Source organism: Rhinichthys klamathensis, unplaced genomic scaffold, assembly GCF_029890125.1.
Source record: "Rhinichthys klamathensis goyatoka isolate OS25496 unplaced genomic scaffold, OSU_Roscu_1.1 h1tg001149l_1, whole genome shotgun sequence".
NCBI lineage: Eukaryota > Metazoa > Chordata > Actinopteri > Cypriniformes > Leuciscidae > Rhinichthys > Rhinichthys klamathensis.
This window is the reverse complement of record NW_026607365.1, coordinates 1,849-73,937: the sequence shown is the minus strand read 5'-3', so window position 1 is coordinate 73,937 and position 72,089 is coordinate 1,849. Positions and strand designations below refer to the sequence as shown.

Genomic DNA, 72,089 nt, shown 5'->3' with positions numbered 1-72,089 from the left:
AAGTTCCCTGTTTACATCAGAAGTTGTTGCTTGTGGAAGGCAGCACGTAGTTGTATCCCTGCTACTAATGTTTCTGATTATGGAGTCACCCACTATCAGAGTCCTGGGCTCGGCTGCGCTCTGAGCTGAGTGCCGCTGTCTGCTTGACCTTGAGCGCCACTTACACAGCAAAATCCCCAGAGTTAAATTAACTCTGCTCAGAGAACATTTGGTCCCTCTCTACAGAGAGTTAAAATAACTCTGAATCAGAGTTAAAGTTAATGAGATACTTAAGTGATTAATTAAGTGATGATTGGGCATTAATGATGAACACCTGCTGTCAACAAGCAGAATCACTGAAGGAAAGAGAAACAACAAGAACAGAAAAAAAGATAAACACAAGAACTACAACTGACTTCTAGCCACAGCCTTAGATGAAATCCAATGTAGACAAAAGACATTAAATCTCTCTAGTTCTCAGCAGTGGAGGATTAAACAACTCCACAAACAGCATTACCAGCTTCACTTATTACTAACCAGACTGACTTTATTTCTGTTAAGTCTACAGAAGGTCTTATTGAGAATTAACAGAAGTTTAGATGTTGATGATTTATTGAAAATGTTTGATCACCATTATGGCGATGAGTGTTTTCTTTAGTTGGTCAGATTTGACTCTTGGCTTTTATTCTGAGTTTGTGGTTTTTGTAACAGATTTTACCAAAACATGTAGTTTGTTACAAAGAAAGCCAAAAACAATGATGATCAGGTGATATAGTTTTCAACAACAAAAAAATAGAATAATGCACTTATCTCATCACTGTCCAAAAGTGGTTATATGATGTTAAAATGTTATATTCACTAACAAAACTCTCTTGCCACAGATCGGACATTCTGATTTTTGACTTTTAAAATACATTATGGGGATTTTTTTTTTCCCAAGACACAGACATCAAGAATCAGCATATGAATCTCAACAATGGTAACACGCTTCATGCCGCAATGCATGCTGGGAGCCATACGTTTTATATTATTGTGGCTCCCAGCATGCATTGCGGCATGAAGCATGTTACCATTGTTGAGATTCATATGCTGATTCATGATGTCTGTGTCTTGGAAAAAAAAATCCCCATAATGTATTTTAAAAGTCAAAAATCAGAATATCCGATCTGTGGCAAGAGAGTTTTGTTAGTGAATATAATGTATTAACATCATATAACCACTTTTGGACAGTGATGAGATAAGTGCATTATTCTATTTTTTGTTGTTGAAAACTATATCACCTGATCATCATTGTTCTTGGCTTTCTTTGTAACAAACTACATGTTACGGTAAAACCTGTTACAAAAACCACAAACTCAGAAGAGTCAAGAGTCAAATCTGACCAACTAAAGAAAACACTCATCGCCATAATGGTGATCAAACATTTTCAATAAATCATCAACATCTAAACTTCTGTTAATTCTCAATAAGACCCAGAGATGGGGACTCGAGTTTGAGACTCGGACTCGAGTGCGACTTAAGTCCCACACACAGTGACTTCAGACTCGACTTGAGACTCGTCCTCGAAAGACTTCAGACTCGACTCGGACTCGAGCTGCGGGACTCGTGAACAATGTTTATTTTTAGGAAACGTCTGATGAGCTCGCTGTTACCCCCCTCCCTCCGTTACCTATAACCTGCCTACGTAACCACGTACTACGTGGCCTATTGCTGGCAGCGCGCGCGCGACCATGAGAGGATAACAAACCAAAAGTTCGACTGCATCGGCCGCTGCTGTGCCATTCATCGTTAGCTTTAGGTTCAAAAACTTCAAACAAGACGCGCTCAAAAGAAGCGCTCAATGCAAATTATGCAGTATCACGATAAAAGATTCTGGCTCAACTACATCTAATTTTATCAGGCGTCTGAAAACGCACCCTGATAGGTGAGTAAACATGTTTAGCTCAGCATTGACCATCTACCGTTAGCTTGCTTATTGCTTTAGCTACCTAACGTTACGGGAGGTTAACTCCGATTGTCTTCCTTATGAAATATGAATGAGCGATTGTTTAATTGCCAAACTTGTGGTGGTCGATTAACGTAATGTTAATCATTTACGTGCCGCTGGCTGCCCGTTGTCTACAAACAGGTTACAGGATTATTGTTGTTTATGTAACGTTACAGTTTCATTTAGTTATAACGTTACACTGGTTTGAGAGTCTGGGATGTGTTGACTTACAGTATAACGTTAAGCTATGATTAGTTGCATAGGCAGTGCAGCCAGAAGAAGCCAGAAATGTTTTGTGGCCCATACCTAGTGAGTGTGTTAAGAGAAGAGAAGGTTAACCAGTCTGATCTCACCCTTTGGATTTTTTTATTTCTAAACATTTTGTTCTTAACAAGTTAACGTTACATGCCATAAGTTGGTCAGTTGCTTCACATTTACACTAAAGATTTTGAGCATTTGAATGTTTTGGAAGTGCACTGTAGTGTTAATTTCATTTGGACGCAATAGTTTATTTGCATTTAGCTACACTGATGTTTTGCACTAAATAGGAGTGTGTCAATTTTAGTGTTGTGAGTTATATCATTTTCTATATTTGGTCTTATGTCTTGGTATGTTCAAGCTACAAGGCAAAATAAAGAAATTAACTAGGTCCTAAAAGTAAAGCATTCTTGGTGTTTTTGTCATGTTGCAATAGCCTGTTTACACTGCTTATATACCAAAATCAAAGCTGATACTGTATGCTAATAGATAAAGGAGTCATAATAACATATGGTACCACTTTATTTTGATAGTCCACTTTATACATTCGACTAACTATAAGTAACTTTGCAGCTGCATGTCAACTAACTCTCATTAGAGTATTAGTAGGCTTAATATCTGCTAATTATGTATTATAATATCTTATTTTGTTGGTTCCCCAACAGATATTCTACTGACTATAAGTAACTTGGCAACTACAAGTCAACTTGTTCTCCAAACCCGAACCCACATCATAACCTGACAGTCTACTAATACTCTAATGAGAGTTAGTTGACATGTAGTTGAAAATATACATGGTTAGTAGAATGTCTAAAGTGGACTATCGAAATAAAGTGTAACCTAACATATTACATGCTTCGAATTCCTTATATAAAGTTATGCAGTGTTCTAAGCAACCTGGATGGGTCGCTGTACGTGATGCAACACTTATAACCACAAGAGACTTGAGACTTGACTTGGACTCTAGCTCAAAGACTTGAGACTTGACTTGGACTCTAGCTCAGAGACTTGAGACTTGACTTGGACTCTAGCTCAGAGACTTGAGACTTGACTTGGACTCTAGCTCAGAGACTTGAGACTTGACTTGGACTCTAGCTCAGAGACTTGTGAGCATCTCTGATAAGACCTTCTGTAGACTTAACAGAAATAAAGTCAGTCTGGTTAGTAATAAGTGAAGCTGGTAATGCTGTTTGTGGAGTTGTTTAATCCTCCTCTGCTGAGAACTAGAGAGATTTAATGTCTTTTGTTTACATTTGATTTAATCTAAGGCTGTGGCTAGAAGTCAGTTGTAGTTCTTGTTTATCTTTTTTTCTGTTCTTGTTGTTTCTCTTTCCTTCAGTGATTCTGCTTGTTGACAACAGGTGTTCATCATTAATGCCCAATCATCACTTAATTAATCACTTAAGTATCTCATTAACTTTAACTCTGATTCAGAGTTATTTTAACTCTCTGTAGAGAGGGACCAAATGTTCTCTGAGCAGAGTTAATTTAACTCTGGGGATTTTGCTGTGTAGCATCAGTGTTAGCTACTGGCTGATTCAATCTTTGTTCGATCACATTCATCACGTTTGGGGATTCCTCATTTACATTCACTAATACTTCAAATCTGTTCTCAAGATGTATAGTAGGAGACCAGTATTTGCAATCCTTGTCAGAGCCGTATCTGGGGTAGACGAGGCTACTGCGGCAATATGTGATGCTCGTGACAATCTGATGTCTCGAGTGCCTTTGGGTCTCGCTCTCTGTTTGTGCCATCGATTTGTAAGTCGGTCGGCTTGTTTCTCTACACTCAGTATAGCCTGTCGAGGAGCCCTAGATTCATGGGACTCACCGGCTGTATGCTGAGGGCGTCCATGACGAAGCTCTGTTGTGTGTTCTGACTGGTTTGGTGGTCCCACAAGTAACTTTGTTTCAAGAACTACAATCCTTTGTAAAAGTCGGTGGCAGTTAGTGCAGCAAGTAGATTCCAGAAGAGGCATTTTCTCTTATCCTTTAGAATGTAGGCAGTTGTGTTTTCTTCCCCGGAATGTAAGCAGTGGGAGGCTGGTTGAATACAATTATTCTGCTTTTTTGTAGTAATCCAAGCGTTTGAGCACTGAGCTGAAGTTAAAATTAGGTGATAAAAGGAGATAAAATATAAAAGCGATAGAACAAAGCGCGGAGCGGTAAGGAAGAGCGTCGGAACAGTAGCAGAGCAGGAAGCAGGAACCCAGTAAGGAAGTAAAGTAAATCAAAGAAGTTCAGAAGAAAATAATCATAATAATAATAAAATAAATACATGAATACGTCCTTGGACGTAACACTAAAGATCTTTACAACAGAGGTGAATCAATCAAAAACGTACTTAACTGAACAAGAGCTGCTGTAAAGCCAAAACAATCTCTGTTCCATTAATTTCCTATTATCACTGTAAAGTTGCTTTGAAACAATCTGTATTGTTAAAGGCGCTATATAAAAGAAAGTGACATGACTATACTTGTCAGTATAAGCCAAGTATAATTTTGTAAAGTACAGTATATCCCTGAAAAGTAGATAAAAAGTATACTCTCATTTTTAGTACTCTAATAGCACACTTGAAGCGAGCAGTAGAGATCAGCTTTTTTCAAAACTCCAGCCAAACATCCTTTTGAGTTATGTTAAGGCTGGAAATGTAAATAAATTCTCTACAGTAGAAAAGAACAAATAAAACACTCTGATATTGTTGTAGTAACATGCCCCATCTCTCAGTGCAATTATAATACATTTTATTTGTAATGCGCCTTTCTCAAACTCAAAGCGCTAAAGCATATACAAAATAAATCAAATAAAAAGAAAAAAAAGATACAAATATATATATAAAAAAAAACAGTAATAAATTATAAATTAAAAGCTTGACTAAAAATATGTCTTTAGAAGTTTCTTTAAAAAAATCCACAGAAACAGCATTCCTAATAGATGCAGGTAATAAGTTCCATAACTTAAGCACATTATAGGAAAAGGTCCTTTCCCTCATGGTTTTTAATTTACATTTGTGCATTTGGCAGATGCTTTTCTCCAAAGCAAATTACATTTCAAGGTACACATTTTACCGGTTCAATTTATAACAAGGCTGAGACAGAGAGAGAGCAAGCAGAGTGGAAAGAGCGAGTGGGTATGGATGGAATAACCAAATCACAGAGGTAATCTGGAGCCAACCTTTAACACTGTGAGAGTCAGGCATGTAAAGAAGCAGGCTGGGAAGAGGATCCATGTGCAGGTTTAGGTTTATTAAAGTGTGAACACAAAGTAACTGGTGTAAACAAATGAAAACACGGAACAGGAGGAAACACGATAAACCAGAGAATGTCCATTCAACGACTGACAGAGAACTCTTGAAATATATACACAGGCAGACAAGCTTAACAAGGGGGTGTGGCTAACAAGAAATGTCACCTAGTGACCAGTGTTGAATAATAAGTTACCCAGGTCCCAGCCGCAGAAACCCAACAGACAGTCGAAGTCAAATACAAAAACACACTTTATTAAGGGTCAACAAACACTAAAAAGGAAATACTGATACGTAGGGGAAATAAAAAGAGTTTACTAAAATCAAGTCTCTGATATCCTTTAGCCAGAGGTTGAGGTTCAGTGGTTGCATGGCTTCTCGGTAGTTCGCTCCGGCTGTCTTCCCTCAAAGCGATCAAGCGGACACGTCCAAAGGGTCACGGCAATCGTCAGACCCACAGAAGATAGTCCCGGTGCTCTAGGCAGCAAACAGCGAGCGTTGAGGGAGATTCCGATGTAACCAAGACAGTCTTCACAGCAGCGCTGGACTCAAGGACCCCAAGATGCATAAGCCAAAGGAGCCCTTCAGGCAACGATAGCGAGCATTGAGGGAGGTTCGAGGATAGTCACACGATCTTCATAAAAACGGCAGACACTGGAACCACAAGCTGAGTATAGCGGAGGCTGGAAGAAAGCAACCACAATGACCACAAGTAGCAAACGGCGACACCCACTCACATTATATGGTAGAAAAATATAATTACGGCCCTTCAGGCAACAATAGCGAGCGTTGAGGGAGGTTTGAGGATAGCCACACGATCTTCAGGAAAACGTCAGACACTAGAACCACAAGCTGAGTATAGCAGAGGCTGGAAGAAAGCAGCCACAATGACCACCGACACCCCAAGTAGCAAACGGTCACACACAGGGCCATAGCTAGAGGATTCGGGGCCCCCTGAAAAAATATTGATGTGGGCCCCCACCACCCTCCACCAATATCATATACTGTACAATAGATGAACATGGAGGCCCACATATAACAGAAGATGGTGATGTTGTTGTGAAACCTTTATTTTAAAAGTTAAATGTTTATATAAAAACTACAACTAATAAAAACTAACAAAAAAGCAAGAAATTGTTAAATAATAATAAAACCAATTTTTAAAAAGTAATAATTTTTTTCCCCATCAGTCTGTTATAATTCATAAATCAAAAAGTAAACATTTAGAAATTGACAAGAATGCAGTCTAATTAAAAAAATAAAACCATTCATTGTCTTATTTTTTAATAAAGATAATATGGAACTGGTAATATTATTAAATAAAGCGAATACATCATCCAAGTGCAGTGTGTTGTATTCGTGTTTTCTCGATGTTTTAAATATCATCAGCCGGGAGGTCAGATGCATAATGCAATGTGTCGTGAGTCGTGTAATTTTTTTTAAAACTCTATTTACAATAGTGTTAAAAGGCAGGAATTTAGACCACGTAATCATTCGGTCGATTGTGCCGTGCACCGATAATAAAAAATGACTGTACACGGCAGACTGTAGACGGAAGTTTTCTAATTCCCAGCGAAATAACAATATATAACCGGTCTTTAAGAACGTCTTGATCGACTGGAATACAACCACTCTCCTTGCCTCCCTCTCTGTCTTTTCCTAGCATTTCTGGTTCCCTGATTAATGTTTTCTTTTCCCCAACATTTTTCAGTCAGTCAGTCTCCTGCTCTTCCACCAAGTTCATCATTAACTTCAGGCTGCCGCCTCAACTCTGATTGGTTCTGTTCACGAGCTGGGGTGGGACTTACAATTTTATTGGGTCCATCTGATGTTTGTCACTGACTCTGACTGAATAATTAATAAATACTTTAGGTCGGACTAAACCATTTTTATGGAGGTAAGAGAAGCAGATATTTGGAAAAATATTTACCCAAATTGCACGTTTTTGTGGTTTTCATTTAAATCTCAGGCATACAACTAATATAAATATTAGAATTATTCATACAACAGGGGCCTAAATAGTATAACTGCTGGATTTTGTGGGGCCCCCTGGGCAGCGGGGGCCCCTATAATTGTCACCACCTTTCACCCCACTAGCGACGGCCCTGGTCACACACACTCACACTGTGTGGGAGAAAAATGTAATTACGGCCCTTCAGGCAACAATAGCGAGCGTTGAGGGAGGTTTGAGGATAGCCACACGATCTTCAGGACAGCACCAAACACTGGAACCACAGGATGGATATAGCAGAGGCTATAAGAAAACAACTACAATGACCACCAACACCCCAAGTAGCAAACGGTCACACACAATCACACTGTGTGGTAGTAAAATATAGTTATGGCCCTTCAGGCAACAATAGAGAGCGTTGAGGGAATTCAGTTGCAGTACACCAGCATTCAGACAAAGAGGCCTTGGAAACTGGACTTCCTTTGCAGAGCAGTAGATTGCAACAAACACAATGGCACCACAACAACAACAACAACAACAACAACAACAACAACAACAACAACAACAACAACAACAACAACAACAACAACAACAACAACAACAACAACAGCCAAGCAAGTCATGGTCTTGCCTTTCTCTTCCATAGAACCAGCTTTTATATCCTTCAACCAGGGCATGGCTGGTTGCTAGACCATTAGTTGCTAATTGCAATCATCAGCAGCAAGGCATAGGCAATAATCTATTCTCTACTCAATCAGTGACAGGAAGTATCGTCCAAATATGGGCAGAGAGGAGGAACGTAATAATGAGTACCAAATAAACCAATAGGCTCTATGCACAGCTGCACTACTTCCTGAACTTCAGGCAGGTCCTTTGTTTCCTGTCTGACATTATTGGCCAAACTGATTAGTTCAGGTGTGCCTGACTAATGGCCATGAGTCAGGCACACCTGAACTAATCAGTTTGGCCAATAATGTCAGACAGGAAACAAAGGACCTGCCTGAAGTTCAGGAAGTAGTGCAGCTGTGCATAGAGCCTATTAAGTCACATTGGCAGGAGAGGAATTAGTCCAAATATGGGCATAGTAATAAAACAGGAAGTGGGTTGCCAGGTTTGTCCATAAGCGGATGTCTAAAAAGAGTCAAATAGGGCAGAAGTAATAGCACCAACAAAACCCACTACAAATTTGATGCATATGTACAGTGAATACCCACTACAATTCAGAGTGCGAATACGTTCACACACAGTAAACACCATCACACAGTAAGGCCCTAATGTCTCTAATTAGGCAACAAAGAAAAGAAAAAGGACTGGTTCAGCCTGTGACAGAAACACCTGGGGAGACCAATCAACATTAAAACCTACAAAGAACTGCAAAACATGGTGCAAGACAGGAAATAACATAAAAGTCCAGGAACACACAAGACAGGGGAACACAGACTGGCTTAATAACACAAACTATGTACTGCTTTATAGGTTATAATCAGAATTTTAATGCTTGCTGACTTGGGGTTGTCAGCAAGCATTCGAAAAAGTGAAACTGCTTCTTACACAGGGTCCTGTTTTGAAAGCTCCGAAATTTGACCAAGCGTTTCGGTTGCAAGTGGATGCCAGCAACAGCTGGTGCCGTTCTGTTACAGACTTCTGAAGATGGAATTGATCATCCAGTTGGATTATTTTCTAAAAAGTTGAATTCTTACCAACTTAATCATTCTGTGATTGATAAGGAAGCGCTTGCTCTGATTTGGGCTTTGCAATACTTTGAAGGGTATGTGAGCCCTACACATACCCTATTTGAAGGGTATGGTTCTCGTTACAGAACCCTAACCAGAGGTTAATGAGGTGATGCTTATTTTTACAGGGATACCTGTTAGATATTCGCCATATTAAAGGATCAGAAAACATAACTGCTGATGCCTTATCTCGTATCCATATAGTCTAAGTGTCATAGGATTTGTCCTAATTTCCCTCTCTTTGTCTCTCTGTTATTTTCATTATTTTGCTTACTGGGCGCCAAAGTAGCTGGAAGGAGTTGGAGAGTTGATTAAAATGGTGGAGGGTTGCGGTCCGAGTTGAATCTTGCCACTTGGACTCCTGGGATTTTTTTTTTTGGACTGTTTTGATTTGTTCTTAAAAGCTGTTTCCAATTTCAGGGCCTGAATATTTGAAGGCTGTGTCCTTCGAAGTGAGCGGCCGACGCAGCCTTCGAAGGACGCACCAAGACTTGTTTAACCCCTTAAACCCGAAGTGTACCGCTGGCAGGCAACCCCCCCGTGGAAAAAAATCTCCTGTTCTTCCTGCTATGGCCGGCCAGTGGGTGTGGCTGGGAGACCTCATCAAGTGAACGATACCCACCTTTTGTTCCTTCATTCAGAAGTATGGCCTGAACTATCCCTGTAATGCGGTGATAGTTCAAGAAGCCGAATCTCCCACATCAATGTCGTGCTGAATCAGATTTGTACGAGACGGAATATTGGGAAACAGTGTAACATATTCAAAAATCTAATTAGTCAAATCAGTACGCTGCACCTCCGTTAAATGACTAAATTGATTGTGCAAAGAGCTCTTCACTTCCGAATCGTGTAAACGACCCAGAAGAATAGAATCTCCAGGATCAATCTCATCCTGGTCCCCACTTATCAGAATTGAAGTGGTTGACAATTCAGCATCATCATCACAGGCAACAAAACCTGCAAACAGAACAGGTCCAACACAAGACTCAGGCATATCAACTTTATCTTAATTCATTTTAGTGTCACAACAAAATCTTCAGAACCATAAAAGGCTTTAACAAGTTTACATGACACACTCTGGTCTTCTTTTTCCGATCTGGCGTACTGATTAAATAGTTAGAAAAGATCCGAAATTTGACGAGATTAACAGTATGGACCTACAAACTTGGCCTGAAATGGTGATCCAACAATAGGCAACAAAACAAGAACCTGATCACCCGATTGAAATGAACGCAATTCTGTACGACGATCAAAGAGTTGTTTTATTCGGTCTTGCACTTTACTCAAAGAAGCTTTTGCCAATTGACACGCTTCAAAAATTTGTCTACAAAAATCACTCACATATGATAAAATATTTTTAGGTGGATAAATTGTTTTCCAATCTGCAGACAAAATAGATAATGGACCAAAAACAGGTTCGTTCAGAATAAATCCGGTACTCTCCTGAGCAGCTTCTCGAGCTGACATCATTAACCAAGGTAACCCAGCTTCCCAATCTTTATTCATCAGCACAGTACGATCTCAGTAAGGACTTTAATGTTTGGTAAAATCTTTCCAGTACTCCCTGATTTTGGGCATGATAAGCACTGGAAAGATTATGTTGAATATGAAGCTGTTTCAAGACTTGACCAAACAAGTTGGAATTACTTCCCTGATCTGACTGAACGAACACTGAGAAAAAATGAGTCCGTGCTTTTCCAACTATCTTTGCAGTTAGAGACCACAATGGGTACACGGCTGGATATCTGGTCACTTGGCACATAACAGTAAGCAAATATTCATTTCCAGCTTTTGAGCGGGGTAATGGCCCAACACAGTCCAAAATAAGATGCTCAAATGGTTGGCTAACAGCAGGAATTGGATATAGAAGGGCAGGTTTAATAGACTGGTTTGGCTTTCCAGTAAGCTGACATGTTTGACACGATTTAATATACCTAGATATATCACGCTTCAATTATGGTCAAAAGAAACGTTTCAAAAGCAACTTCTTCTTCACTCCAAAATCTCCATATGTGTCATGTGCCGTTTGTAAGACAAGTTGACGGAGAGACTGAGGTACTACAATTTGTAGCACAGGATCACCAATTACAAATTCTCCATGCGGCACCCACTTTTGAACCAATACATCTTCCTCTAGATAATATCCAGTAGGAAGATTGACGACTATCATAAGGGACAACTTGGTTAAACAATTCAATAAGAGTTATATCAGCTTTTTGTTCTTTAATCAAATCATCACGTGACAGACAAAATGGAAGGAATTTCTAGAATTGCACTCACCATCTTTTTAGTTTCAGAGTTAATGTCAGGTTGTATTTTACTCATATACCGTGTTATCACGCTTGGCGGAAACACATTCAAGGAACAGGTAAGAATTTCATCATTCGCATCAAAAGTCGACACAGATGATGTAACCACCAAATTCGGCGAAACATTACGCAAGACTTGTTCACCAGCCAAGATTACCTGTACTCTTTCCATAGGCAAACAGGAACGTACAACAACCTGCACTTCTCCCTAGATTAAGTCAGAATGCAAAACAAATTTATGTAGGGGAACAGATATCACATTCAAACCGATACCCCTAATCCACACATTGTTTACAGTGTAAGAGTCATTTGAAAAAGATAAAATAGACTCTAGAACAAAAGTTTCTGATGATCCGGTGTCCCAGAGAATTTTGACTGGTACATCTTCCGTAGAATTTACCTATCTGACAAAACCATCTGTAACAAATGGAGAAAATGTTGACGAGCACATGAAAACGTGCAACTCTTCTGCACATTATTCACTTCCGAAGCAGACGCAGCCAGACCAACAGATTTCACTGAAGATTTCTTTGATTTCAACGATGGACACTCATTTTTCCAGTGTCCAAACTCATGACAATAATTACACCTGTTTTCTATATCTTTTTCTACACTAAAGACAAGACGCTGTCTGTCAGGCGAAGCACGCAAAATTTTGAAAGATCTGCTAGTGTCACGAGCTGCTCCGAGACACAAAGTTTGAGGATCCAAATGCAGTATTTATTAAACCGGGTAATCCAAAGACGTAATCCAGATAACAGGCAAGGGTCATACACAAAGAAACAATCCAAACAATAACAGATCAGGGCTGAGGCAAAGAGAGAAATCTGAGGGAACAGGCAGAAAGAACCAGGACATGGGAGAAACAGGATTCAAACACGCTCAAAAATGCAGTGAGACAGCATACAAGACTTCGCAGAGAATGAATGAGTGTACATGGTTTAAATAGACTGAGACTAACAAGGTAATAAGACACAGGTGGATGCAATCAGGGATGATGAGTCCGTGCAGTGACTTATGGGAAATGTAGTTTGTGAGGGAATGACAGTAGTCTGATGTGGAGTGCCCTCTGGTGGTTCTCAAGGCTCTCTGGTGACCGTTACATAGCACCCCTCAAAGGAGCTGCTTACAGAAGGGAGGTGGAGCGGAGGCGGACCGTGGGAGGGGGGATGGGGGTTGGGTGGAGAGCCAGGCCCGTGGAGCGGAAGAGTGCCTGAAGATTGAGGCGGAGCAGGCGGCTGGAGCGGAGCAGGCTGAGCGGGCGGAGCAGGCTGAGCAGGCGGCTGGGGCGGAGCAGGCCTCCGGGGCGGAGCAGGCCGGGCCGGTGGCCAGGGCGGAGCATGAGTCCAGAGCGGAGCAGGCTGAGTAGGCATCCAGGGCGGATCCGGCAGTTCTGGGGGCCAGGGCGGATTCGACGCTTCAGGGGGCCAGGGCGGATTTGACGGTTCAGGGGCAGAGGCGGCCATCTTGTCTGAAGACACCGACATAGACACAGGCGTAGAGCCGGCCATCTTTTCCGAAGACACAGGTGTAGAGTGGGCCATCTTGTCCGAAGACACAGGCGTAGAGGCTGCCATCTTGTCCGGAGACACAGGCGAGCCGATGTGTGTGCTGCCCACACACTCAAAATAGCCGTGGCGACTATGATGAGTGCTGTATCTTCTATGATGTGAAGAAGCTCAGGCTCGGTGGGCATGACGTGAAGAAGCTCAGGCTCAGCAGGCATGATGTGAAGAAGCTCAGGCTCAGCAGGCATGATGTAAAGAAGCTCAGGCTCTGGTGAGGGAACCAAAAGGACAGGGAGGTACATAAAACACAGGACTAGCAATCATCAGAACTGGGCATGCTGGTGACTGTGATGGGCCAAGTTTGGTGGCCATCGGAGCTTGCTGCATAGTTCCCACCCCAAAAGAAAGTTTAGAGGAAGAGTCTTCCTCAACCTCCCCAACAGTGAAGTAGGAGCCAAATTAAGGGCATAACCTGGAAACTGATAAGTGGCCCTCGGGGACCATCACGGAAGAGAGTTGATTGATAATATTCATTGAGTCCATAACAGAAAAAATCTATTAGAGCATAGTCTGGGAGGTTAGAGAAATTGGCAATGTTCAAGAAGTCCTGGATATGGTCCTCGAGTGGTCGATAACCTTGATGTAGGCTGTAACGAGTTAGCTCAAAGGGGAAATATTAATAATCAATCATAACTTATGTGTGCATTATGTGTGCATTCTGCCCTATACAGAAATTGAATAATAAAATGTAAAACAGAACACTGCTTGACTGTTTGAATTAAAGGTTGATTCTTATTATAGCTGCTAAAGTTATTCAGTCAAGAGCAGTTAGTGATTAATTCATTCAATGATTCATTTATGATTAGTGATTCAAAATAAATAAATGAGCATGTGACATGAAGGGTGTTGGACACATGCAGTGGAGGCATGTTTCCAAGACCCATCTCCTGTGCATCGGCCATTCCCACAACGTACATGCCACCCGGTCCGGTCTAGCTGCTTGGGCTGAACATACGGGGCAAACCGGCATCAAGAAATCCTCTAACCCGAAAAACTGGACGGCGCAGAAGGTTTTAAGGATCCAGAACTGGGAAAGGTGGGTCCAAATTCAATCTGGCTAGTGCCATTTTCAGTGTATCTTGTAATGAAAAACTACTGAACTACTGGCTCAGCAATATGGAGTTCCGAGCGCTCATCACTATGGGACTGCTGAGACTCCCAGTGGAGATAAAGGGCCCTATTTTAACGATCTAAGCTCATGGTCTAAAGCGCACGGTGCAAGTGCACTTATGGCGAGTGCACAGAATGCCGAGCAGAACCAGAACATATGAACACATCACACCAGTCCTCAGGTCTTTACACTGGCTCCCAGTTACATTTAGGATTGATTTGATTGATAGTATTATTACTAGTATATAAATCACTCAATGGGCTAGGACCTCAATATATTGCAGATATGCTCACTGAATCAGATCACAGATCACTCAGAAATTGATCACTCAGATCACAGATCACTCAGCAGCTGGAATCACCTTCCAGAAGAGATCAGATGTGCTCCTACAGTAGTTACAATCAAATCCAGACTCAAAACACATCTGTTTAGCTATGCATTTACTGAATGAGTAATGTACAGCTGTGCGTCCGAATGATTACACTGTATTTTATTTTGCATCCTCCTTTTGATTCTAAACTGAACTCAAATGGCACTGAGAATTGGGTAAGAGAGATGAAACCATGCTGATGGCCTGGGTCTGCGGTGGAGTAGTGAGTTTGACGTGATCAAACTTGAGGTTGTGTGGGGTGCGGACTGGATCGATTCCATACCCAGAGCTTCCGAACAAATCTTTGGGGTGCGGACTGATGGGGCAGTGGACCCACGGTTACCCCATGAGTCAGTCCTAGAGGTCCTCCTGTCCGCTTTTTTTGGGGGGGGAAATCGGTTCTATTGGAGACATCCAATAGATTTCTAAGGCGCGCTGTAAGAAAACCACACACATGGGAAAATCTTACAATAAAACAAGCAGCTGTGGAAAATATGATACACCGGTGTTTTGCCAGATGAGAAGTTTATCTATGTATCATCTTTTTACTCTTTTAATTCATTTTATAACTCTATCATATATCTTTTTTAATTCCTTTTATAACTGTTTTAATTGTCCTTGCTTTTATGTGATTATTATGTGAATATTTTAATTCCTTTCTGTGCCATAGTGTATGAAATGTGCTTTATAAATAAACTTGCCTTGCCTTGCCTTGCCTTGCCTTAATAATAAACTGAGACCCCTGGTCAGCCAATGGGGTAAACAGCACTCAATGGGGATGTTTAGCAAACAAGCTTGTCACCTATAATCAGTCAGCGACCAAACACTCTGGAAACCAATGTGTTCTGCGTTCTTAGACTCAAACACGGCAAATACAGCTAAACACAGTAAGAAGATGATCAGAACCATGGTTAACCAATGAGCTCTATACTACTCACTTGAGTATTCTCGTATCATACACGGGTGCATTACCCTTTTTCACTTTAACCGTCTCTGGCATTTGGAACTATGAAATAAAATAAAAAAAATCAATAAACCATATTGATAAAACCAAAACATATATTTGCACACTGATGTTTTTATAAGAAGCTAAAATGAGCTCAGGTGTGTGTTTCCCCAAAGTTCACACCCTCTCTGATAAAAACAGCAAACTGCACATAAATATTATAGCAATGCATAATACAGAATGAACACATGAACATGTGATGAAATTCACCATTCATTCTTTTGTTTGTACTGTACATAACAGAGCCATTTTACAGGTTTGGACACTCCTCCATCTGTCTTAAATCATTAAGGTGATGATACATTGGACACTTGTGAATGTTTATGAACGACAATAACTTTCAATATTTCAATATAAGTAGCATTATATATCGCTGCTCTTTACATTTTTTAGTGTCTCTGTCTTCAGGGAAGATGGTCACACAAATAAGGTTTCTCTAGGGAGTCAAAATCTTGTGTCTCTAAGAAAATAAATATATATAGGCCTATATGGGAAATGTATAACTTCTTGATGGAGAGAGAAGAATGTGGTTCTGAAATCCACAGCCGGGCAGAAACACCTAAAAGACGCTGTCAAACAGACGCATTGACCGCATGATATTCTCATCCTTAAATAAACAGAAAAGAAAGAAGAGTAATTGGCAAGAGTCACATTTTCCTGTGGAATATTACTGAAAGCAGATTTAACAACTAAACTGGGTAAGTTATCCCGGTGTAAGCTGTATACCTAAATTTTCAGAAACCCAAAACTGTGGGAACTTTCAGGGTATGTTAGTAATCAACAACACATAACTCTAATGGTCTCGTTCTTTTTTGTTTTTGGTAGAGTAGTTAGTTCTGTTTGCTATTAAGTTTCCATAGTTACTCATTAGTATTACACCTGTTCTTAGTTACGTTTATTACTTTGTGTGTATTAAGGCCCAAAGTTTCCTTAGTTTATGGTTCAGTGTCGTCTTAGTTTTCTGCATACATTTAATTTATTTAAAAAAAATGCAATTTACAAACAAAGTGTGATGCATAGGCTTGCCACAGTATACAGTTATACTGGTTATACAATGGATGCTGTTTAATGAACTCACGATTAATGTCACAGTAAGTTAAACCTGCTTTCTGCCTTTAAGTATTTTATGTCTGAATTTGTTTGTTTTGCATTCGGATAACAGTAATGAGTGATAGAGATGAACCTTTTGACATGACTCCATGAACTCCTCAATGGTGACCACTCCATCACGGTTTCTGTCCATTTTCTGGAAAAAATGATCAAGTTCAGGATGACTTCGAGCCTTGAAGTCTTACATTTCCAGTCATGCATTTAGCGCAAAAGCAGTTCGTCAAAGTCATCATCTTACAATTGCTTTATTCACTACTCTTTAAAAGGTTCTACATAGAAGCTTAAAGGGTTCTGTCACGAGGTTCATAATTAGAACCTTTTAGCGGTTCCCATCATGGGATCATTTTGGGGATTTAGTTTCAAATAACTTTGTTTTAAGTCACTTTTTTATTTTGAATACATTTTATTAATTAAACAGCTCGTAAACATACTTTATCACTAGAAAGAATTAAAACAATCCCTTAAACATGAAAGTATTATGCAATAATTTAAGACATTTCACCTTTAAAATAACTTTTTGGCATAAAGTTTTCTTTAAAATTGAGTAAAGAAATCTGATGGTTCTATTTATATGTCAGGGTTATGTTCAGCTTTCCTGTGTTTTGCATGTTTCCTTTGCTTCAGTTTTCCACCCTGTGTTAATAACCATGTTTGTTGCCTTGGTTACTGATTCAGTTACACATGTGGTTCATTTCATTGAGTTGTGTATTTAAGCCCTGTGTTTCTTTCAGTTCTTTGTCAGTTCTCGTTGCGGTATAGCCTACCCTGTTTGTTCTATTCTTGTGCCCTGAGTGTTTGTTTATTTTTTATTGTTTGATTAAAACTTTATACTCCTGTGCTTCGATCATTTCCTCGTCTTTTATTTCAACCGGACGGTGACAGAAGAACTGAACACACTGGAAAGGCACACACTGGCTTTTTTGGATCTCCACCACCTTTTCCACTATGATGACGCCTGTCTGTGTGTGCTTTTCTGGACAAGCTTGAACGCTGAGACGAGAGTGCGGTCGCCAGGAGTCGATTCTCTAGGAACTTTTAAGGAGTACGTGGTGTGGGTACTCTTCCACAATGGTTCACCATCTGAGAGAGTGAGGAGGAAAACAGCAACTAGCGATGGACGAATCTGAGCCCACCGCAGACGTGGAGCCAGAGCCCACCACGATATCAGTGCCAGTGAGGAAAGAGACTGTGCCAAGGATCATCCTAGAGCCAGAGCCCGAAGAAATGTCTGACCAGGTGTGTGAGCTGGCCACATCGCCAGTCCCAGAGGGAATCTTGGTGGAGTTTGAGGGGATGAAGTGGAGCCCTACCCCCTCTACTGTGGCAGAGGAAGATTTACTGATTTTACCGATTGACTGAGAGTGAGTGTATCCTGCCTGTCTTGTCACCCTGCACTGAACCTGTTTCAGCACCGAGTTACTGGAGTCTGTGTTCCTGAGTCCCTGCCTCCCACTTCCACCTCCTCTGTCTGTGTCAAGTCAGCCTACTGAGAAATGTCTGCCTGTTCCATGTTCGCTAAGAGGGACATTACTAAGAGGTCTGCCTGTTCTGTGTCGGCCAAGAGTGTTGTTCCCTTAGAGATTTTTCTGTCCTATGTCTACTTAGAGAGTTGTTCGCACTGCCCAGTCCTTCAGCCCTGCCTACACTGTCTCCCCTCAGCCCTTCTGCTACATCCATGCTGGCTCTGCCTCCCCGCCTGGATGTGCCCTGGGCTCGCCAGTGTTTGCCAGTCCAGCCCTGGAGTGTTGACCCACTAGTTCTCGTCACTCCACCTCGGCCTGTTGACCAGTCGGCTCCACCTTGGCTCCACCCAGGACCATCATCCCTACAACTGCACAGGCCTTCCTCGTCCCTCTGACTTCGCTTTGGTCAGTTGTCGCTCTACCTGCGCCATGGACTTCATGTCCCTCTACCCCTTAGGATCTGGCGGGCTACTCCTTCCCTTCAGCTCCGCATTGGTCCTCATTCGCTCCGCCGTTATCTCAGTCCTCAGGCACCCTGCAGTCAGTCGTCCCCCTGGTTTCAGCTGCTAAGCCTCCACCATGGCTCCACCCTTTGACTCCACTGTGGGTCTGCATCCTGGTGCTCCTGCTGGATATTCCGCCCTGGCTCCTTCCACATTCTTCTCCAACTTAGCCCTGCCTGTCCTAATTTATTGTTCCTGCTCTGTGTCCTCCACCTAAGCCCCCTCCTGCCCTCCTCTGTTAGACTCTGTTATTGAGGCGTGAGAACACGCCTTCTTGATTCCAATTGAAAGAATTGAAATTAACTTCCTGTGTGTTTGAGTTCACCTGAAAGAAGTGTTCCACATGTTCTCTGGGAATATCATCATGCATGGATGGATACACGTACTTCCCCATCATATCATAAATCGACTTCATGATTTTTGTCATCTCCTGAGAGACAGAAACCACATACACACAGATATTTTTACACTGGTCTTTCTATACGCACCGATGCAATATACATTCATGTGAATGCTGAGGACCCCATCAACAAACCTCTTTTGTGATGAATCCATCTTTATCATTGTCATAGAAATTAAATGCCCAATTTAGCCGGTCATACATTGAGCCTCTAAGGATGAGTGACAGTCCAGCAACAAACTCCTGTAAAATGAACAATAACAACAGAAGAAGAAAAATAAATCTGCTGAATAAATAAATCTTTACTAGAGAGTGTTGTAGGTTCTTCAAATGTTCTCTGTCTCTCTTAGTTGAGTTCATGGAGAGTTTTCTACCAGCTGATGATCTGAATCAAGTGTGAAGACAAACAGGACCAGGACTGAAAACCACTGGTCTAGAAAGAAAACCTGGCTCTCAAATCATGCCAGTACCTCAAACGAAAGGCTACAGCTTACCTGAAAACTCAAACAGCCATTCTTGTTAGTATCAAATGCCTCGAATAGGAAATGTGCATAATTGGTTGAATCTGAGAGAGAGAGAGAGAGAGAGAGAGAGAGAGAGAGAGAGAGAGAGAGAGAGAGAGAGAGAGAGAGAGAGAGAGAGAGAATTTGAAATAAATACTCTGCCTACTATTAAAAGACTATCATTTGGGTCCTTGCAGTTTGGAAAAAGGAAGGAAACAACCAAAACTGGCAAGGTTGAAAAAAAAATTATAGTTACACACAAGTTGACACACAATGATACATGCTAAATACATCACATGCATATTCCCTGGCCATACATGTAATATGAACAGGACAAATGGCTTAGGAGGAGAAGGATTTTTTTATAGATTGAATTGGAATCAGAGATATGCATTGTGTTGGACCTCATTCAATGACTTAGCGAAATAATTTTGATTCTAGCCCATATTTTTGTGAAGATATACTTATTTATTGTTTTCACATGATTAGTATGAGATCTTTGTGATTTACGTTTTTTACTCCAAAGACATTTTTAGGGAAGTAAAACAACAATAAAAGTTAAAGCAAAAACAATTGTGTTTCAGTGACGTCGGAGCTTGGAGCCCTAAAAATTAGAGCCAAGGAGTCTAGACCTTCAGGTAGATGATCAGGTTTATGTTCTGAATCCAGTGTTACTGATTATGCCATTGTTTGTTGCTATGGTTACTGATTGCTTTGCGCACCTGTTTCTTAGGTAAGTTTACACCATGACTTAATTATCATTATTATGATATTTTAACTTGTAAAAAGCATTTACATCCTTATAGAACTCATAATTGCAGCTTGTAAACTGGGAATTTTCTGAGAGCTCCTACTTGTACCATGTGACCGCTGTATCACCAGATTCAGTTGCCCGTTGACAGTGATCGTGTTCACTGAAACGCATAGTTTCCAGTTCAAGGACGTGAAAAGTTCCAAGTAAAACGTCACGTGTGGTCATCTCGAAATTACGGTAATGACAGCATGATGTGCACGCAGCACTTGTGTTTAGTTTTCAGCCCTCGGTTTAGTTCTCCTCACTGTCTGGTATGGTCTTTACTTTAGCAAAGCTGTTATGTTGATTCTCGCCTGCTGAAAAGCCTTTGTTTTATAAATTAAAAGTAAATCTGCTGCAATTGTGATCCTCTGCTCCTTCCTGGCCTGGACTGTGACATTAATTGATTGTTATAAATATTGGCATTAATTGATAATTCATTGAAATAAAAAAGATTAATATTATATTATTAACAAAAATATTAATATATAGAGATATAATCAGAAGGTATATTGGAGCAATGCTGTCTCACCTCCCTGTGGGAAGAACTGAGAGTAAATAAGTTTAAAGATGTCCTCGTTCACCACTCCACTGGGACATTCCTGAAACACACAACAGTTCCCAACATAAACACTGAAAACCTCCAACATAATACAATATACAGTGAATTAAGAATAAAATCGAAACGTAGACCAAATAGTAACAATTATTTGTTCCATATGATGGTAATATTCTCAGCTGATGCACTGGCTTTCCACCTTAAATTATTTAAGTAGAGAAACACTCACATTTTTGAAGGCCCTGTAGAGGAACTGCAGCTCTGTCTTGCTGAATCTGGTCTCTTCCTGTAGCACTTCCAGACCTTCAGGTCGATGGCAAACAGAGGAAATTTCGATCTCTTCCTCTCTGCTCTCTGTAAGAAAAACAACCTCTCATTAAATTATATATATATATATATATATATATATATATATACACACACAGTAGTCAACATTTGAAGTGGATCAAAACTTTCATAAAAGTTATACATGAATTTTGAACAATACCCATTCTTGACTTTTTTGATTCACTTCAAATATTGACTACTATATACACAGTATATATATATATATATATATATATATATACAATATTTTATTCTTATAGTATGGTGCTTAGCGCTTTAGTGATAAATCAGTCTTACTTTCAAAATATGCAATATTAGGTGCAAAGTAATTCATGTATAAAACATAATAACTAATATAAATAACATATAAATAATGGCATAATAACTCCATAATAAGCTTCTTGCTGCCAGCTGGTGGCGCTATGACTGTGAACCACAACAGCAACATCCATGTGATCAGCCCTCATGAGCAAACATACAACACCAATTTGATCCAAATCAGACAATGTTCTCAGAAGATATGTTACTCTTCCAGTTTCCCATTTTTGTCATTAATTTAATCCATCGCCATGACAGCACTGTTTAAGATATCAAAAATCTGTTCGCAATTTTGCATCTTCAATGTCTTGGGGTTATCTTTACCAAGTTTAGTGAGAATCGCATGAATCCCCTTGGAGGAATATAAAAAAAAATAATAAAAAACAGTCTCTCAAATTGCTCAATTAGAGACAAATAGTCTCAAATTTCCAAATTGGCCGACTTCCTGTTGGTCGGAGCTAATGCCTGTAATTTTGAAAATTGTCAAGCTTGATGAAATCAATTTATATAACAAGTTTTGTGAATGTAGCCATGTGTCTACAGTCGTGTCAACACTATTTAAGACATCCTTTGGCAGTTTTACATCAGCCGTGTTCTGACATTATTCTGACCAAGTCTGAAGTGAAAGAGGACGAATTCAAGGCCTGTTGTGACACACTTCCTGCTGCCAGTTGGTGGCGCTATGACTGTGAATTACAATAGTCACATCAGACAGTCCATGTGACCGAACATACAGCTCAAGTTTGATCGAAATCACTCAATGCATGCAGACACAACCTATATGAGACACAACCTGTTTCATTTGTATGATAGTGTATCACAGTTTCCACAATAATTCTAACACTGATAATAATCATAAGTGTTTCTTGAGCAGCAAATCATCATATACTGATTTCTGAAGGATCATGTGACTCTGAAGACTGGAGTAATGATGCTGAAAATTCAGCTTTGATCACAGGAATAAATTACACTTTACTGTATATTCACATAGAAAACAGCTGATTTTAGAATAATATTTCACTGTTTTTACAGTATTTTTGAACTTTGGTGAGTCTTTCAAAAACATTAATAATTGTTTTTTGACCTGTAGTCTACAGAGAACAAGCATAGACTTTAAACTGTTGTGCTTTTTTAAAGCCAATAATGTGACATCTTAGCATTTATTTACAAAAGAACAACATTGACATAGGAGAAAAACATGCTTAAAATATGATTAATATCAGCGCTGGAGCTCAGTGCAGATCTGTGTCCCGTTCCCATCACCCCTACTCTCCTGTGACCACTCCACTGTCCTCTTTAGAAACAGTAAAAACGCATATACAAAGACTTCAGACTCTCACCTCCTCCACGAAACCAGCAGTAGAGAGGGAAGATGGAGAGCAGCATCAACACATACAGTGTTCCTCCTTTCTCCTCAGGCAGCAGAAGATCGAAGCCTCTGTGTCCCTGTGCCATGCTTTCCTAAACCTGTCTGTGTGTGTGTGTGTGTGTGTGTGAGCGACCTCCCTTCCAACAACACACCCACACACTCCAACCGCTTTCCACTGCTCTTTCTTTACACCTCATGATCGCTCATAGAGCAACAAAAGCCTGCATAAGTAATTCATCACTTGTTTTCAAACGCCTGTTTTCACAGTCACACAGGACGGGAGAACACAGTCGCCTTGTAGGCAGTTATTATCGGCTCTTTTCCTCATGCTAATGTGTAAACATTGCCTAGTTCCACTGAGAAATACTCAAAACCAGCCGCCATCCCAGCATGCATCAAAATAACTCTTAGTGTGGTATGTATATTTTCTAAGGAAAATATCAAAAATCGATAAAACGGTGTTTTACAGAATACAGTCGCCAGTCTGTTTTTGAGTCCTTAATACAATTACATTCACACTGGAGTGAGTTCTGAACTCACACCTGTACATTCAGGACTCACAGATGTGGCCATATAATATATGTATATGTATATCATATATGTATGATTCTGCATGCCACTGCATGAACGGATTCATCACATTTCTCAGTATCTTATCCTCCTCGAGACAAAAGCCAAACACTCCAGGTTTGATTTCATGGTTGTTTAACCCTCAGGTTGTGTTCGGGTCACAATGACACGGAGAGGGTTTTCCTGTTCTTGTAAATGTTATTGTATTGGACTAAAGTTTACTGACTTTTCTCACCCAGAGTCTAGCAAGTTCCCAATAGTTTTTTTGATACTTTGTTTTTCCCCCACATTGTAACACTCGTGATGTTCAGTCAAAAATGACCGGCCTACACAAAACCGCTTATAAATCTCTCATTATGCTACATCATCACCAAATATTGGATAAAGTCTTTTAGTCAAGTTGTTTTCTTTCAATTAGGACCGTTTTTATATTTCTTTTTGGAATTGATCAATCGTAGGCCTTATTTATCTGAGCTTACATACCTCAGTTTTTGAGTGAAAAGTGTTATTTGTGGATAATTTTCAATTTTGCAAATTATGAAAAACATTTTCACTGTTTATCACTAGTGTGCTTTAATGTTTAACCAGGAAATTTGTTTTGAAATTTCTTTATTTTGCACAAAATGGCAGTCACACTTGATGACAGATCACACACTGATAATCAGACACAGTTAGTGTTCAGGAGTTTGAGCTCTCGATGTGGAGACAGTTACACACTTCACTCATGACAACTGTTCAGTGGCTTTTTATTCTTTGATCACATTAAATTTCACCTCCAGCTGGTCTGTCGATTAACAGAGTCTAAAGATGTAAAAAAAAAAACGGTTTGTTTGCTGAACAGAAGAAAGGAATGCATAATAAAATCTGTCACAATATTACGTTCATCTCCAGTCTCAATGAACTTTCATAATCTAGGCAGAAATTCACAGTAATAACTCCACTTTTCCAGCATAGTTCAACAAATACATTTACATTTCAGTTGTTAAACATTGTGCATATGAGAAAAACATCAAAATATTGTCCAAGATCGGCTTGTCTCCAAAAATCCTTCAATAAAGCGCGGAATACAAAATACAGGCCACAATAACCTGTGAAAATACATTTTAGTGGAAAACGTCTTGATATACAAATATAAAGTTCATTCTAATCAGCTAATTCTATTCAATCATATTGTGCAAAGAGACAGAAAGAATGAGTATCACAGTAACATCCAACAGGACTGAAGTAAAAGCGTGATGAAGAGGTTCACTAGCGCAGATGATGATGATGATGATGATGATGATGATGAAGTCTTCGCTCATTTACGCCAGACTCCTGTGCCGAGGTTTGATTCTGGGATACAACTGTTGAGGGAGAAGAGAAAACGATTATAACACACAGTCCTCTTTGGCTTTAGCATGTCAGTTAGAAATATCAATTATAGATTCACAAATACTGCATGCATATTTAGCAATACAGGCTTTAATGAAGCGACACCAAAGGTAAATGAAGTAAACCACAGCGCTAAACGTTTTCTGTATTTTTGCAGACTTTAACACTGTGATAAACAGATAAATAACTGTTAAATGTTGTAAACTTCAAAAAAAAAGGTGCTAAAGAGACTCATTATTCAGCTCATATTGATTGTCGATATTCTGAATTATGGGGTTAAATCATACCCTATATATTGTATTGTTATATATTGTATTGACAACTCGTCAAAATATTTACATCATAGCAGCTTTTAGACATTGTTTTGTTTTTTGTAATAAGTCAGAAATGACAAGGAGGCAGCTTCACACAATGCAAACTCAATGGAGATGGTTGGATTGTTTCAAGCATAAGTTTCGGTGTCTCACTATGGGATACGCCCCTTCCTCGTATTCCTCAGAAGCCCTATTACATCACGCCAGTCCCAGTTGGATTGGCATACATGACGTAATGTCTGGGAGTGGCTTCCCAGCAACACAACGTCATTACGACATTCAAAAACCTCTTCTCGCTTCACACCAGAAGCCTACAAACCTAGCAACGAACTTCTGGACGATTTTGCCTGGCTCCTTCGATTCGCACTCCAGCCAATTGCAAGGATTATTCGACATAGGGCTGCAGCTATCGATTCTTTTTGTAATCGATTAATCTAGCACTTGATCGATTAATCGGATAAAACATTTTTTGTGTTTTTAAACAACCAAAACACATAATGCATAACGAAAATGATGTGGCTGTAAAATGATCAAGCATTTGGCTTTTATTTATAAAAAAAAAAACCCAGAAAAAACCTGTTATTTATTCCAACTCCAACATTTGCCTCCAAAACTAAGCCTATTTATTGCAATTGTTACCCATTTAGTATAAGTGCCAACAATGTTCTATGCTCAATTACTTTGGTAGCCGATTAAAATGTCTTCCCCAAAAGTACGAGTGGATTTGGAGAAGCCGGCTGGGGAATTTTATTTTTTGTTGTTGTCTGTAACTATTTGGAAGACGTGACATACAAACAAGGTCTAAGATTGCAATACAATATTTGTTCCTCCATCACGTCGCGGTGTATACAGTGAATGCATGCTGAAATTATTGTTGCGTGGCTACATAAAAGTTTAAGCATATGTGATGCATTGCCGCAATTGATCTGACTGGCGCGTGAGAGAGACGAGGGTGCATGCATGCGTGTGTGTGTGTGTGTGTGTGTGTGTGTGTGTGTGTGTCTGTGTGAAGGGGTTCTTTTACTCTCTTGCAATTGATCGTGAATACGTTTACTACTTAAAAACATCAAAGCTAAACATCATATCTAGTCAAACCGCATCACGACATCGCTACAAATACAGTATGGGATTAAAATCAGCGAACATCAATGTATCATAGGCTTATGGTGTGTTCACACCGAACGCGAGTAGATTACATACAAAGTCAATGCAAAGACGCGAATAGACGCATCATTGGCGCCGGGCGTCGCGACTCAAGCGAATTGGGCTACGCGTTTGCCGCGAACGTGTTCCGTGCAAGTTGAAAAATTTGAACTCGAGCGAATGTTCAAGCGTCTAACTAGACGCGATAAACGCGTATTTGACGCTCTATCCGCGTTCGGTGTGAACACCATTAGTTTAACTTGTTTCAGCGACGCTTGGTGAGACAGCACGGAGTGGATGTTTTCGGTTCAGAATGCTGATTCATTGAAGTCGTACTGTTGTGGTATGCCAGGTCTACTTTGCAGTAGACACATTGCACCTTGTTCTCTTCCTTTTAAATATGTAATGATCCCAAACTTTAGACATTCTCTGCCGTTTATGGACACCATCGCGCCAACTTAATTCAAAATGCATCACGCGCTATAGATCCCTGCGCGTATAGTGCGCGTCACAGGAATTTAACGAGCCTTCAAGGCAGGGTTTTTGCCTCGAGGAATTTTTGTAATCGAGTAACTCGATGAATCGTTTCAGCCCTAATTCGACACACCGATGGATGCAGCAATGCAGACTATCCCGGCTAGTGAGGGAGATTCTGTGCGACTTGGTTAATGCGGGAACAAAATTTCATGCAATGACACAAACCAGGTCTGCTTTGCATGTCTCAGGCTGAAACATGCTCAATTGGCTATTAAGAATCCCAGTTCATGTGAACACTGCGCACGCTTCACCATGAAGAGCCTTCGTCGCAGGCTAGCACTGTCGGGCCAGGATCCCCTCATGACACCTCGCCCCACGCCAGCTGCCACTCCGCAGGTACACATTCCAGTAGAGATGCCCACCACGGGATCCCTATCCTGGGGTGAGCAGCTCGATGTGTGCATGCCTCTGCCCAGTCTGCTCAGCATGGACGAGGAAGAGGGCGCGTTTGATTTCGAGGAAGAGGGGCAATCGGACTTTCTTCTCTCTGATGAAGAGGAAGACTTCGAGGACTCCCCATTCCTCCCCCCTGCGCACCCGGCACAACTCCTCGCTGCGGCGGGATCCACGGGAGAGGCGGGCGGGGCACCATCCTCCCCTCTTCTCAGTGTTGATCTGCAAGATTTGTGCAAATACGCGGCAGAGAAACTAAATATTCCGTGGCCGACCGTGGTAGCAGAGACTGCAAAGCCTCACTATGAGGGTAAGAGGCTGCCGAGTTTTCCAAAGCTCCTGGAGGAGGTCGCGGTTACGTGGAAGGACAAGCCGTTTACCGGCAAGATGCCCGTGCAGGGAGGATCCGCTCTCGATGTGGAGGGGATGGAGAAGGCCTTCTCCGAATGCCCCCCACAGAGCCATTAGTTGCCGCGCACTTGCACCCAAAGCGCACGGCGGCGGCTGCAAATCCGACGTTGTCATCTAAAGCGGACCGATTCCAGTCGAGCATTACAGAACGCACTTATGAAGCAGTCGCTCTCTCTCTGTCCGGGATATGAACGCGATCTCTCTGCTGACCGCATACCAATCTGAGCTGCAGGACGAAGCGTCTACCGTGCCAGGTCAGACACACTGGGAAGAGATCTGTGTTGTTACGGATCTCTCTCTGCGTCTGCAGAGATGCGCGGTTCAAGCCGCGGGGAAAGCCATGGTTATCAAAGAGAGAGGACGATGGCTTAATCTGGATAATCTGTCTGACAGAGAAAAATAAGCCATCTTGGAAGAACCGGTCGTTGCAGAGGGCATTTTTGGCTCAGCTCTGACACTGATGCAAAAGAGATGCAAAGAGAAAAAGAGGGATGAGGAGGCCTTGCAACTCTATATGCAGAGAAAGACAGACTTCACCACCTCAGCCACTCCGCACAAGCTACGGCCGGCCCACCCCCTAACTTTCACATTGCAAGACTGAACGTGAATGCAGCGGTCGAGTACCCGAACAGAGAACCGCCTGGCCTTGGAAGACCTATCCCACCGCAGCAGCTCAGAACTCCTCATCCTCATCTTCAGGGAGCGAGGAGGAAGAAGGCAGTTTGACGGGGTTTTGTTAGCCCTGGCTTCGGCGAGGCGTGTAAGTGAGATTCACGCACCTTCGGTGTATTCAGCATGTATGCAGTTCATGTCCGGGGATGCAGGGGTAGCTCTGAAACCTAACCCTGCATTTATGCCTAAAATAGTTAATTCTATCATTCCTTTTGAGCTAAGAGCTTTCTATCCACGCCCTTTTGCTTAATCAGAACAGCAAAAGTTAAATGCGTTGTTCCCAGTGTGTGCATTACCCATTTACACGGAAAGAACCAAAGGGTTCAGGGAGAGTGATCAGCTGTTCGTAACTTGGGCGAAACCACGTACAGGGAAGGCGATTACTAAGCAGCATTTGTCGCACTGGATAGTGGTGGCGATTTCCCTGGCATATTCCAGTAAGAGTCATGCGCCCCTAGCTGGTTTACATGCACACTCAACAAGGGGGATGTCAACTTCGTGGGCTCTCTTTAAAAGAGCCACGATACAGGATATTTGCGGAGCGGCGAGTTGGTCCTCGCCGCGTACATTTGCAAGGTTTTATAAGCTGGATGTTACAGCTCAAACTTTAACACATGCAGTAATGAGCGTAGTAGTCCAGCCCTGGAGGCGGTGGTGTGGTTGGCAGGAGACTTTGAGGCAGGCTATCTGGCAATACGGGAGTAAGGATATCCCATAGTGAGACACCGAAACGTATGCTTGAAAGAGAACAATAGGTTACTTGTGTAACCCCGGTTCTCTGATAGCATTAAGTGAGGTGTCTCACCACATCACCCTCCTTGCTGTGTAAAGCGAAAAGAGGTTTTTGAATGGCGTAATGACGTTGTGTTGCTCCTCTTATACTGAGGAAGGGGGAAGCCACTCCCAGACATTACGTCATGTCTGCCAGCCTACCGGGGCTGGCGTGATGTAATAGGGCTTCTGAGGAATACGAGGAAGGGGCGTATCCCATAGTGAGACACTGAAACGTACGCTTGAAAGAGAACTATTGTCCCCCCCCCCTTGAGATGTTTTGGCATGCTCTGACATTTGTGCTTTTTTCAGTTGCTTATAAACATATTAATGGCACAGGTGAAATTACACTCTATATAGCACACACAGGGCTACCATAATATGTGAGCAACATGTATGTACCAGTTTGTATTTTTGAGAGAATATTGTTTATGCGTGGTTATTGAAAAAACTAAAAAATAAAGTTTCTAATATAAGGCCACAAATAACATACTAAATATCTGTCCACAAGACTTTTGACTAGTGTATTTTGTCGCCTAGAGTATTTGCTTCAAATTGATCTGAAAATCATTCTGGATAATCATTCACATAAAACAATAGATTGTTTTAAATTGTGAAAAACATTTTTTTTGTTTGCAAAGGCAATATGCGGATGGGCGGATCTGCCCAACCCCCTCATGAATAATTAGGCAGTTCTCACCTGAGCAGTCTGCATACTAATGAGCCTTTCATTCAGGGGTGTCACACAAGAAAGAATGCAAGGACAATATATATATAAATAAATACATATTTATATATACACACACACACACATATATATATATATATATATGTGTGTGTGTGTGTATATAAATATTTATTTATTTATATATATATTGTCCTTGCATTCTTTCTTGTGTGACACCCCTGAATGAAAGGCTCATTAGTATATATATATATACACATATATATATATATATATATATATATATATATATATATACAAACAATCAAAATATAAATGAAAGCCAAAAGCACATTTTTAGTCACACCTTTTAGCCATCCACATACCATTTTTAGCCATCCACCGCGGTAAAAATAAACCAGTCGCATTTCAAAGTCGTACGCGAAATGACCGCCAGGTGGCGCAAAGGGACATTTAGCAAAACGTAAGTGGGGCTAATGTCTATTAACAGTAGCCTAAGGATGAAATACTACAAGTTATGGTAATTTCCAAATAAGCCTACAACAAATTGTTGGTCATACAGATAAGATATAATCTTTTAAAACTGTAAAAGGCTAAAATAGGCCTACACTCACAGGCTAAAGACAAAACGTTTTCTCGCTCATGTGAGAATCAAACGTTTGGATATTTCTCAGTAACAAAATTCATAGCCGAGCGGTAGAACTTACGGTTCATCATCAGGATGACACAGGTTCAAATCCCGCACAAACATGGTCTGCTGTAAATTTTATATTTATTATTGCAGAGAGATTTGTCTAGCTCTAAAACTCTGTTACACCATACAGTTTTGTTTTATATAGGCTATATATATTTTTTATTTATTTATTCCAGGCTCTCACGCCACACCCCCGATTTCTCACGCTGAAGTGTCAACCCGGTCGGTCAAATTCCTGAAAGATATAGTTTATCTATAGATCTACCTGTTGAGCCACTCGTGATCGACTAGTTATACCGCAAATTAGTTAAAATATCCCGTAATCTATCTAGAGCGAGCGTGCATGCGAGACAGATATTGTGCTCCAAACCGTGCGCGCGCATGGCAGAGAGGTCTGTCCCCTACAACCTAGAGTTTTTAAAAACATGGTTTTAAGTAAAGTGTGATTTGCCAGGGGGGACTGGGATTTCCTTCTGGTCTAAACATCCCTACTTCTGCTGAATTATTTTAATCCCCACACCCCTCCCTCCACAGCTAATCAATGATATAGGCTACTTCACCAATATCAAATATATAAAATAGAGATATGCAACAGGCACGTTTAAACGAAAAACAATAAAATCAAAACCAGCGTTTCAGTTGTTCATTAGTTCCAGTGGCCTGAATGCATGCACGGCTTTTCAAAATTTCACAAAGCGTGTTGAGATTATTTTGAATGAAATATTGAAGTTTAGAATTAAGTGTTTTGGCACACCACGCCGAGTGGCCCTATGCATTTTTCTAAAGTCGGGTTTTATTCTGGCATGGTGAGTTAGTGTTCGACAAACACGGCGGCGCGTTCATTTAGATTAATTTATTTATCTCATTATTACAGCTAAAATAACTTAATAGGCGACTCCATAATTTTTTGGTCATACAGATAAGAGTAGAGTAGCTTACATCGTTCAAAACTGTAAACTTGTATTCATATTAGGCTAACGACAAAAACAGTATATCTGTCCTCTCTGTCTCCGGGAACTGCGCGTCACAAAAATGAACCGAAAGCCACTTCAGCTCAGTCACGATAAGAAATCGGCTATGTCTAAAGCCTTTAAATGTCTAAATATTTAGGCTAATAAATGTTATCTGATTATGTAGGCTAATCCATATGAAAACGAGAGGTACAGAGGATCTATTCAAACATGCGCTTCCCAATGAGAAAATGACAAGACATGGGTGAAAATCTCGCTCTAATTAAATGTAGGCTAAATCGCCCTGAATTAAAATTTAAAAACATAATAATGTATTTGTCGAAATGTTGCGATATTGTTTCATTTAAGTTCATAATTATTCTATAAATGTTATTTAATTTAGCAGCATTACCACGAAGCACCGTGTTTCGATATTTATTTGAATAATACAAAATAAAATAAAAACTTAATTCACAAATTGCATGCCTGGTTGTAAGGATCCAAAGATCCCTGTAGACTTTAATATTAAGTTGAACATTTTGTTCATGACAACAAATTAGCAAGCGTTTTTTCAGATTATATTTAGTTTTGCTTGGAAAAAGCTGCCCCAAACCAGTTTTATTTCATCAATTATTGAAATAATGAAATATTTAGTAATAAACTTTTATGACAGAAATATCACTAGGCTACATGTAACTTAAATCATTTAATTCCTTCATTATCAACACTGTCTAGAATAGCGATTTAAGTGTGAATTGCGACTTCTCTTTGTGTTAAGTCAGCCTCAGACTCCGATAGCCTGTGGGGGGTTGGAGGGACAGTTGCTGGACAAAGGTGTTAATGTTCCTCTTTCATATGGAGAGTGTCGGATAGCCAGCCTGATGAGCAGGCAAAATTATTGTAAGGATAAATCTGTGTCCAAATGTAGGCCCCATATCTTATTACTTATTAAATTATAAATATTGTAGTTTATTTATTGTAGCCTATTTTAAGTTTTTTTTTCACACAAAATTTCAATTGAAGTTATTGTAAGGTGAATCCAACAAGGCATGCTGTGTCTTTGAAGCAACAATTAAAGGCTAAATAATTTTTTCGTGATTTGTGCAGCGACATATACAGTATTATCAGCTGTATGATGTGTTTTTACCCTGAAATGATTAATTTCGAGAGAGACGCGGCGCGCGCAGCGAGGGAGACTAAATAAACGTGTTAAAAAGAGATCCAGCGCGAGAGAGGCAAAGAAAAACGCATGTTTTTTATTTAATTATGTTTCTTTGGACAATTTTCGTTTTGTACGGTTTTAATTGTTTAATTTAGCTGTAATTTCTTTGGCAATACAAATTTAAAATGTCGCAAGAATAAGATTAGCCTAGTGTTTCTTATTTTGCATCGCAAAAGAAATAAACTCTAAACCCGATGCAACCCATGTTTTAAATGTAAAAAAACTGTCCCGACACTTTATTTAAACCTTGAAATGTCCGAAATTGGTTTCAAACTTAAGTAATTTTAGTGTTCTTTTACATTACACAATAATTTAGCAGACTAAAGACGAGCTTCTTCATTTTCATTTTCTGATGCAATTGGCTGACAATCTTCCTTCATCAGTTTTTGTCGTTTGTGCAGCGCTGCGGTTCTACAGGAATGTAGCAAATTTATGTTGTAATGATAATCAAACAAAACTCTTGACTTTAAATAAGTAAACAGATATAAACAGTTACCTATTTAAGCATCAAGGTGGGAAAATATAAACGCTGTAGGACAACATCGGTTAACATCATGTATTCTACATTGAGATTCGATCTCGGGACTGTTGAAGCTCCTCGAAGTTCGTGTTGTTGCGTTGATCACTGAGCTACCGTCTGTACGCTGATAAAGATGTAAAGCCTCATTCATGTAGCCTAAATGTTTTTTATTGCAATGTTTTATGTTGAAATTTTTTCATTATTTATTCAATTACATTTCAGTAGCCTAATTTCAGTATTGTGATTATGAATTATTTTAACTACGTTTCACTTGTTGAATTCTTCTGCTACCAGCTTTCAATCGCTCTGAATCAGTGCGGCGCGGTAGCAGATTATGCATTAGAGAGAATAAACCGGAATAAATGAACACTTTTCAGAGTCTATGATTGTAGCGCCTCTTAGCGGTAAAAGGCAGCAAATACACCACACATTTTACCGCCACGGTGGAACGGCTGATGTGGGCATTGTCATGGCTTGCCTCGACATTTGCGTTTGAATAGCGCGCGTCCTCCGTGGGCGTGTCAGATTAATGCGTAATGAAGTGTAATGAGCTGGGAAAAAAAATACTGACAGCACTCTCTTTTCATACAGATTGCATAAACTGAGAATATTTGTTTTTTTATATAAATTATTACTTCATTTAAAAGAAGAGAATTTAAGCTTCATAAAGAAAAACCTCTCGTGCCTGTGTGACAAGTAATCGCGGAGTTACAGTTAATCTTAGGACGCGTTTCAGAATGGACTTCACTGACAGAGAGAACGCAGAACTCGCATCATGTTTGTTTTTCTTTATTTGGTGAAAAGCACAACACTTTGTTTTTATTGTGAGTATCCACAAAAAAAATAGAAACTTAACAGGATCTAATGATGTACAACACTTATATGTAAGATCAAAACCAACCGAGTATTTTGAATCTCTTTTACACTGATAAGAAAAAAAGCGAGACAATCGCGCCGGCGCGATAGCCGACCCCAGGGGGTTAAAATGCCCAACTCTACAGCAGAAAAAACATGTTTACAGCCTGGTGCAAAAAGTGGTTTTGGTCTATATAGCTAACCTGACTTCGTCATACTCATATTCTAGTCAGAATGTGAGTCTGATACTGCTCCATAGGGCTTTGATTGTGAGGCTTGTCTTAACCGAATCAGGAAAAACAAACAAACTCTGCACTCAATTGGATAGACCTACAACCAATCAGAGCAACGCAGTAAGTCAGCTACATAGTTGCATAGGATAGTTTCAACAGAACTCAACTGCACGCACGCTGGAAGTAGTAGTAAAATAATGAGTGTTGCTTCTTTTACTTGGTCCTCCATGAGTGCGACCAAAGGAGATACCACAACGAACACAGGGCTTTCATTGCGTCCCATCTTCTTAGCGACCATCGGAGCCAGCTGATAAAATACACTTTTGCCTAATCCCGTGGGAAGGACGGCAAACACATCTTTCCGATCGACAAATGCCTTGATTGCAGTTCTCTGTTCGTCTTTTAAAATGAATGCGCTGTCGATTTCTTCTACAACAGACACGATAGCGGGATCTCTACATCTCAGTTCTCCAGCGGCAGTCATCTCTGAGGGAAACCAGTTCAACCCAAGCGCTCTTTGATAACGTGAGGATTACGTAACTGCAGATCATCTGTCCATCATCGTATAAAGCCCGCCCTGGCAATTTGATTGGACCAACTAATTCTGAACCGGTCATAATTACTCCTCAATGGATCGAGTCCAGACCGAACTTCCCGACCAAAAAATGTTGTGGGCGGGGTTCGGGCTGGCATCCAGGCTACTATATTGCTAATTTTGCCCTTCGACTGTGAGGTGGTGAATTTTTTTTATAACTCATCCGTTTAAATTATATTAAGCCTTAAAGTTCTACATAATTAAGGGTGTGGCCACTTGAGTGACAGGTGGATTGCCGCTGATGTCACTACTAGCCGTTTGTCTGCTAGCGTTACGTCACCTCAGCTAATTCGCCTCGCTGCACATTTTCGTTTATCTGGGAGTGATCAAGATTGCAACGGCCGGCTCCGCCCACTTTAGGCTTCAGAAATGCTCTTCAGAAACATTCAGGTGACGTCAAAGACCTTATTGTTTTACAGTCTATGGTCTCTAGTGTGGGAGAGCGTGAGTGTGTGTGTGTGGTGTCACTCACCCCCAGCAGGTTTCGGGGTGCGTACCCCTCTCTGTTGCCCATGCGCACCCACCACCACTCGGTCTCGTCCTCGTCCTCCCTGCGGCTCACACTCATGCTGTCGCCCTCTCTGAAGCACAGCTCGTCCTCTTCCTCGCTCTCGTAGTCCCACAGGCCGTACACCACGCCTCGGTTCATGATGCCCATCTTCTCCTGCACACCTGTGAACACACGAGAACACAGCGGTCAAACACACACACACACACCGGTCAAACACACACACCACTGGGGACGCTTGAGTTGAGTTTATAAGTGTCATATATAATGCTGGAGCTATTACAAGCAACAAACAAAAGATTAGCCTACATGTAATCTTTGTAATCAAGCTGGATTTGATGGGTTTTGTCAGACCCTGAGTTGTGCTGGTTTTGTGGTACGGGTTATTATAGAGTCAGAGCGGTCTCCAAAATCCAAAAGAAAACGGCACAGACTAAAAGATTTTAATGCATGACCAAAACTTCATGAAACATTTGTTGCACGCCTGCCATTCAATAATCTTTGTGCTTTGTTACTTTTAATATGAAGCACTTGATAAAATAGTGTTGTCTCTGAGCCACATGTTACTTGCAGAAAATCAATAAAAACAAGAGATTCAAACAATAAGACTAGCTGTGTATATAACAATGATTCGTTTTTTGTCGATGAATGTATCCAAACAGTTGCTCACCTGCCTAATAAAACACATAATATATTAAAAGAGTCTTTTGTGTTTCCATGGTTTCTGCGGAAGTGAATTTGGAATTCGAGGTTAAAGTGTCGTTGAGAGGTGAGGCAATGCCATGGCCCGTTACACTAGTTAAACCTGCTGATTTCTCTGGATTTAAACTAGGGATGGCGAAAACTAAAAATTCTCTTGACCGACCCTCATTAGCCGGTTGAAACCGGTTAAGTGATTAGTTTAAAATATGCTACGCTATTTGAAATAACAGCCATTTCGAGCCGCGCCTGCAAATTCGCAACTCTGTCGCATCTTTCTGCCGCTCTGCCTCCCGCTCACACACACACTATAATAGTCTCTGAGCGCTGTTTGTCACACCAGCTAGCATAGATGACATGGTAGGTTGGCTTTGGCTACCTTTCTCACCCGAAGAGGCTTGCGGGTGTTGTGTTTTCAGGTGATACATCATAGATGATGTGCTACTACTGTATTTAAGCACTGTATCACCCAAGTTGCAACTTACATCTGTGTCATTTTTGTGACATCGTTGTTTAACATTTTATTTTTATTGTAAAGGGCGATCGACTTAGTCTTTGCACGTTCTTGGTATTTCCGCCTACGTCCCGCTTGACCTTTCACCCTGATTGCGTAATATGTGTCGCATCACAGCTAGTGCAAGACCAGCATTAGTGGTTAAAGTATATAAATGTTTATTTTGTTATAAATGTCCGCTGGTTTGTCTAGATCAGACTCTTATTCTTCGGCTGGATCGTGTTGAGACTTTGAAGCTGCACTGAAACTCACATCTGGACCTTCGACCCGTTGGACCCCATTGAAGACACTATATGGAGATTAATACTGGAGTGTGTTCCTCAAAAACCTTAATTTCTTTTCCACTGAAGAAAGAAAGTCATGAACATCTTGGAGGACGTGGAGGAGAGTAAATCATTAGGAAGTTTTAATTCTGAAATGAACTACTCCTGTAAGTTCACTGTAGGGTTGGGTACCGAAACTCTGTGCCAATAGGGAACCGGTTCCGACGTAAACGGTAGTAACCAGACCGAATAAGAACGACAATTTCGGTGCCTGATTTCGGTGCCTGACTTAATTAGGCACACACACACACGCACAGTCTCTCTTCTGTCTCGCATGCGCGCTCTTGCTCGCAAGGTTTGGCTGCATTTCACGTGTAAAATTACGCGTCAGAACGCCCTCTGGGTGGGCCGATAGTCTGAATCCATATAGAATCAAGCCAATTCATTGGCTGATGGCGCGGGCGAGGAGCTTGGCAGCGTCTCGTTCCCTATTGAGAGAACATAGGTTACACCAGTAACCAGAGATGTTCTCTTTCATAGGTTCACTCAACGCTGCGTAGCTAAGAAGCAGTGGATTTGTATTTGTAGGCTGCTGTATCACGTGCCGTTTGAACTGACGCGCTACAGCGATCTGTCACATTTCAAAGAGCCAAAACGTTATTTATTGTGTGAATCTCGTAAAAATATTGACAGAATCTGACAGCTGTGGATTTGTTCCATATCAAAAGTAACCTTGTCTGTCGGTGTCAGTGTCCTCTTTGTCCGCGATTTTTCTCTGCGTGAGAAAATGGATGTGTGGCGTGAGAGCATGTGAAAAGGGTCAATTGTCTCTCACGGGTCAAAAGTCTCTCACGGTCAATGCGTGAGAGTTGGCAGCTCTGCCTGCTAGTAACCTCTATTAATCTCCAGTATTATTACATTGTTTGATACAATATTGTTTTATTTGATATTATGTAAATGTGAATTTTTATTTTATATTGGTTTTATTATTATTTATTTATATTGTTTAAAGATTTAAGTTAATATTGTGTCCAGTTTGGCCCTGTAAATAAAAGGGTATTATTTTTTGATAAAGTGTGTGCGGTTTCGTTTTCTTAAGTACCGTTTCAAGAACCGTTTAGGCACCAGAACCGTTTAAAAAATACCTAGTAGGTACTGGTATCGGATAAAACCCAACCGATACCCAACCCTAGTCCACTGTAAATGATCCCATGATTGGTGCACGTGTACCTGCAGTGCCTGTGTGTGTGTGTGTGTGTGTGTGTGTGTGTGTAACGCACCGTAGAGGAACTGCGAGCACTGTGTGTATCCCTCCTCCATCTCCTCACACTTGTCCGCTGCCGTCTGCATGTCGCTGTAGGTCATGGCGAACACAGCAGCCCCAGACTCCACCAGGAACTTACACACCGACACGTTATTACAGGAGGCCGCGCAGTGCAGGGGAGTCCTGGAACACACACACACACAGGGTTATGGCTGGAACACTCTCTCTCACACACACAGGGTTACGGCTGGAACACACACTCTCTCTCTCACACACACACACAGGGTTACTGCTGGAACACACTCTCTCTCACACACACACACACACACACACACACACACACACAGAGAGACACAAACAGGGTTACGGCTGGAACACACTCTCTCACTCACTCGCACACTCACTCTATTTCACTCTCTCTCACTCTCACACACACACACTCACACACTCACACACTCACACACTCTCTCACACTCTCTCACACTCTCTCACACTCTCACACTCTCTCACACTCTCTCACACTCTCTCTCACACACTCTCACACACTCTCACACACTCTCACACACACACTCTCACACTGACTGACACTGACTGACACTGACTGACACTGACTGACACTGACTGACACTGACACTCACACTCACTCTCACACTGACACTCACAATTTTTAATTTCAAAATTAGCTTTATTAGCATGACTGTGTAACACAATGTTGCCAAAGCATATTAAATATAAATAATAAAACAAACAGTAAACATGTATGTATAAATCATGTCATATGTAGCATTGTAAATATATAGATAAATAAACACAATCTATCTTAATAAATAGATAAATAAATACATTTTATCACTCTGGAGAATTAGCTCTCTCTGGCGTTGTGAATAACTAGCACATATTTAGCCGCTAGTGCAGCTGTATTAACATCTTCTCCGAGTAAGAAGGACATTTTGACAGTGTCACTCAGTTCATAGAATGACGGGATCAAGGCTTCAAATTTGGGCAGAAAAGTGTCTCTTATACTGGTATATTTAGAGCAGAAAAGCAGAAAGTGTTCCTCATCCTCTATGTGCTGTAGATCACAGTGTCTACAGATCCTCTGCTCTCTCTCTGTCCATTTGGAGAGGATTTGTCTGTCTTTAAAATGTTTAATAAATAGATAACTGGCCAATTTAGTGGTTCGATTGAGGGTCGAGTAACATTGGAGTTTTTTCTGGAGGTCAAAATGAGCTTTTAGTGATTGATCATGAGTGTCTTTTAGATGTGTGTGTATTTCTTTAACAGTAGTTGTGGGGCTGTAGCTGTGGTCAGTGGGGGGTGTAGTCTGATGGACGAGTTGAAGAGCGAGTGTGTTTAGAGGATGAGGTTCTGCTGAGCTTTCATTGGCGAGGAGGGCTTTATATTGGACTGACTCTGGATCAGACTGATGGAGGTGATGCCAGAACTGAACACATCTCTTCTGGATCTCGATGTTCAGCGGGTACAGGCCTAGCTCAGCCCTGCAGGCGGCAGTGGATGTGTTTCGGTGAACCCCTAAAATATTTTTGGCAATTTCCAAGTGTAATTTTTCTACTGGTGTTTTATCCCAATTTGTAAAATTTTGTACTGGTCCCCAAATTTCACATCCATATAAAATAATTGGTTTTATTATTGAATTATATAATTTGATCCAGGTTTTAATGGGTAATTTTAAAGTGCCCGCATCGTGATTTTATTGCATAAAAAGCTCTCCGAGCCTTTTCACTGAGTGTTTTAACAGCCAGACCGAAGCGTCCCGAAGCGCTGATGTCGATGCCCAGATAGCTATAGCTCGTGCTCACACACACACACACACACACACACACACACACACACACACACACAGAGAGATAGCTATAGCTCGTGCTTTGCTGCAGGACCTGGTCTTTATACAGGAACTGGTGTTTGTGTTCCTGAGATCTGGCCTTCTTCTGGAACACCATGACTCTGGTTTTGTCCAGATTGACTGTCAGGGCCCAGTCGTGACAGTATTGTTCCAGCAGGGACAGGCTCTGCTGAAGGCCCTCTGGTGTGCGGGACAGCAGGACCAGATCATCCGCGTACAGCAGACATCTGACCTCTGACCCCTGGCCTGTGTGTGGTGTAGAGTGAGGCCGGGCACAGTGGAGCTCACCAGCGCTGACGCCAGATCATTGATATAGATGTTGAATAGAGTCGGGCTCAGACTGCAGCCCTGCCTCACTCCACGGCCCTACTGGAAGAACCCGGTTCTGTGGTTCCTGATTTTCACCGCACTTTTGCTGTTGCTGTATAGAGATTTTATTAAATCAAACGTTTTTCCGCCAATGCCAATTTTTAGGATTTTGTACAGTAGACCATCATGCCAAATTGAATCGAATGCTTTTTTAAAGTCTACAAAACATGCAAATATTTTCCTTTGTTTGCCCTTGATGTTTTCGTTGATGAGAGTGTGGAGGGAATAGATGTGGTCGGACGTGCAGTGTTTTGGTAGAAAGCCAATCTGTGCTTTATTTAAGATGTTGTGTGATGAGATGTGTGAGACAATGCGTCTGTTTATGATCCTGCAGAACAGTTTTCCTAAAGCACTGCCCACACTGATGCCGCGATAATTATTGGGGTCGAATCGATCTCCTTTCTTGAATATGGGTGTGATGAGTCCTTCAGACCAGCTCTCAGGGAAGCTTCCGGACCACAAAACCAGATTAAATAGTTTGGCTAGAGTTTGAATCATGCTGGGACTGCTGAGTTTACGCACCCTCACTCACCCTCACCCTCTCACATAGGGCTGGGCGATATGGCCCAAAAAATGTATCACGATATTTTTTTTTATATCAGTCGATATCGATAATTATCACGATAAATGTCAAATCTTTATTTCTTTCAAGTTTAAAGGCAGATTTTTGCTCCTAAGTGAAAGTTGTATAAACCAGAGCGTTGTGGTTTTAAAAATCTGAGGTAGAACATTCAAACATTTGTCATTTTTCCTTAACAAAATAAATATCTGAAAAGAAAAATATTTCTTCAGTACAGTTTGCAGTGCAGGCTGCAATATTCAAATGACATGTTTTGTCTCGAAATGCATATTTGACAGTGAGTTGACAGTAAATCTACATCCTAACTCAAGCTAATGCTGCTATGTTAAATTTATGTTCATTAACAAAAACAGTAACATCTGTTTTTTTAATTTTAAGGACCACATTTTTATTTGGTAAAATGTAATATTCTGACTGTTTGAATTTAATTAAAATTAACCATTGGTCATCCAGTATCATGCATTTAGATCATGATAACCACAGATAAAGCCAGGTACAGCCTATAGCACCTCACTATCATGGCAAAATGTAACTTTATGGTTTCTATGGTATTTGTTTGAAAAACAGTAGCCTAACAGTTAAATACATTATTAAATACTGTAATTATATTCCATTAGTCATTTTATACATTGTCTACATTAATAATATTATACAATTCAATATGTATATCCCACATCTCATGGTGCAGTTAATATTACTAGGCTAACGTTACAGTATCAATTCAGATTCTGACTGTTTCGCTGCGCAGTGTTTCTCCTGTTTGTCAGCGGTGTTTCATCTGCCTTTAAACTGATTTAAACTGGACATTTGTGTTCTTCGCTGAACTTAAGCGCTTCTCACTGGATCTCGTGAGCGAGACGACCAGAGTAAACGCGTCTGCTCTAGTGAGCTCGCGCTGCGCTGCCGTTTGGACTTTGAGCCGAGCGGATAAACGGTCCGTGTGGCGCGCGGTTCAAATGAGTTTCGTTCCGTTCCGCTTTTCGCGCATACACATTATGGAACATTTATCGACCTCTTGATATCGTTTTATCGAGAAAAATTATATCGCGATAATTATCGTTTTATCGCCCAGCCCTACTCTCACTCTCACACTCACTCTCACACTCACTCTCACACTCACTCTCACACTCACTCTCACACTCACTCTCACTCTCACACTCACTCTCACACTCACTCTCACACTCACTCTCACACTCACTCTCACACTCACTCTCACTCTCACTCTCACTCTCACACTCACTCTCACACTCACTCTCACACTCACTCTCACACTCACTCTCACACTCACTCTCACACTCACTCTCACACTCACACTCACTCTCACACTCACTCTCTCACACTCACAGGCGGCCTGCTTTGAACACTCTAATTTTTTCAAAGTAAACGCTTCGGGCCCCGAGGACCGGACACCCAGTTAAGGGCATCCGGGGGGCGCCGTGAGGCAGGCGTCCGGGACAGGCGGTGGCTCGCCTCGCGGAGGACCGCCGGCCCGCTCCCGAGATCCAACTACGAGCTTTTTAACTGCAGTGACTTTAGTATACGCTATTGGAGCTGGAATTACCGCGGCTGCTGGCACCAGACTTGCCCTCCAATGGGTCCTCGCCCATGGGTTTAGGATACGCTCATTCCAATTACAGGGCCTCGAAAGAGCGCCTGCTGCCTTCACTCTCACACTCACACTCACTCTCACTCTCACACTCACTCTCACTCTCACACTCACACTCACTCTCACACTCACACTCACTCTCACACTCACTCTCACACTCACACTCACTCTCACTCTCACACTCACTCTCTCACACTCACTCTCTCACACTCACTCTCTCACACTCACTCTCTCACACTCACTCTCTCACACTCACTCTCTCACACTCACAGGCGGCCTGCTTTGAACACTCTAATTTTTTCAAAGTAAACGCTTCGGGCCCCGAGGACCGGACACCCAGTTAAGGGCATCCGGGGGGCGCCGTGAGGCAGGCGTCCGGGACAGGCGGTGGCTCGCCTCGCGGCGGACCGCCGGCCCGCTCCCGAGATCCAACTACGAGCTTTTTAACTGCAGTCACTTTAGTATACGCTATTGGAGCTGGAATTACCGCGGCTGCTGGCACCAGACTTGCCCTCCAATGGGTCCTCGCCCATAGGTTTAAAATACGCTCATTCCAATTTCAGGGCCTCGAAAGAGCGCCTGCTGCCTTCACTCTCACACTCACTCACACTCACACTCTCACACTCACACTCTCACTCTCACACTCTCACTCTCACACTCTCACTCTCACACTCTCACTCTCACACTCACTCTCACACTCACTCTCACACTCACTCTCACACTCACTCTCACACTCACTCTCACACTCACTCTCACTCTCACACTCACTCTCACTCTCACACTCACTCTCACTCTCACACTCACTCTCACACTCACACTCACTCTCACTCTCACACTCACTCTCACTCTCACACTCACTCTCACACTCACTCTCACACTCACTCTCACACTCACTCTCACACTCACTCTCACACTCACTCTCACACTCACTCTCTCTCACACTCACACTCACACACACACTCTCACCACTCCACACTCTCACACTCACACTCACTCACACTCTCACTCACACTCTCACTCTCACACTCTCACTCACCTCACACTCACTCCTCACACTCTCACCTCACCTCTCACTCACTCATCACACTCACTCCTCACACTCATCTCTCACACTCACCTCTCACTCACACTCACTCACACTCACACTCTCACACTCAGCCTCACATCTCACACTCAGCCTCACATCTCACACTCAGCCTCACATCTCACACTCACCTCTCACACTCACCTCTCACACTCACCTCTCACACTCACCTCTCACACTCACCTCTCACACTCACCTCTCACACTCACCTCTCACACTCACCTCTCACACTCACCTCTCACACTCACCTCTCACACTCACTCTCACACTCACTCTCACACTCACTCTCACACTCACTCTCACACTCACTCTCACACTCACTCTCACACTCACACTCACTCTCACACTCACACTCACTCTCACTCTCACTCTCACACTCACTCTCACACTCACACTCACTCTCACACTCACTCTCACACTCACTCTCACACTCACTCTCACACTCACTCACTCTCACTCTCACACTCTCACCTCTCACTCACCCTATCTCACACTCTCACTCTCCTCTCACACTCACTCACTTTCACACTCACTCTCACCCTATCTCACACTCACACTCACCCTCACCCTATCTCACACTCACACTCTCCTCTCACACTCACTTTCACACTCACTCACTCTCACCACTCACACTCACCCTCACTCACTCAAACACTCACCTCTCACACTCACACTCACCTCTCACCTCTCACCTCTCACCTCTCACACTCACCTCTCACACTCACCTCTCACACTCACCTCTCACACTCACCTCTCACACTCACCTCTCACACTCACCTCTCACACTCACCTCTCACACTCACTCAATCTCACACTCACTCAATCTCACACTCACTCTCACTCACCTCTCACACTCACTCACTCTCACCCTCACTCTCACACCTCTCACCCTCACTCTCACTCTCTCTTGCTGGAATATTGCTGGAACACACATACACACACACACACTTGCTCACTGCACTCGTAGTGTGATATTTATAAAATATAGGGTATGCGTGCACCCTGGGTGTGTGTGAGATATATACTCAATGTCAGATTGCACATCGGTAAAACAACAATCAGGATATTATCGCAGACGATATGTGTGAGTGTGTGAAGCGTGTCTCACCATCCGTCGCTGTCCGCCGCGTTCACACTGACTCCGTACTGAACCAGGAACCTCACGATCTCGGTGTGACCGGCGCACACAGCGTTGTGGAGCGCAGTGATGCCCTCGTCGTTCGGCTGACTCGGGTCCTCCACCTGATGGGGCAACACACACAACAAGATTCTCTCTGTTATATTACTGTCAGGTTCTGTCACTACGGCAACCCTCTACAATACGAGTAAATCACTCGCATAGGCGACTAAATGATGTCTCTCATTAGCCATTGGCTGATAACCTCTCTGTGTCGCTGCCAGGTGAGCTTGCTATTTCAAGACACTGTTAAACTGGAGATGGACCAGATGGTTGGCATGGTTACCGGCGGCCCACTCCAGCGAGCAGCATACGGACATGAACGAACACATGTTCAGACGCTACGACCTCCTTCATGCTAATCAACGTCTGTTTATAAAGGTTTACATTCGTGTTATCATAACAGGGCCGTCTAGGTTACAGTCCTTACAGTTAATGGTGTTAGTTTGACAACATGCAGTTCATGCGTCTACAGTCTGTTTCTGATGTGAATCACAACAAATAATCATAATATATCTTTATTGATTTAATAATCCTTTAGCTGTTTCAGCTGTTTAGCTGTGAAAATCCAGCTTTTAATGTTGTTTATGTGTCTATGTGGTGTGTTTAATACGCTTTAAGACACACCATGAGTAAATTCATAAGTCGACAGCATTACATCTTCAGGTTTAAAGTGTGAAATGTAACTTTCCTCGTGTATGATGCGCTGCACCAGATCCAACTCTCCCTCCAGAGACGAGTCCAGTAAGAGAGCCAGAGGATTGAAGTGCACTCTCATGCTGTGCTCGATGCGCTCCGATCCGGCCTTACGCAGGTTCGTCCTCTTCCCCTGCACACACAACACACACACACATCTCACACATCTTACTCTTCCCCTGCACACTCAACACACACGTCTCACACTGACCCTGGACACACAACACACACGTCTCACACTGACCCTGGACACACAACACACACGTCTCACACTGACCCTGGACACACAACACACACTGACCCTGGACACACACACATCTCACACTGACCCTGGACACACAACACACACGTCTCACACTGACCCTGGACACACACACACACACACACACACACACACACACACACACACACACACACACACACACTGAGCCTGGACACACAACACACACAACACACACTTACCCTGAACACACACATCTCACACTTCCCCTGGGCACACAACACACACTTACCCTGGACACACAACACACACATCTCACACTTGCACTCATGCATTTCACAGACGCTTTCATCCCACGTGACATGCATTGCATTCGAGGTACGGAAGTTATACAGGAAAGGCTGCAGCTCAAACACAAGGGGCTGACCCCTGATATGATTTAATTTCCAATTGAACTGAATCGAGATTAGAATTGAATCCCACTGCAAACCAGTGAATCGAACTCTTTGTAATTGAATTGAAATATGTGTCAACATCGTGTGTTCGCTTGACGGGACTTACGGGTGGAAAGCGAACCTGTCCGGTGACCTCCGGTGGCTTCATGCTGAAGGTGTCTTCTGGAGGCTCCTGCTCGGCCCCGCTGGGATAGGGAGGAGGAGGATACGGAGGGAAGTCTTCAATGGGGCTCTCAGCAGGAGGAGGAGGAGGCGGAGGAGGAGGGCTGGCCGGCTGAGGAGGTGGAGGGGAGATCGCAGCGTGGGGTTTTTGGGCCGGAGGTGGAGGGGGGATCTCAGCGTGGGGTTGTGGAGCCGGGTGTGGAGGCGGTGGCGGAGGAGGAGGAGGAGGGACGTTCTCTGCTTCGGTTTCTGCCGGTTTTGGCCCCTGGAGTGACGCTCCCGCAGCTCCTGCCGTCGTCTCCTTCTCCTCGTCTCCCACAGGACTCGCTGTGGTCTCCATCGCGGCCAGAGTGGTCTTCTGGTACAGGAGCTTCTGAATGTTGGGGCCGCCGGGGCCCTCGGGCTCCGTGATGGAGCTGCGCTTCTTCAGGGGTCTCGGCGCGTTGTAGAGTCTCTTGCGGAGAGCCTCCAGGTCCACGTCGCTCTGGTGGCGGTAGGGGTTCGAGATGAAGGGCAGGAGCTTAGTGGGACTGAGGGGTCTGGGAGTGCGCTCGGGCTCCTGGGTTTCGGGAGCAGGACTGTGGTCCTTCTCGGCCTCGGGGACACTGGGCGGGTCCAGGTACGGGTTCTCAGGGAGCTGGTTTTGAGACGGCTGGCCTGTGGACGTCACTGGCTTCCCGTAAACTACATGGACAGGAATATGATGAAAAATGAAAAATAAATATTACAATAATTTTCCTTTTTTAAACATTCTTAAAGGTGCCGTGTGTAAGTTTTAGCAGCATCTAGAGGTGAGGTTGTGAATTGCACCCAACAGAAGTTACAGTGGTCGACAGGAAGTGATGTCATCGTCTGAGACAGCAGAGAGCAGCCAGTTAAACAATGAGGTTTCTTTACAAAGGTAAATTAAGAAATAAGGTTTACTTCATTATTCAGTAAAACGATATGTTATTGCGAATATTATTGTGACTTGTTCATCATTGTGTCAGTGTTTTATTCGCTGACTTTAGCAGCTTCTTATCATGAAGAACAACAGTGACGAAACGCGTTTGTCAGCTCAGGGCCACCGTAGAAACATGGATGTAAGCGGACCCGCGGTGTGTGTAGAGAGAAACGCTCATTCTAAGCTAATAAACACATAACGGCTCATTATAAGGTCTTTATACTCCACTGAAAACATAGTTATGTTTATGATATTACATTTGTCAACAGATCCTCCTAAATATCACACACTGCACCTTTAAAGGCCTGTTCACACCAAGAACAAGAAGTATAAAGATAACTTCATTAGCGTCCACACCAGCGCACCATCGTTCTGTTTATTCGTGCTTGTCTGCCGCTTTAAACGCTCGAGTTTGTCACAGCAGGATGGATTCTGATTGGCTGTCAGTGTTTTTATCGTTCATCAGCTGGATAAAATCGTAATATTCATAGTGTACAATGGCAAGCTAGATTAACGCTTTGATATGCTTCAAGCAAAATCTTGAATTAACCTGTGTGATGTCATTTTGTGCTCAAAAGTTCAAATTGGGAGTTCATATCGAGATCTTTCTGGTAAAGTTCGCTTTGGCTGGTAAACACATGAACTCCCATTGGTCAGTGTGGTGATGATATAATAGGGGGGTGTGGCTCTGAGGCTCCGCCTTCTTTGAGCTGTAAATCTTCATTTCTTCTGTTCAGATGCGAGTAAAAACACGAACACACTGGATTAACTGCTAAATGATTTGAATGTCCTGCTGAAAACGGGCCTAACTAGGGTTGGGAATCTAAAATATATTTGACAACAGGAATCGGATACTTGTTATATTAAATTAAAATGTCGATTCCTCTTATCAATTCCTTTGTGAGCATTACAATATGACTTTAAAGCATTCAAGCGTGAGAGACTCTGTTGTCTGTTCTCATGTGTATCAGTATATTGGATGCGTGCAGCTCTTAAAGTGACAGCAGCCTATAGGCTATAGTTGTTGTAAGTCGCTCTGGATAAAGCGGTCTGCTAAATGTGGTGGCGGACTCACCGCTGATGAAGTTGCTGCTGCGGGTCTGCGCTCGGCCCAGCGCTCCCGTCACGCTCTGCTGTGTGTACATGCTGTAGATGGAGCTGGTGGCCAGCATCTGGGGCTTCAGCAGGACCTCTTTGGCCCCGGGGGGGTCGGGAGTGAAGGGGTGTACGGTGGCGGCCGGAGGAGCCTCGGGCTTCGAGGGAAGGGGGAGAGTACTGCCCTGTGCTAAAGCATGCTGGGAACCAGTGGGCGGCTGCGGGCTGGGCTTACTCTTGCCTGGGAAGGTCCCGGCGTTGAGGCCCGTCTTGGGCAGGCTGGCCTGTTTAGGTTTACTGGGAACCGGAGGAGGAACCTTGACTGTGTTCTTGACGGCGCTCTGAGAGTATAGAAACATCAGTGTCACTTTTTAAACATCAACCTGATGGTGGACACGGCATATTGAGACGAAGAGAACATGTGCACTACAGGCCAAACTTTTCTAACTCAATAATGTATAACAGATGTTTTCTATGTGAATATATAGTAATGTAATTTATTCCAAAGCTGAATTTCTTGCATATTGAGATGAGGAGACTGTGCACTACAGGCCAAACGTCTGGAATAAACTGGAGTCTCTTCTGCTCATCAAAGCTGCATTCATTTGATTAGAAATACTGTAAAAACCGTGAAATATTATTATAATGTAAATCAGCTGTTTTCTATGTGAATATATAGTAAAGTGTAATTTATATCCTGTGATAAAAGCTGAATTTTCAGCATCATTCCTCCAGTCTTCAGTGTCACATGATCCTTCAGAAATCACTCTAATATGAGGATCTGATGCAGAGTAATTAGCTATTTTTATTTGCGCTTAATTCTTGTTATAGATTTTTAGATTATAATCTTATTGTTATCAATGTTGACAGAAGTTTTCACAGCAGAATATTTTTTTGAATATATGGTTCAGGATTCTCTGATGAATAGAAAGCTCGAAAGAACAGAATTTATTTGAAATAGAATCTTTTTAACATTAAAAATGTCACCTTTGATCAATTTAATGTGTATGTGCTGAATAAAAGTCTCAATTTCTTTCTTTTGAAAAAATTCTGACGCCTTCCACAAAAACATGAACCAGCACGACTGTTTTCACCACTGATAATAATCATAAGTGTTTCTTGATCATCAGATCATCATATTAGAGTGATTTCTGAAGGATCATGTGACACTGAAGACTGGAGTAATGATGCTGGAAATTCAGGAATAAATTACACTTTACTGTATATTCACATAGAAAACAGATGATTTACATTACAATAATATTTCACTGTTTTTACGTTGTTGGTTTTTTTACTCAAATAAATGCAGCCTTGGTGAGCAGAAGAGACTCTTCTTAAAAACATTTTTAAAAAAAATCATTCAAAACGTTTGACCGGTAGTGTGTAGTAAAACACATTCATGTGTGTGTGTGCACGTGTGTCCAGTACCTGTGCGTCTCTGGCGAGGTCCTCGCTGCTCTGGTTCTTGCGTAGAGAAGCTGCGGGCGCTTCGATGGACTCGAACATGGAGGCGGGGCGCACCCTGGGGTCCCGCTTCGGCACCTCTGCTTTATCTGGAGCATAACACGGCTTTCAACTCACAATACATGTGTGCGAGTCGAAGGGCTGTTTACACGGGACACCTCATGCACTGCAAACAATGCGTTTCTTACTTATACTTAATTCATTATTATTAATCAAGTATTACTTAGTCCAAATACCTAGAAATTCTTAAATAAAGATGGATTTACTAAATGGGTAAAACCCTAACGTCCTGTTTTCTGGGGGAATTAATCAAAATTAAGTGAGTTGATGCTTAAAAGAAGCTAAATAATCTGCCAATGGGGTCAGAAAAATAATCTTAATTCAAACAGAAACACGATTATTTTTCTTTACCCATTGGCAGATAATTTTGCTTGTTTTAAGCAAAAAAAAATTATTTATTTCCCCAGAAAACATGACTTAATATTTTACGTCATTTTACTACTTTAGTAAATGCATCTCGATTTAAGAAATGTTTGATATTTGGACTGGAAACAAGACAAAAATACTAAGTAAGAAAAGCATTTTTTGCAGTGTGTGTGTTCTGTGATCTGATAGCCATCCGATCGGGAAAACACCAGGTGTAAATGCCCTCCGAAACACATATTTAATTAAACGTATATTGAATAAATACACGCATTCGAGACGATTTAAATCCGATCGCTCACACCACTTCAGGAGGAGGTCTGAGACGCGTGTGAACGCATCTGTTGTTGAAACCACATATGTAAATGTTACTCCTCTCAACAATGCTAAAACATAAACGTGTGAGGGCGTGTTATAGGATATATGTCATGTTATAGCCAGATATGACGCTCTCCTGCAACACACATCGCCACAGATGAGCATCTATTCATCAAGCCAACGCGCAAATCAAAGTGAAAGTAAGTCGCAGACGCTTAACACACAATTATCTTCATTAAAAGTGAAGAAGCTGAATGATCTTACAGTGCTGTTGTTGCTCTATGCTATCGCGGTCTGTGATTATGAAATGAGCTGATGATCAATAAAACGCAGATCATATCTGTTGCTTTCGCTGACGTGAACTCCATTAAATCTGCATATAGTGCGGGAATTCACCCTTCGCAGGGAGTTTGATTGACAGGTGATCTGACCAATCATAATCCGGCATTTCTGTCCGACACAGCAGCCAGGAGAGTTCGTAGATTAACGTCGGAGGACTAGAACTTGAATAACGGTGTCCTGACGTCTTTCCGCAGTTAAAACAACATACCTTCTGATGTTCATTCATGTTTATTTGATGCTATAAATAACTAGAAGGAAGATGATGGGTTCACGAGCCGCTTTAACTGAGTGATCTGTCACGACACATTAGAGCCAAAAAACGGTATTTGTTGTTTAAATTTCATTAAAAAATTACCAAATTTGAAAGTTGAGACTGTTTCATATCAAAAGTAAGCTGGTCTGTGTCAGTGTGTGGTCAGTGTCCTCTCTGCTCCGCGATGAGTGTTTCACTGCGTGAGAACATGGTGTGTGTGAGAGAGGCGTGGCTTGTCGGACATAGCAACAGTAACTAAAGGGGGCGGGGCTTTGCGAACGGTCAATTGAAGATCAGATTTATATCAGTTTTGCGAAAACACATTTATGTGACTAGGTGTACATGGAATGGTTTTGATAAATCAGAGAGCTCTCCGATCTGAGCAAACGCATGACGCTAACTCTGCGATACAGAAGCGGTGGGGGTGTGGGGGTCACCTGGGTTATTAGATGCCTGGGTCACCGAGCGTGGGAGACTGCTGGACCCGTTATTAATGGAGGACTTCGCCGAACTCCAGTTAGACGCCTTCGAGGACACTTTAGCTGAGGGCAGACCTGCAGAAATAAGAGCAGCGATCATGTTTCTCCGTGTTCATCGCTCTAGTGTGTAGAGCTGCCGGGAGCATGAAGGGCTCCAGTTCTCCTCTAAATGAGTGTCCCTGTTTCTGCACTCACTCAAATGTTTTCATGCTATGAAAATAGAGCACTTATAATACGTCAGTAAATTTAAAAGCACTTGTTAAGTGATGGTCATATTCCTTATATTCACTTTAAAAAATGTGTGTGTGTTAAGCAAGTGCTGGTTAAGTAAGATAACGTAGTAGTGGCAAGAGGTTAAGGTTAACAATTAATCGATTATCGTTAATTTAAACAACGGTGGATTATAGAAATTTACGTAAATCGACATACCTAATGCTTACTTATGGTTGTTACTGTTAAGCTCCACAAAAGGCAATTATTAACACATTATAAAGCACCATAAATGTTGTGCACTTTATTATTGTGCCAGCATCTCTTCGCCGACGCGCACACACAGATGTAGAGTGGGGCGAGAGGCTCTTACCAGCGCTGGCGCCGCTCTCTCTCCTGCCGCGGCCGGGGATCTTGGCATCAGCTGATGACACATAAACCCAACGTTGCTTTCGTCGAACAGAACAGATAAAACACACGGGGAGTGTGTGCACAGTAACTCTTCTCTCTGCACTTCTGGATACGCAGCGCATACGCGTTTGTGCCTTTAATATTACGATATTTTGCAGACTGAACGTTGTTCTGTCGTATCGATCATATCTTGTTGCCCCATTAAAAAGCTGCGAGATACATTTAAAATAAACATTTATTTTCTTAAAGCCTAGATAATATTTTATATTTATGTATAAATGTAAACAATTTATATTAGAGATATATTTATATATAAATATTATAAATTGTTTAGACGTACACTACGTTGAAAAGTTTTAGATTTTTGTAATGTTTCTACACTGAAGAGTAATGATGCTGAGAGTTCAGCTTCGATCACAGGAATAAATTACGCTTCTAAATATTTCCAAATACAAATAAGCTGTTTTAAATTGTAAATATATTTCAGAATATTACAGTTTTTGTGATCAGATAAAAGCAGCCTTGATGTGCAGAAGAGACGATCTAAAACTTTTGAACGGCAGTGTATATAAATTTAAATCTAATATATATAGTTTTTCATGAATACATTTTATAAGAATACAAAAAGTAATTTGTAATTTATTAGCATTTTAATCGGATTGTTTATGAAAAAATGACACATTATTTGCATATAGTACTTCTCGGTGTAAATAACTCCTCAAATGTGACCCTGGACCACAGACCCAGTCTCGAGTCGCACGGGTGTATCCGTGGCAAACATTTCCTTTTATGCCAAAAATCATTAGGATATTAAGTAAATATCATGTTCCATGAAGATATTTTGTAAATTTCCTACCGTAAAAATATTAATATATATTTTTGTGAGTGGATGCAGCAAAATCACGAACATAAATGCACAACTTTAAAGGCGATTTTTTTAATGTTTCGATTTCTTTGCACCATCAGATTCCAGATTGTATCTCGGCCAAATATTGTCCTATCCTAACACACCATTCATCAATGGAAAGCTTATTATTTATTCATGATGTAAATCTAAAATTTAAAAAATGGACTGGTTTTGTGGTCCAGTGCCCGGTTGCATAAAGCACCTTAAGTTTGTCCCTTAAGTATGATACTTAAGGGGCGATTTACCCTTACCTAAGAGAACAACTTAAGGGTGTTGCATATAATCTCTTAAACGGTTCTCTTAGGTAAGGGAAACATTTAAGTGTTTCACGACAGCGATCCTGGATTCACGTTATAAAAGTCTGTTGTTGCCATAGATACGCAAAACACTAACATGTCGGAATATCACGTGTCAGTCCAGTGACGCTATCACGCAACACCGCGTTAGCTCCGAACGTGGCGGCAGTTTGTGTCTCATGCTTTGGCATTTGTTTAGGTTTTGTGAATGCACTTCTGGCTCTGTGTCTCGAAATACAGCTGAGTATATTTCCATAGCATAGCTGTTTTCTTCTGTCATGATTCCTTTTAAAACACAGAATCAGCTCGTTCTCCTGTACATTTTTTGTCGGCCACACACTCTCCGTGCGCGCACTGACTTAACGTTGTGAAAGTTTACATGCGAGTCGCGTGTAATGACAGACAGACAGCCGTCTAGTTTGATAGCGATGTCAAATATTGCGCGTCGATCAAATCGGTAGCAGCTATTCTTGCAACAATTTTTCATGGCTAAATTGGTCCAAAGGGTTCTTCCTATTCCTTATGATCTTCAGCTGGTTTCATATATTCAGCCATGTCGTCTTATTTTTGTCCGCGTTACTCTTAAGGTTACGATTTCCAAACCTTAAGTTATACTTAGGGAAATTACCGTTAAGGGGTTTTATGCAACACTTAACGATTACTTAAGTGAAAAAAACAGCATTTAAGGGAAATTCTAAGTGTTTATGACGTTTCACTTAAAAAAAACGTTAAGTAACACTTAAGGGTATTTTTCTGCAACACCCTTAGGTTTAAGGGAAACATAAGGGCGACCTTAAGGGAAAATTACACTTAAGGTGCTTTATGCAACCGGGCACAGGGTCTCAGATGTGAATGTGTGTGCAAACCTGCTGCGGGATGAGCGCTCGTCTCCTGATGCGGGACCGTTGCAGTGCCTTCTGGGTAAGTGTGTTTGATGAGCAGGTCCTGTTTACTGGAGCCCCTGGGCATCGTGGAGGACTGGATGTAGGGGCCGACGGCCGCCACACGGGACACTCCTGTCGGCGGAGCCGGCTGGCCATCGGGAGGACACTGTGGAGAACATCACATCACTGAGCACAGCATCACACACACACACACACACCTTAGGTGCGTCCACATCGCGTACGTGTGCACTATTCTATGACATTTGGTAGTATTAATAGTGCGAGAAGTGCGTTCACTCTGAAAAACCTAAAAAGAACAAGTGCACTTTAAGTTCCCGGATGATGCACTTATTTAACCGGAATAACTAAGTGTGGAACTCGACTCGCACCGCTTTAGTTACGGGCTAGCAGACTCCGATGCTGACAGACAAAAAAAAACTTATAAAGTTCATACACTACATGGTTGAGTACATAGTGCATAAGTGTATAGTGTGTCATTTGGGACACAGCTCTTATCTTTAGACTTTCAAAAAAAAAAAAAAAAAAAAAGTCTAAAGCAAATGAGCTGATAGATTTGTCAGATCCGGTCCTGATACTGTCCCTATGATATAACATCTCATGAGCATCAGCAGTGTTGGGGTAAATCATTACAAGTAACTAGGGCAACGTAATCAGATTACTTTTTCAAGTAACTAGTAAATATTGACACTTTGGACACAGTTTTGACATATTCACTTTGATGCCAGCTATTTTGACAATAATGGCTGTATGTGGAGTTATTTTCAGAGGACAGTAGATATACACTGCTATACAAGCAGCGCACTGACTACTCTACATATATCCACGTTTCATTTCTATAGTATTGTCCCTTGAGTAGATATACTCAAATGTTTGCTGGAATGTGAGGGGTGTACTCACTTTCGTGAAATACTGTATACACATATACTTTGCTTATTGCGCCCTCTTGTGGGCACAGGAGACAATACAGTACTTTAATCCTCTAACATTAAGTATTGCCTTTACAATTTGAATATAATTCGAATTTTGCTAATATTTAAGGAAGAAATTCAAATTGAGCTTTTCAGACAGTGCCAGCAGAATAGATCCTCTGTAACGAGTGTAACGAGTGTGTTCACTCACAGGAAGGTTTTCCTTCTGCTGTAGCGCCGCCTTCTTCTTCCACAGGCGGTCTCGCAGTTCATTCACTCGCTTGTCCATGTTGGCCACCTCATGGTTCCTCTTGTTCAAGTTCTCTCTCTGCTGCTGTAGTCTGGTGTTCTGCTCCAGGTTCATGTTCTTCCTCATCTGGTGAACACACACACACACACGTTTGTATGCTATCTTTGTGGGGACTCTCCATAGACACAGACAGTCGGATGCTCTGAACACAGGTTCACGCACACACACACACACACACACACACACACAGTCGGATCCTCTGAACACAGGTTCACACACACAGTCGGATGCTCTGAACACAGGTTCACGCACACACACACACACACACACACACACACACACACACACAGTCGGATGCTCTGAACACAGGTTCACGCACACACACACACACACACACACACACACACACAGTCGGATGCTCTGAACACAGGTTCACGCACACACACACACACACACACACACACACACACACAGTCGGATGCTCTGAACACAGGTTCACGCACACACACACACACACACACACACACACACACACACACACACACACACACACACACACACACACACACACACACACAGTCGGATGCTCTGAACACAGGTTCATGCACACACACACAGTCGGATGCTCTGAACACACACTGAGCTGTATCTCGGGCAGTACCTGCAGGTCCCTGTAGAGTCGGTCCAGCTCGGCCCCGGAGCTCGGGTCCCTGTGGAGCGAGTCCATCGGCCCGAGTTTCAGGCTCTCCAGCTGTTTACTGAGATCCTCCACTCTCGACACGGCCATCACCAGCTCCTTCTGCTTCTGGAGGAGGAGCCCGTTCATCTGCTCCACCTGCTCCACTGAAGCACACACACACAGTATGACTTACACTGATGAGCTCCAGATCCTGAGCTGAAAATTAGCTTTTTTTAATAAGTACATGATCCACCACATTCATTTCCACATGAATATTCAGATGTAACAAATAAGTGTTTATATTTAGATTCTATAGTCTACGTATGCACCATGTTAACACTTTCAAAATATATCTGCTCATATCCATAAGAACAAAATTCAAACAATATCAAAGTCAGTAGCAAGGTTATTATAGTTAGCTAAAACTGAAATTCAAACCATGAAATAAGCGTTAATTGAAATAAAATTACACTAGGGCCCCATGATTTCCACGATGCAGAAAACAGACCATGGAATCCAGTCACAAAAACTGTAGAACGCGGAATTTGTCAAAATTGTCTTAATCTCCAGAGTCACTTCATCAGCGTTTTACCGCTTCATCTGAGAAAAACATACATAATAAACACACAACGTAATGACGAGCGCGGTTGCCCAGCCCTGTTTGTTTGAACCGCGAGAGGCGTCAATTGCCGTCATTACGTTGCGTGCCAAGTTCAAGGGTTACTCTTATGGCGTAAATCAATCCGTATGGCCGTCTGCCGTAAGCTAGTTATTTTAGTCGATAAAGTTTTAAATATGGATATTTTTCTTACACGAACGCATCGCTTCACTTCAGAAGGCCTTTATTAACCCCGGGAGACACGTGGAGCACTTTAATCATGAATAGATGCGCTTTGATGGACTTCCAAAGACAGACAGCCATTCACTCCCTGGTTGGTTCTGTGGAGCAGGGCTACACTGCATTCCAGTGGTTGAGGACACGTTGGCCACTTTTGCCTTCTTCCGCTCATTCCTGGAAGTCCCGCCCTCTTCTACCTTCTAAGCCCTGTAGGACCACTTCCGCCCTCGTATGCAAATCCTATTTGGAGAGGCGGTCAATTCAGTGGTTGACAAATTCCGAACTGCTAAGACGCAATCGGCTGCACTTAAGCAGTTTGTGCCTAGGAGGGCTCGTGAACCTCCTACTCCTTCCCCCGCGCCCAGAGACCGCTTCGCACACCGGAAAGAGGCCTCTAGAAGGAGTGACGAGCCGAGACATCCCATGCCTCGCATGGTCTGGGGAGCTCGTGGCCGTCCGATGCCAGGACAGCGCCCCCGCAGACGAGTGGACCTGAGGTAGCCAGCTAAACCCACTGCTTCAGCTTTGCAGGGGGTTCCTGATCCACTTGTCAGGAAACGGAGAGCTTCCCCCATCTCAGAAGGGAGGATCAGACCGCTGAAGTGTATCGGTTTCCTGTTGAGATGCTCTCCGGATCAAAATCTGTTACACCCCCTACCATGCGCGCTTGGGGATACAGAGTCAGCCTGCCAAAACCATCTTCCTGTATTGAGGGATGGAGACGCTCCAGGCTATCTCCCCTCAATACATCTTCTCGCTCGAGCTGTTTCACCCACGGAAGGAGACGCATCTGGCTTTCTCCCCGTGTTGAATGCTCCAGCCTCTATGCTAGACCCCGGAATGAGAGAGACCTCCTCAGTGACCCCTGTGGGCCAATCTTCAGTCAGAGGACGCCTCAGGGCCTCCTCCAGTTGCTTTAGCTCTGTGCCCACCACCTCTTGCTGGCAGACACACAGGGAGTCTGGTGACTGGAGACTTCCGCCAGGTGTGTCCACTGGGTTCTCCGCACAATCCAATTCGGATACACACTCCAGTTCCGCCGCAACCCTCCTTGCGTCGATAGGTTTACCCCACTGTCACGAACAGCGGCCTAGAAGCTTCTGTTCTGCAGCAAGAAGTACTGTCCCTCCTCCTGAAGGGAGCGATAGAGGAGGTTCCTTCTTCAGAATTGGACCGCGGCTTCTTCAGCCACAACTTTCTCTTCTGGGTCTGCGCCCCATTTTGGACCTGCATTGCCTGAATTTTTCCCTCTACACAGGGAAGTGCAAGATGCTGACGTTAAAAACTATCCTGGCGCAGATTCGAACAGGGGACTGGTTCGTCACGGTGGACCTGAAGGACGCATATTTCCACATCCAGGTCATTCCACGGCACAGGAAGTTCCCCCGGTTCGCCTTTGGGGGAAAGGTGTACCAGTATCGGGTCCTTCCATTTGTTCTAGCTTTGGCTCCGCGGACGTTCTCCAAGTGCATGGATGCAGCTCTGGCCCCCTTGAGGCTCCAGGGCATCCGTGTGCTAAATTATCTAGACGACTGGCTCATTCTGGCTCATTCCAGAGAGTTGGTGTGTTTTCACAGGGACGTCCTTCTCCACTACCTCCGGTCTCTTGGTCTCAGGTTGAATGCTCAGAAGAGTGTCTTAGCTCCTTCTCAGCAGACCACTTTCCTGGGTGTCCAACTCCATTCTCTCTCGATGCATGCCCGTCTGGCCACTGCTCGAGTTTTCAGTCTCCGTCCGGCCATCATGTTGCGGTGGGCGTATGTCGCAGGCTTCTGGGGCTCATGGCAGCAGCCTCTCCTGTGCTGCCTTTGGGTCTCCTTCATATGAGACCATTAGTGTAGTGGATGAAACTCAGGGGCATCCTCCCTTCTTGGTCTGCCTTCCGCCTGCTAAGAGTGTCGCAAAGTTGCCTTCGTGCTCTTTGGAGGTGGAAAGACACCCCTTTTTGCTTCAAGGGGTTAAGATGGACGTAGTCTGCCGTTGCCAGGTTGTCACGACGGACGCCTCTTTGGCTGGTTGGGGTGCGGTCTTCGAGAGCAGACCGGCGTGCGGTGTTTGGACGGGCGAGCTTCTCTCGTGGCACATAAATTGCCTAGAGTTGGTTCCCTGGATCACTTTCTTCTGGACCTGATGGGCTGTCATGTCATTGTCATCACGGACAACATGGCAGCACCACTGCGAAGGAGTAAAAGCATTATTTGCTTTGCCCTGTTTGGGCTTTAAAGGCATATATGGACCGCTCCAGCCAGTGGCGCAAGTCGTCTCAGTTGTTTGTATACTTTGGGGCCGGCCGCCAAGGGCTCGCCGCCTCAAGCACAGGATCTCTCCCTGGATGAGAGACGCAATTTCTTTGGCTTATGAGGTGCGGAAGCTTCCTTCACCTCTGGGCGTTAAAGCTCACTCTACTAGGAGTATCGCATCTTCCCAGGCTCTTTTTAAGGGAGTTCCTTTAGAAGATATTTGTGTGGCGGCAGGTTGGTCCTCTCCGCACACTTTTATCAGGTTTTATAACTTGGAATTAGATGCGGCCCCAGTTCCCGGGTTCTTTCCATATGAACTGGTCGCTTGGGTCCTAATTGAGTTTGGTCTGGCTCAAAAAAAAAAAAAAAAGCTAAAGGAGAGTTCCTTGTTGGGCCAGATCCGGGAGCGCTAAGCTTGGCGTGTGTGGTGTATTGTTCCCATTGCGTCATCGCTACGCAGCATTGAGTGAACCTATGAAAGAGAACGTCTCAGGTTACTTGCGTAACCCATGTTCTCTGAATAGCGAATGAGACGCTGCGTTCGCTGCCAAGCCCCTCTCACTGCTGAAGGAGCTTCTTCGTCTTCGGATGAAAATCTGAGGAGCAGATGCGCGTTCACTGTATAAGAGTGAGTGACGTAGCGTAGTGAGTGACTGTATTCTATATGGGTTCAGACAATCTGCACCGCCCTAAGAGCGTTCCCATTGCGTCATCGCTACGCAGCCTCTCGTTCTCAGAGAACATGGGTTACGCAAGTAACCGAGACGTTTCGCAGGAGAAGCGTGATCTGCGAGGCTCACCCAGTTTGCCGTTGCTGATGCGCTTCTGCTCGACCTGCCCCTTCAGTGCTCGCACCGCCTTCAGCTGCTCCTCCTGCTTCTCCACCGCGCTCCTCAGATGCTGGAGCTTCTGCTGCTCAGACCTCGCCTGCTGGTGCCTGAGCTCCTGCTGCCTCAGGAGAACCACACGCTGCTCCTGAAACACACACACAGAGGACATCACAGACCATCTCATCCCGGGGGCTTTTGCCGGACACTTAAGGACTTTTAAGACCAGCACAAGCCAGATCTATATATCGAAAAAATTTAATAAATGTAAAAATTATGATTTAAACAACAGCTCAAATAATACAGGCTTTGACAAAAACTAATAGTTTTATAAAATGATCAATCTCACATTTCAGGCTATAAAACCTTCTTCTTTTTTTTTTTTAAGAAAAGGGATGAGTCAAATTTATAGTCAAGTCACCTTTGTTTATATAGTGCTTTTTACAACACAGAGTGTTTCAACGCAGCTTTACAGAGATAACAGGAAATCAATGCGAAAATAAAGAAATTAGCGTCACAGTCCAGCTTAAGTAAGTTCAGGGATGGTACATTTTTGTTGTAAAAAAGTTATTTAGTTCATTTATATATATAGCCGCTAGGGGTGGAACGGTACATGTATTCGTATTGAACCGAAACGGTACGGGCGTCACGGTTCGGTGCACGAATTTGCACGGAGAATACACGGTACAAATAAAAAAAAAACTCTTAAATAGCGATACATTTCGCTCTATTCGCTTTTGGTGTGACTGTGAACGCAGCAATGAACAGGCTGCGATCAAGATTGGAATGCTGGAGTGTGTGTGCGCGTGCGCGTGCGCGAGAGAGAGAGAGAGAGAGAGAGAGAGAGAGAGAGAGAGAGAGAGAGAGAGAGAGAGAGAGAGAGAGAGGCGCGATTAACAGTGTTTGTGTGTGTGTGCGCGCGAGAGAGAGAGAGAGGCGCGATTAACAGTGTGTGTGTGTGAGAGAGAGAGAGGCGCGATCGAACAGTGTGTGCGCGCGCGTGCGAGAGAGAGAGAGAGAGAGAGAGAGAGAGAGAGAGAGGCGCGGGCGCGAATCCCGCGCGATCGAACTGTGTGTGTGTGTGTGTGTGTGTGTGTGTGTGTGTGTGTGTGTGTGTGTGTGTGTGTGTGTGTGTGTGTGTGTGTGAGAGAGGCACGGGCGATCAAACAGTGGAAACATAAAAACATACTCCGTCATTTTTTTCATACAGGACATCATTAAAACTGCAAATTGTTTACTTATATTTGTGTACACTCACAATAAAACACAACATTGTGCTTTTGTCACACTCTAAACTCTTGTCAAACTGTAACCTACAACTGTTAACAAAAGTTTTTAATGGTAGTATTATTTTATACGGAAGTCAATTATTTATAATTCAGATGAGAATAAAGTTAGGGTTAATTAAAATGAAGGAAAACAAATATATTGATCTGAAATAGCTAATTAATTTTAAATTCATTCAGGTACAATTACCAAACATATCTCAAGGTCTTTTCGTCTTTTTAATAATTTAATTAATAAACTAATTATATAAAACTACTGTCAGTGCACTACAAATAAACTGGTTCTATGCCTTTATTAATAAAAATACAAAGCTTAAGACATTTATAAAAAAGCCTTCTGCATTTTTGTTTTGCTATTCCATTGTACCGAAATCGTACCGAACCGTGACGTCTGAACCGAGGTATGAACCGAACCGTGACTTCTGTGTACCGTTCCACCCCTAATAGCCGCTCTGGAGAAAACAGTTATTCTATTATAAACCATCATACATATTCATTTAAAATAATATTCAAGATAACTTTTAATTCTACATTTTTTGAAAGCACATTAGCTTCTTATTAATCCACCAGTTATCATTTACAACACTAAGTGTAAGATGAGTAAAAGTATGGGTCAGAAAAACAGCAGAAGTTCTGAGAGAAAATGCGAATCTGTCAGTAGGTGGCGCTTAAGGAACAGCAGAAATAAATTGGTTTTCTCTGTAACAAAGCAACTTGCGGATATAAACGCTGCTTTATTAGGCATTAATCCTTGGAATAATTACTTTGATTAACCATTTTTTTGTTTTTTTTCCCCATTTTCCCTCCGATCCGCTGTTTCGTTCTGGCTTTGGCAGAGCACAAAGGCCAATTTTTGTAAATAGCACCGTACTACTCTAACAAAATTTAGTTCATGTTTAATTCAAGCACTTTCGAGGTGTTTGTTTTTACAGACTTTCCAGTCCTTGAATCAACATGTCTGAATGTCAAGCACTTTAAAGAAGCGTGGGTAACCTGACTGTTTGTAAGGTTACAAACAGTGAAAACAATCACTTTTTTGTGCATTTTAGCAGGTTTGGGATCGGTAACATTTTTTATGTTTTTAAAACAAGTCTCTTAAGCTCACCAAGGCTTTATTTATTAAATTAAAATGCAAAAAAAAAAAAATATTGGTGACATATTATTCTAATGTAAATCATCTGTTTTCTATGTGAATATACAGTAAAGTGTCATTTATTCCTGTATTTCCAGCATCATTACTCCAGTCTTCAGTGTCACATGATCCTTCAGAAATCACTCTAATATGATGATCTGATGCTCAAGACTTATGATTATTATCAGTGTTGAAAACAGTTGTGTATAAAAATGTCACGATACTTTGATGAATAGAAAGTAAAAAAAAAACATATTATTGTTACTGTTTATTGTCTATTACTGGTACTGTTACTATTACTGATATTTTTAATTAAATAAATGCAGCCTTGATGAGCAGAAGAGACTTGTTTTAAAAACATAAAAAATCTTAACGATCCCAAACTTTTGAATGGTAGTGTATATATATATATATTAAAACACTACTCATGAAATGAGAAGTTGTTCACGTGTCCTCCACCCTGAGAGGTTTGCTGGTGTACCTTTGAGGCCAGGAGCTGCTGCTGCGTGTCGATCTGACGCTGTTGTTTAGCCGCCATCTCCTGCAGCTCCGCTAGCGTCATGTCCATCCGCGGGCCGCTCACCTGCACACACACACACACACACACTTCAGTAAACACTCCTCCGTTTCCTGCTCGACTGCATTCCTCTCATAGTTTCACAAGAGCTCGTCACAGAACGCCGGATCGCGCTTGAAAGCGAGTGAAACTCACCCCGTTCTCCGCGCGTCTGTCTGAGGGTTTCTTCACGCTCCTCTTCTGACTCCTGGAGTCTGAAACACAAGCACACGCTCAACCACAGCTATACTGCACAAAACATCTGTTCTTTTAGCATCAGAGGCTGTATCAGATCGGGAGGCTTGATCTGTAAACTCCTCACAAGACTCTTTCGGGAGGGGTAAATCTGGGATAAATCGGTGTAAAACTCCCAAAGTCTGAGTCTGGTTTCAAGGAGGAGTTCACTTCAGAATTAAAATCTCCTGATGATTTACTCTCCTCCACGTCCTCTAAGATGTTCATGTCTTTCTTTCTTCAGTGAAAAGGAATGAATGTTTTTGAGGAACACACTCCAGGGTTTCTCCATATAGTGTCTTCAATGGGGTCCAACGGGTCGAAGGTCCAGATGTGAGTTTCAGTGCAGCTTCAAAGTCTCGACACGATCCAGCCGAGGAATAATGCCTCGTTACCACTGAGCGGTACGGTACAGTTCGGTTCGGAACGCAATTATTTGCGTTTCCACTGTCAAAAGTTGTGAATGGTACCAAAAAGCCGAACCGTACCGTACCACTTTTTGGGTACCCTTCCGTTGGGGTACCTAGCACAGTGGTACGGTACTAAAGGGTGGAGCTAGACTCACTGCAAAACGTTGATTGGTTGACAGAGTATCGTCACTTGCGCGTGCTACAAGGGCATTACAAGCATACAGTTGAAATATAATACTACTGTTATTGTGTCACAAAATGTAGTTTTAAGAGTTTTTCAGGCGAGAAAGTAGTTTTTTAAAGCTCAAATCTGTGGTTTATTTATAGATTTATGATAATTTGAAGATCCATTCCAAGCAATCACCGGGCGCTCGGCGCTCGTGCACCCCGCCTGGAGCAGCCTTTCCCCGGCTAGTCATTCTGATGTTTGCCGCTGACTCTGACGTCTCTGTAGTGGTTAAACATGAGATATAATTCGTCTTGTACAGACCTAACAGGCGATCTTTGGTCTCGTGAATCTATAATTCGTTCCCTGGCCAATAGTTTTGGCAGAAGGCTAAGTGAAGTTTCATATATTTGAGCGCTGAATTTGTATATTTGACTGAATTGTTTGCTTTATGTTATTAAAGCTTTACTGTATATCTTTTTGTACCTTTTACTTATACTTTTATAATGGCTATTATTGATAAAACTGAAATTCAACAAAAATAGATAGTTTTGTAATTTTTTTATTTTATTACAAGATCATCAGTGATGTTGTTTATTGCAACATTTGTACCAATGCAATATGCAATACATTGCCTGGAATATGTTTAATATTTTTAAATTTAAACGAAAAGAGGCAGGATTGTGTTTTATATTTAGTTTTGTTATAAATATAACGTTACATACATTGAATATCATCAATAGGCTGCGTTGCCTGAACCACATTTGTGTGCTTATGTTTAAAATGTATTTAAATTAAATCGAAAAGAAGCAGAGTGGTGTTTTGTAACATAGTTCGTTTTATTGTTGCCTAAAATGTATATAAGAGTAGCAGAGCGAGCTGAGTCGGCATTCAAGAACGCGCTGTTCCATTAGCAGAATTACTGGACTCGCGTCCTCGGGATCATTCTCCTGAGTCGGACTTTGCGTGGCTACTTGGTATTGAGAAACGCCTAATGCCAGCGCTCGTTTCTTGTGACAAACATGCCGAGAAGCAAGAACAAGATCTGCTGTCTGTCGTCCATTGTTGTTTACTATGTCGCTTTCTTCGCGCGAAAATGACGTCGATCGCTTCTTTCCGGCAAACACCACGCCTATCAAGTAAGGGTACTGTTGGCAGTGGAAACGCTAGCCGGATCATGCTGTACCGACCCGACCCGACCCGTACTGTACGCCTCAGTGGAAACGAGCCATAAGAGTCTGATCTAGACAAACCAGCGGACATTTATAACAAAATACACATTTATATACTTTAACCACTAATGCTGGTCTTGCAGGAGCTGTGATGCGACACACATTACGCAATCAGGGTGAAAGGTCAAGCGGGACGTAGGAGGAAGAACAGACCCAGTGTTTACAAAGAGAACGTGCAAAGACTGAGTCAAACGCCATTTACAAAATAAATAAATAAATAAAGGTCAACCAATGATGTCGGACGATTTTGAAGTCGGAGAAGAAAATTGCATACATTTTCCGCCTACATCAGCTTTCACCCTGATTACGTTGTGCGTGAAGTCGTGGACGTGCAAGACCAGCATTAGTGGTTAAAAGTATATAAATGTGTATTTTGTTATAAATGTCCGCTGGTTTGTCTAGATCAGACTCTTATTCCTCGGCTGGATCGTGTCGAGACTTTGAAGCTGCACTGAAACTCACATCTGGACCTTCGACCCGTTGGACCCCATTGAAGACACTATATGGAGAAACCCTGGAGTGTGTTCCTCAAAAACCTTCATTTCTTTTCCACTGAAGAAAGAAAGTCATGAACATCTTGGAGGACGTGGAGGAGAGTAAATCATCAGGAGATTGTGAAGCGCGCGACTGCTGTGAGATCAGTGGTCTGAAGCGTGGCGTACCTGATGCTCTGCCATGACGCAGGAAGAACCGAACCTCAGGTCTCGTCTGTCCCCACTGTATCAGCAGATCCATCATCTTCTCACTCTCCCCTACAGCACGCTCTGCACACACACACACACACACACACACACACACACTTATATTAGCAATTAACATTTTAATCTAACTAATTATATGACGTGACGATTAATCAATTAAATTTAGCGCAAATGAATCGCAGATCAAATTTGGCTGAGAAATAACCCCAAAGATAAAGATATTATTGTGTTTGAAGGGAAAAGCATTACGAATGCAGCTTTAGAAAGAAATATTTTATTTTACACTACGGGGCAAATAATATTATCTAATTATTTACTTACGTGGCAAGAATCCGCGTGATAAGTGTGATAATGTACATTCAGCCGGCCATCTCAGAATAAACCCCTTCAGGTGTGTGTGTGTGTGTGTGTGTTATCTCAGAATAAACCCCTTCAGGTGTGTGTGTGTGTTATCTCAGAATAAACCCCTTCAGGTGTGTGTGTGTGTTATCTCAGAATAAACCCCTTCAGGTGTGTGTGTGTTATCTCAGAATAAACCCCTTCAGGTGTGTGTGTGTGTGTGTGTGTGTTATCTCAGAATAAACCCCCTTCAGGTGTGTGTGTGTGTGTTATCTCAGAATAAACCCCTTTCAGGTGTGTGTGTGTGTGTTATCTCAGAATAAACCCCTTCAGGTGTGTGTGTGTGTGTTATCTCAGAATAAACCCCCTTTCAGGTGTGTGTGTGTGTGTGTGTGTGTTATCTCAGAATAAACCCCCTTCAGGTGTGTGTGTGTGTGTGTGTTATCTCAGAATAAACCCCTTTCAGGTGTGTGTGTGTGTGTGTGTTATCTCAGAATAAACCCCCTTCAGGTGTGTGTGTGTGTTATCTCAGAATAAACCCCTTTCAGGTGTGTGTGTGTGTTATCTCAGAATAAACCCCCTTCAGGTGTGTGTGTGTGTGTGTGTGTTATCTCAGAATAAACCCCTTTCAGGTGTGTGTGTGTGTGTGTGTTATCTCAGAATAAACCCCTTCAGGTGTGTGTGTGTGTGTTATCTCAGAATAAACCCCCTTCAGGTGTGTGTGTGTGTGTGTGTGTGTGTTATCTCAGAATAAACCCCCTTCAGGTGTGTGTGTGTGTGTGTGTGTGTTATCTCAGAATAAACCCCCTTCAGGTGTGTATGTGTGTGTGTGTGTGTGTGTGTGTGTGTGTGTGTGTGTTATCTCAGAATAAACCCCCTTCAGGTGTGTGGGTGTGTGTGTGTGTGAAATGTTTTTTTTTTGCCACAGAAATGTGAATGTGTTACTTGCCATTTCTTTGTAATTTAATTGTGACATTTACTAGCAGTTTACAGAGTGAAGATGTTTCTGTGTGTGTGATCAGGGTTTGACATTCACTTTTTCACTTACCGGTCAATTTGGCAAGCAACTAAATAAGTCTTTTCTGTTCACCAAATGCTCTTTAATCTTCACTATTGCAGCGAGCCGTTATTAGTTGTGTAGTGACGTGTGTGTGTTCAAGTAAGCCAGATATGAGCAGATCTGTGCAGTACGCTGTATTTAATACATCACGAGGACTCAGTGTTTGTGCTAAACCTGTGAAGATTTGTCTTACTCGAACTTCCCCAGCAAAAGTGAGTAAACATAATAAGTAACGGCAAACTGGCTCGTGATTTGACAGTGTTTCCCGCCAGCTGATCTCAAACCCTGCGTGTGTGTGTGTGTGCAGCGGTTCTCACCGGAGCCTCGCCACACCTCCGCCAGATAGCAGCTGCTGTCCCCGGGGCCTCGGCACAGCTCCAGCACATCAGCACACACCGTCTCCGGCGTGATCGGCACCTCGCTGAAGTGCTGGTCGTTATTACTGAGGTACACCGTCAGGAACATCTGGAGCACAGCACAGGCACAGTTACACACACGAACACACACACCACAGCACAGTTATACACACACCACAGCACAGTTACACACACGAACACACACCACAGCACAGTTATACACACGAACACACACTCGACACACCACAGCACAGTTATACACACGAACACACACCACAGCACAGTTATACACACGAACACACACCACACACACCACAGCACAGTTATACACACGAACACACACCACAGCACAGTTATACACACGAACACACACTCGACACACCACAGCACAGTTATACACACGAACACACACCACAGCACAGTTATACACACGAACACACACCACACACACCACAGCACAGTTATACACACTCGACACACCACAGCACAGTTATACACACTCGACACACCACAGCACAGTTATACACACGAACACACACTCGACACACCACAGCACAGTTATACACACGAACACACACTCGACACACCACAGCACAGTTATACACACGAACACACACTCGACACACACCACAGCACAGTTATACACACGAACACACACTCGACACACCACAGCACAGTTATACACACGAACACACACCACAGCACAGTTATACACACGAACACACACTCGACACACCACAGCACAGTTATACACACGAACACACACCACAGCACAGTTATACACACGAACACACACCACACACACCACAGCACAGTTATACACACGAACACACACTCGACACACCACAGCACAGTTATACACACGAACACACACCACAGCACAGTTATACACACGAACACACACTCGACACACCACAGCACAGTTATACACACGAACACACACCACAGCACAGTTATACACACACCACAGCACAGTTATACACACGAACACACACCACAGCACAGTTATACACACACCACAGCACAGTTATACACACGAACACACACCACAGCACAGTTATACACACGAACACACACCACAGCACAGTTATACACACAAACACACACCACAGCACAGTTATACACACACCACAGCACAGTTATACACACGAACACACACCACAGCACAGTTATACACACGAACACACACCACAGCACAGTTATACACACACCACAGCACAGTTATACACACGAACACACACCACAGCACAGTTATACACACGAACACACACCACAGCACAGTTATACACACGAACACACACCACAGCACAGTTATACACACACCACAGCACAGTTATACACACGAACACACACCACAGCACAGTTATACACACACCACAGCACAGTTATACACACGAACACACACTCGACACACCACAGCACAGTTATACACACGAACACACACCACAGCACAGTTATACACACGAACACACACCACACACACCACACCACAGTTATACACACGAACACACACCACACACACCACAGTTATACACACGAACACACACCACAGCACAGTTATACACACGAACACACACCACACACACCACAGCACAGTTATACACACGAACACACACTCGACACACCACACCACAGTTATACACACGAACACACACCACAGCACAGTTATACACACGAACACACACCACAGCACAGTTATACACACACCACAGCACAGTTATACACACGAACACACACCACAGCACAGTTATACACACACCACAGCACAGTTATACACACGAACACACACTCGACACACCACAGCACAGTTATACACACGAACACACACCACAGCACAGTTATACACACGAACACACACCACACACACCACAGCACAGTTATACACACGAACACACACCACAGCACAGTTATACACACGAACACACACTCGACACACCACAGCACAGTTATACACACGAACACACACCACAGCACAGTTATACACACGAACACACACTCGACACACCACAGCACAGTTATACACACGAACACACACCACAGCACAGTTATACACACACACCACAGCACAGTTATACACACGAACACACACCACAGCACAGTTATACACACGAACACACACCACAGCACAGTTATACACACGAACACACACCACAGCACAGTTATAAACACGAACACACACCACAGCACAGTTATACACACGAACACACACCACAGCACAGTTATACACACGAACACACACCACAGCACAGTTATACACACGAACACACACCACAGCACAGTTATACACACGAACACACACCACAGCACAGTTATACACACGAACACACACCACACACACCACAGCACAGTTATACACACGAACACACACCACAGCACAGTTATACACACGAACACACACTCGACACACACCACAGCACAGCACGGTTATACACACGAACACACACTCGACACACACCACAGCACAGCACAGTTATACACACGAACACACACCACAGCACAGTTATACACACACACCACAGCACAGTTATACACACGAACACACACCACAGCACAGTTATACACACGAACACACACCACAGCACAGTTATACACACGAACACACACTCGACACACCACAGCACAGTTATACACACGAACACACACTCGACACACACCACAGCACAGCACGGTTATACACACGAACACACACTCGACACACACCACAGCACAGCACGGTTATACACACGAACACACACTCGACACACCACAGCACAGCACGGTTATACACACGAACACACACTCGACACACCACAGCACAGTTATACACACGAACACACACTCGACACACCACAGCACAGCACGGTTATACACACGAACACACACTCGACACACCACAGCACAGCACATTTATAAACACGAACACACACCACAGCACAGTTATACACACGAACACACACTCGACACACCACAGCACAGTTATACACACGAACACACACTCGACACACACCACAGCACAGCACGGTTATACACACGAACACACACTCGACACACACCACAGCACAGCACGGTTATACACACGAACACACACTCGACACACACCACAGCACAGCACGGTTATACACACGAACACACACTCGACACACCACAGCACAGTTATACACACGAACACACACTCGACACACCACAGCACAGCACAGTTATACACACGAACACACACCACAGCACAGTTATACACACGAACACACACCACACACACCACAGCACAGTTATACACACGAACACACACCACAGCACAGTTATACACACGAACACACACTCGACACACCACAGCACAGTTATACACACGAACACACACCACAGCACAGTTATACACACGAACACACACCACAGCACAGTTATACACACGAACACACACTTGACACACCACAGCACAGTAATACACACTCCACACACTCGACACACACCACAGCACAGCACGGTTATACACACTCCACACACACTCTCGACACACCACAGCACAGGCACGATTATACACACTCCACACACACTCTCGACACACAGCACAGCACAGGCACGATTATACACACTCCACACACACTCTCGACACACAGCACAGCACGGTTACAGTGTTTCCCCTAGGATTTTTTTTCAGGGGGGGGGGGGGGGGGGGACTGCTAGTGTTGCGGAGCGGGCGTGTTACGGATACGTGGTGTACATTTTTTAGCAATCAAAAAGCATGTCTAATTAATTGAAATAGTGTATTATGAATCATTAAACGTATACAACATTTAAAAAAAAAAATAATAATAATAATTTCACACTAATTCTGTGTTGTGTTTTTTCTGGTAATAAAATGAAGACATAAAACACAAATTGTATCATTTATCATCGATTTTAATCATATGAAATTAAACTTTTTGTCAAATACCGTGCTGCACAATGAGCTTTACTGTTAAAATTAAAACATAGATTATTCCTTAAAAAATTCAGTTTTGATGATAATTTATTTGGATTAGTGTTAGTATTATTACATTGGGACATATCTAAATTCTACTGTACAACGGTAATATATTTCTGTCAAGTTAAAGCGAACTTTTATTTTGACGGGTTGCCGTGAAGACCTTTTGAGTTTGTGTGTTTGTCATAATGATAGTTTTTCTCAAATGAAGCGGTGAAATGATCACGAAGTGACTTTAGGAGTGGATCTAGAGCCTGGAGAGGAAGTTTATGCATTTGTGTCTTCATATAGGCAAAAAACAGCGCAAGCGTCACACGTGCTTCAGTGTGTGTGTGTGTGTGTGTGTGTGTGTGTGGTAAATGAAACTGCGCGTCGGCTGCACCATTCATTCACACAGAACAAGCAGGATTCGTATTTAAATTGTCTTTGTGGTTTAATATCCACACACACTAGTCTACATCGCGATTTGATTTCAAGTGTATACTGAACTGCTTTCTATTTATTCCTCAAAAGATTGACAAATTCCATGAAATTCCGCGTTATACAGTAAATTTCTTTTTTATGACTGGATTTCGTCAGCAATTTAGGGGGGGCGGGGGGTCGTTTTGGGGGGGGCGGGCCAAAACAATGGTAG

The 72,089-nt window shown here is 42.6% G+C and overlaps 2 protein-coding genes across 2 annotated transcripts; both read right to left on the bottom strand.

Moving 5' to 3' along the window:
- Nucleotides 1-16,047: 16,047 nt before the first annotated feature.
- Nucleotides 16,048-23,091, bottom strand: LOC130079597 (Kv channel-interacting protein 2). Its single transcript, XM_056244913.1, has 8 exons — nucleotides 22,833-23,091; nucleotides 21,077-21,201; nucleotides 20,821-20,890; nucleotides 19,487-19,557; nucleotides 19,128-19,235; nucleotides 18,918-19,022; nucleotides 16,700-16,762; nucleotides 16,048-16,123 (listed from the first exon to the last, which is right to left on the bottom strand). The coding sequence occupies exons 1-8, from the start codon at nucleotides 22,945-22,947 to the stop codon at nucleotides 16,076-16,078; spliced, it is 705 nt and encodes a 234-aa protein (XP_056100888.1). The 5' UTR covers nucleotides 22,948-23,091; the 3' UTR covers nucleotides 16,048-16,075.
- A 1,069-nt stretch (nucleotides 23,092-24,160) lies between these two features.
- tp53bp2a (tumor protein p53 binding protein, 2a) lies at nucleotides 24,161-67,630 on the bottom strand. Its single transcript, XM_056244912.1, has 17 exons — nucleotides 67,480-67,630; nucleotides 65,726-65,826; nucleotides 63,177-63,239; nucleotides 62,946-63,047; nucleotides 60,020-60,194; nucleotides 56,124-56,305; nucleotides 55,424-55,588; nucleotides 54,266-54,449; nucleotides 51,534-51,650; nucleotides 49,725-49,849; nucleotides 48,277-48,637; nucleotides 46,203-46,942; nucleotides 45,419-45,554; nucleotides 44,657-44,792; nucleotides 38,062-38,228; nucleotides 35,270-35,469; nucleotides 24,161-24,774 (listed from the first exon to the last, which is right to left on the bottom strand). Exons 1-17 carry the CDS (start codon nucleotides 67,625-67,627, stop codon nucleotides 24,733-24,735), a joined length of 3,144 nt encoding a protein of 1,047 aa, XP_056100887.1. The 5' UTR covers nucleotides 67,628-67,630; the 3' UTR covers nucleotides 24,161-24,732.
- Between the last annotated feature and the right edge of the window lie 4,459 nt (nucleotides 67,631-72,089).

What these genes read in the sequence shown, in the direction of transcription:
- LOC130079597 (XM_056244913.1), bottom strand. Translation starts at nt 22,947, where the DNA reads ATGGCACAGGGACACAGAGGCTTCGATCTTCTGCTGCCTGAGGAGAAA. An exon ending in TCTACAGGGCCTTCAAAAAT is followed by an intron (nt 20,891 to 21,076) that starts GTGAGTGTTTCT and finishes TGTGTGTTTCAG; the next exon opens with GAATGTCCCAGTGGAGTGGT. An exon ending in ATGGATTCATCACAAAAGAG is followed by an intron (nt 19,023 to 19,127) that starts GTTTGTTGATGG and finishes TCTGTCTCTCAG; the next exon opens with GAGATGACAAAAATCATGAA.
- tp53bp2a (XM_056244912.1), bottom strand. Translation starts at nt 67,627, where the DNA reads ATGTTCCTGACGGTGTACCTCAGTAATAACGACCAGCACTTCAGCGAG. An exon ending in AGCAGCTCCTGGCCTCAAAG is followed by an intron (nt 60,195 to 62,945) that starts GTACACCAGCAA and finishes TGTGTGTTTCAG; the next exon opens with GAGCAGCGTGTGGTTCTCCT. An exon ending in GACAGGTTCGCTTTCCACCC is followed by an intron (nt 45,555 to 46,202) that starts GTAAGTCCCGTC and finishes TTGTGTGTGCAG; the next exon opens with GGGAAGAGGACGAACCTGCG.